The sequence below is a fragment of the Microcebus murinus genome, chromosome 17, assembly GCF_040939455.1.
Source record: "Microcebus murinus isolate Inina chromosome 17, M.murinus_Inina_mat1.0, whole genome shotgun sequence".
Taxonomy (NCBI): Eukaryota; Metazoa; Chordata; class Mammalia; order Primates; family Cheirogaleidae; genus Microcebus; species Microcebus murinus.
In genome coordinates, this window is record NC_134120.1 from 53,009,163 (window position 1) to 53,081,251 (window position 72,089).

Consider the following 72,089-nt stretch of genomic DNA (forward strand, 5'->3'; position numbering starts at 1 on the left):
GATGGATAATAAGGTATAAAATTTTAAAAAGAATGCAAACCAAGTTCTGAAATATCCAGTGAAATACAGGTTGTGAAAATGTTATACAATATTGTAAAACAGAAAAATTAAAGACAAATACAGGGGAGAGTCTAGCATCAGGATATGCCAGGTTATATGGCAGTAACAAACAACTCTTGATCATTGTGGCTTAGTAGTGGGCTATATTCACTATTATAATTCAGGGACCCAAGACGAGGCAGGAAATTATGTTTCCATAGTACATTCACATTATAACTGAAGCAGGAAAAGAAGGAGGTCACACACTGGCTCTGAAAGTTTCCATTTATATTGCACAGGCTTGGACAAGTCACCTGGTCATGCCCAACCTCAAGACAGCGTGACAGTAGAATCCTAGGATGTGCCTGTAAGTGGAGGAGAACCAGAAATATTGGGGAAACAGTGCTAGTAAGGTCCACAGAGAAAGAGAAACTTGCAGACGATGCTAGGGCATGGCTGGGAGATGCAGAAGGACGAGAACTCAGGTCTGGGAATTCCGGTTGAGTGTATAGAAGAACCAGAGAGCAGGAGAGATGGGGATGTGCAAGATCAAGCCTTGCTGGGATCCGAAGCAAAGCCAGGATCGCTGTCCACAAGATGCTTGTGCACACAGAGTTCACTGCAAACAGAGAAGCTTATTATTAGAGCAGCTGGGGGTCCTCCTGAGGCCCCCTGTCCAGGAAACCCGAACCGGTGTAAGGATGGGAGGTTCTTTTCCTTTCTGTTCCAGACATTCTCCAGGTCTCTCCTGAGACAAAGTATTACCAATTCAAGGTGTGATATGAGAACTTCACTAGGGCCAAGAAAGGCCTAAGGTCTGGGGGATGGACATGCTTGTAGCTCTGTCTCAGGTGGTGCAAAGGCAATTTATGTAACCAAAGCGTTTGTACCCCAGTAATACTCTGAAATTAAAAAAAAAAAAAGGCCTTAAGAAAGAAGTGACTAGAATCATGTTATCTCGAGGCATATAGCTGGGCATTTGCCAGGGGCTCTGACGGAGACCATTTACAAAAGCAAATAATTCAACTGTTCCTAGGTATCTAAGCTGTATTCATCATTATAATTCTACAGTAGATTAGCTTTTACCTTTCTGACAACTAAGGGCTACATAGTTTTCATTTTCTCATAAAAGAAACCATGGACATTTATCTGCAGAGACAAACATTAAAGTGTAGATAAATTCAAGAATGAAACTATCTGTGAGTTATCAACATAATTGACAATACTGTTAGTTACAGATTTCCAAGACACAGTGCCATTCAAACAGATTCTCATATTAACCTTCTTTAGAGCCCCGGGCAGAGCTTTACATCTTTATTAACTCAAGGAAGGCTTTTAGGAAGGGGAGGGACTGAGATAATGAGGCCAGGTTTGTTTGTTTATTGATTATCTACATTCCTAAGGTATTTAGGATATAAAGAATCTAAAAGAATGCACTGACTATTTTTCTATTAGATTGTCTTTCTTAAATATCAGATGTTTCAAGTGAGCCTACACCAGATCTCAGGGAATTTATGCCTGAGTTCTTTAACAAGTACCAAGTAGCAAGGAAGCTGTGCACAGCTCTGTAACTCACCCATAACACACTAGAGAGAAGCTGCGACCAGCCTAGGCCCATCATCATGAGAACCACTGGTGTAAGACAAACTTCTTAAATTTCAGCGCAGACATTAGAGAAGGAAGCAAAACATATGCAATGGGGAAAAATAAACATTTCAAGAGCAAAGCAGCATTTGTCTTTCCTCTCTGAGAGTTAGGCCAAAAATGACCTCCCTTCAAAGCCAGGAGACAAGCTACGCGGCCAAGGCTTGAAAATAAAATAACCCATATGGAGTGCAGTGAAAGAGTTTAAAGAAGGTCACATACCACATGTGCTGGTCACAATCGCACAACTTTTTCTGGGGAAGTTTAATCTATTCTTCCCTAAGTTGCCCACTCATTGAACTGGAGGGTTTGTTTGATGCATGACTTTTAATTGAATAACTATTTTCCATTAACATTCTGCACAGTTTTGGTTATCAGGAATGGTTTAATAGGCAATTGCTATCCATGAATAGTTGGATTTTAATTATGAGGTGATTATATCACTTTAAGAAGGACATGTGTGTTCTCCAAAGCCTGCGTATAGATGACCTTGGGCAGAAGACACTGCTGGCTGTAACTCCGCCTTCCTTCGTGCTAACAAATGCCCATTTTATCCAGGCAACAATGGGCTGTGTGGAGGGAAGGTGAGGCTCTGTCCCACCCCAGGGAGGGAACGGTGATACGCTGAAGTTGGTCAGGGTGAGTCTATTCTGTTTACCAGTGATTGGCCTTGATACAGGCTCTTTTTCCCAATCAGCATTATAGAAGTATATTTTATGTATAAGAAAATCCAGAAATTTTAAGTGTACAATTTTGTAAGAATGTAAACAGTCATAACCACCTGCACATTTATGATTAAAAAATATTTTCCTCACCCCCAGAAAGTTCCTACTGTCTTTTTGTGGTCAGTCCACCACCCATTATGGAAACCACCATCCTGCTTTATGGCACTATAGGTTAGCCCTTTAAAAGTTTCATATAAATGGAATTTTACAGCACATAGTCTTTTGTGTTTATTTTCTTTCCCTTAGTGTGATGCTTTTGAGATTTATCCATGCTGACGTGTGAACCAGTAGTCTGTTCCTTTCCATAGCCGAGGGAGTATCTTTCCATTGTATGGATATACCATGATTTATTTGGCAATTTGGATGACTTGCAGTTGTTAGCTCTTATATACAAATGTTTTATGAACATTCAAATGCGAATCTTTGTGTGAACATGTGTTATCATTCCTAGGAGCAGGATTTATGAATCCTATGGTAAAAATTAATATATGTGAACTCTTTAAGAAGTTGCAATTTATTGAAACCTTAAAATTTGTACCCCCATAATATGCCGAAATAAAAAAAAAGAAGCTGCAAAAATGCTTTCCAAAGTGGATTCCCATCAGCAATAAAATTCCAAGATTTCTAGTAGCTCCACACCCTCACTTATCTTTGGTATTATCAATACTTTTAATATCGATGATTCTAGTAGTTTTGTCTCATTGTAATTTATTTTGCGTAACAAGTGATATGATATGATATTGAGCATCTTTTCCTGTGCTTATTTGCCGTTTGTGTATCTTATTTGGTGAAATATCTGTTCAAATCTTTTGCCTATTGTCTTTTTAATTCAGTTGTTTGTCTTTTTAATATTAAGCTGTGCAAGCTCTTTGTATATTCTGGATATAAACTGCTCGTTGGATAGATTTTTCCATTATTTTCTGCTAGTACGTGCTTGTCTTTTCATTTTCTTTATAGTGACTTTTTAATTAAAATAACTTTAGAAAACTTTTAGATTCACAGAAAAAGTAAGCAGATAGTATGGAGTTCTCACACACTCCCCCATCCTGTCCCTAGTTTCCTCTGCATGATATATTTGTTGTAATTAATTAACTAATATCAATATATTGTTATTAACTAAAGTCCATACTTTATTCAGATTTCCCGAGTTTTTACTTAATGTCCTTTTTTCTGTTCTAGGATCCCATCCAAGATACCATGTTATATTTAGGCTCTTCTTGGCTGTGAAAGTTTCCCAGACTTTCCTTGTTTTTGGTGACCTTGACAGTTTTGAGGAGTACTGGTCAGGAATTTTGCAGGATGTCTTTCTGTAGAAATTTGTCTGATTTTTTCTTTTTTTCATGATCACACTGGGGTTATGGGTTTTAGGAGGAAGATCACAGAGGTAAAGTGTCATTTTCATCACATCATATATCACTATGTATGTAAATGATCTATGTATTTGTGACTGTGTTAATGTTGGCCTTGACCACCTGGCTGAAGTCAGGTTTCTTCACTGCAAAGTGACTCTTTTTGCCCCTTTCCATGTTGTATTCTTTGGAAGAAAGTCACTGCTACAATTTCAATGATGCTGGTCCCTCAGAAATGCAAGTTGAAGCTTAATCCCCACTGTGGTGGTATTAAGAGCTAGGGCCTTTGGGGGTGATTAAGGCATGAGGGCAGCCCTCGCGCTAATGGATTAGGGCCCTTCTTGTTACTAAATGGCCTTGTGGGAGTGGGTAAGTGTCTCCTCTTCCTCTATTATCTACAAGACTGTGCAAAAAAAAAGATGAGTTTATTTCTCACATAAATGTTTGGTATCATTTACCAGCAAAGTCATAAGAGCATGAGTTTTCTTAGCAGAGGGTTTTAAGCTATGAATTAAATTTCTCTTTTTTAATGAAAAAGCATACAATGTAATTAATAATTAGGGAAATGGAGAGTCACTTTAAACCTATTCTGGCCTTGGGGCTGCCCTATAAAAAATTTTTTAAAAATAATTTTAAAAAGAGTGGCCGGGCGCGATGGCTCACGCCTGTAATCCTAGCACTCTGGGAGGCTGAGGCAGGAGGATTGCTTGAGCTCAGGAGTTCGAGACAAGCTTGAGCAAGAGCAAGTCCCTGTCTCTACTAAAAATAGAAAAATTAGCCAAATGTCATGGTGTGGGCCTGTAGCCCCAGCTACTAGGGACACTGAGGTGGGAAGATCACTTAAGCCCAGCAGTTCAAGTCTGTGATGGTCAATGAACAATGCCCCCATATTCCAGCCTGGGTGACATAGTGAGACCCTGTCTCAAAAAAAAAAAATTAATAACTTCTAAGATTAGATACAGTGATGTGTAAAGTGTCATAGCAAGTAATTATTATTAAATACTGTCATCTCCATGCCTTAAGCTGGAAACCATGTCTTTTTTTTTTTTGAGACAGAGTCTCACTTTGTTGCCCAGGCTATAGTGAGTGCCGTGGCGTCAGCCTAGCTCACAGCAACCTCAAACTCCTGGGCTCAAGCAATCCTGCTGCCTCAGCCTCCCGAGTAGCTGGGACTACAGGCATGCGCCACCATGCCCGGCTGATTTTTTCTATATATATTAGTTGGTCAACTAATTTCTTTCTATTTGTAGTAGAGACAGGGTCTCGCTCTTGCTCGGGCTGGTTTCGAACTCCCGACCTCGAGCAATCCACCCGCCTCGGCCTCCCAGAGTGCTAGGATTACAGGCGTGAGCCACCTCGCCTGGCCGGAAACCATGTCTTTTCACTTCCGCTGCAGACAGGACAAAAGTTTTGTTTCTATCCTCTCTAGTCCATCCCCTCCAGTACTTTCTGAAACCCAATCCTCCTTCTCACCTTGCCACCCTTCTCTCTTCCCGTTCCTATAGGCTTCCTTTCACAAACCCCACCGCATATCACAAGGAGCCTGCAAGAACTGTGATGCCCGGTCAGTTTCTTTCCAACCTCTAGAAGCCAGAACATACTTTGGGCAGGTCTTGTTACCAGAGAAGATGTGTAGTGGTTAAGTTGGAGCCTCCCACACCAAACCACCTGGGAATTGCTGATTGCCCTTATGTGATCTTGGCCACATTATGTCAGCTCGTCTCACTGTCCTCTTTGTTCAAATGGGAATGCTAACACCCCCTACCTTGCAGAGTTGTAGAATAGTGTGCTACCCTTGCACATGCCTGGCATGTGGTTGTTGCTGTTAGTATCATCCTCAGGAGAGAGAAACTGAAAATAATATTGAGAACCCTGCACTGTAACTGACAACTCATTTAATCCTGGTGAGGATGCCCCAGAATAGACGTTGTTATATCTCATTTTGCAAACAACAGGGGCCTCTAATCCCATCTCTGCCAGAGTTCAGCAGGGTGGACAAGCAGGGTGAGCCTCAGCTTCCTCCTTTGCAAACGGTAACAGCAATGCATGCCTCCTTGAGCCTCTGAGAGGACTAAGTGAGACCACAGACACCCTTCTTAACAAACACCTAAGCTATGAATTAAATTTCTTTATCGAAAGAGACCAATTGAAGTTAACTGTTTCTTCACAAATACTTTATACCTTTATGAAAATTTGTCCATTTCATTTAAGTTGTGAATTTTTGTCATAAAACTATTCACATTAATTTCCTTGTTATCTAAATGTTTTCTAGAAATATCAATTCTCTTATCCATAAGACTAATAATTTGTTTTCCCTCACTTTTTTCTTTATCAGTCTGCATGGGGCTTTTTCAAGTACATTGATTTTTCAAGAACCAGCTTTTGGTCTCATTGATTTTCTCTATTATTTTACTGCTTTCTCTTTCATTAATTCTGCTCTTAATTATTTTCATCCTTCTGCTTTCTTTGAATTCAATTTGTTCTTTTTTCCTTGTTTCCTTAGGGAGAAGCTTCGGTTATTGATTTAAGAACTGTCTTCTTAGGCCGGGCGCTGTGGCTCACGCCTGTAATCCTAGCTCTTGGGAGGCCGAGGCGGGCGGATTGCTCAAGGTCAGGAGTTCAAAACCAGCCTGAGCAAGAGCGAGACCCCGTCTCTACTATAAATAGAAAGAAATTAATTGGCCAACTGATATATATATAAAAAAAATTAGCCGGGCATAGTGGCGCATGCCTGTAGTCCCAGCTACTCGGGAGGCTGAGGCAGAAGGATCACTCGAGCCCAGGAGTTTGAGTTTGCTGTGAGCTAGGCTGACGCCACGGCACTCACTGTAGCCTGGACAACAAAGTGAGACTCTGTCTCAAAAAAAAAAAAAAAAAAAAAGAACTGTCTTCTTTTCTGACATAATTTTTTCACTGTAAATTTCCATCTAAGCACTGCTTTAGTTGTACCCCACATATTTTGACATGTTTTGATTTCGCATGTTGTTTAATTTCCAAATATTGGAGTATTTTTCAGGTATCTTTCTCTTGTTGATTTTGAGTTCAATTTAGTTGTGTTCAGAGAATATATTTTGTGAGATTTAAATTATTTTAAATTTATTGAGACTTGTTTCATGGTGAGAGTATGGTCTGTGTTGTTGAGTACAATGTGTGCATTCAAAGTGGATGCATATGCTGTTGTTGGGCAAAGTATTTAATTGCCAACTAGGCCGAACTTGTTGATAGTGGTGTTCATGTCTTCTTACCTGATTTATTATCAATTTCTTCCATTAATTATTGAAAAGAGAGTGTTGAAGTATCCATAAATATTCAGAGATTTGTCAAGTTGTCCTTTCACTTCTTGGTTTCTGCTTCATGTGTGTTGAAATTCTGTTACTAGGAGTGTAGACATGTATGGTTGTTATGTCCTTTTAATAATTAGATACTTTTAGACTGGGTGCAGTGGCTCATGCCTGTAATCCTAGCACTCTGGGAGGCCGAGGCAGGTAGATAGCTCAAGGTCAGGAGTTCAGAACCAGCCTGAGCAAGAGCGAGACCCCGTCTCTATTAAAAATAGAAAGAAAATTAATTGGCCAACTAAAATATATAGAAAAAAAAATTAGCTGGGCATGGTGGCACATGCCTATACTCCCAGCTACCTGGGAGGCTGAGGCAGAAGGATCACTTGAGCCCAGGAGTTTGAGGTTGCTGTGAGCTAGGCTGACGCCACGGCACTTTAGCCCAGGCAACAGAGTGAGACTGTCTCAAAAGAAAAAAATAAGATTAATTTGATACTTTTATTATAATAAAATGCCTTTCTTTATCCCTGTTCAAATTTCTTGTTCTGAAATATACTTAGTCTAATATTAATATAAATGTTCCTATGCTGTATTTTATTCATACTTGCATGGTATATTGCATTTCATCCTTTTACTTTTTACCTAGCATATTTAAAGTATGTTTCTTATAGACAGTAGACAATTGGGTCTAACTTTATTATCCAATCTAACAATATCTGCCTTTTAATTGGAGTGTCTATGTAATTTACAAATAATGTGATTATTGATATGAATAAGTTTAAATCTACCACCTTCCTGTTTGTTTTCTATTTGCCCAATCTGTTCTTTGTTCATCTTTTTCTCTTTTTGTGACATATATTGAATAAATTTGGCATTTTTATTATTTCATTTTATCTCTTATTATGGCTTATTAGTGCTATTTCTTTTCACTTGTTATTATTTTCTAGTTATTGTTCTAAGTTTTACAATAAAAAACTTAATTCTTGTTGCTATAGTTGCCCACATTTTATTTCTATGTGTATTATAAACCTCAATATGTGGTTATTCTTTTTGCTTTAAACTTCAGAAACCTTTTAAATAAATTTTAAAAGTAAGAAAAAATCTTTTATTTTACTTTTATTTTTACTCACAAATTTGCCATACCTGGTGTTATATATTCTGTTGTGAAAAATCTAAATTATCATCTTGTTTCATTTCTATTTTGCTTGGAGACTTTCTTTTAATGCATCTTGCAGCGCAGATCTGCTCATGATGAATTTTCTCAGCTTGTATTTGTCTAGAGACTTTGTTTCACCTTCATTGTTTTGGGTTTTTTTTTTTTTTTTTTTTTTTGAGATAGAATCTCTGTTGCCCAGGCTAGAGTACCATGGCGTCAGCCTAGCTCACAGCAACCTCAAACTCCTGGGTTCAAGCAATCCTACTGCCTCAGCCTCCCCAGTAGCTGGGACTATACAAGCACGCACCACCATGCCCGGCTAATTTTTTCTATATATTTTTAGTTGTCTAGCTAATTTATTTCTATTTTTAGTAGAGACGGGTCTCGCTTTTCTTCCTCTCGAACTCCTGAGGTCAAATGATCCACCCACCTCAGCCTCCAGAGTCCTAGGATTACAGGCATGAGCCACCACAGCCCGCCTCACCTTGTTGAAAGATATTTTCTTCTTCAGGAATAGAATTCTAGTTTGACAGTTGATTTATTTGAGTACTTTAAGGGCATTGCTCTATTGTCATCTGGCATGAATACTTTCTGATTAGGAGTCTGCTATAATTCTTATGTTTGTTCCTCTGTGTGTAATATATCTTGTTTTTCTGCCTACTTTTACAATTTTGTCTTTATCACTGGTTTTCACACTTTAATTATGATGTATCTTGGTGTGGTTTTCTTTAATTTATTCTGTTTGGTTTTCATTGAGATTCTCAGGTTTATTTGTGTATAGTTTTAATCAATTTGGGGAAAATTTGGCCATTGTTTCTTTGAATATTTTTATGTTCTCCCTGTATTTACTCTTTTTCTAGGTCTCAAATTATATGTATGTTACATAGGTTGATATTATCTCACATGTCACTAATATTCTGTTCATGAATTTTAGTCTTTTTCCCTCTTTCCTTATTTTTCTATAGTTTCTACTGCTTTGTATGCCAGTGTGCTGAGCTTTTCTTCTGCAGTATCTAATCTGCCAGTAATCACATTCACTGTATTTTTTGCTTTGGATAATGCATTTTCATCTCTAGAAATCCCATTTGGATCTTTTTATGTCTTCCTTTTTTTTTTTTTCATCACATTCACTTTTCCCCTCTATTTTTTGAGCATAAGAAGCATTTTTATATATCCTTGTCTGCTTTGTCATTTCTGGATCTGTCTTTATTGATGGATTTTACTGTTTGTTATGGATCATAGTTTCCTTTTTCTTTGCCTGCCTGGTAATTTTTTAATGTATTTATTGTGCTTTTTACTTTGTTTTGTGCTGGATTTTGTCATATTTCTATAAATAGTGTTTCGGTTTAGGTCTGGCATATAGTTAACTTACTTAAGATCAGTTTGATCCTATCAAAATTTGTTTTCAAACATTTTAAAGGCAGTTCCAGAGCAGCCTTTATTCTAGGGTAAATTTATCCCCATTAATAAGATGATATGGTCTGCTTTTCCTTAGTCTTAGAAAAGGCACAGAAGGAAGGGGTGCCCACTGTCCCAGCCTTTGGACAATATTGCATGAAAATATGATGCTCAGGCTTGTGTAGCCGCCCTCTGACCACAAGGGCAGTAGCTGACACACTGAGAATGGCCAAGAATCTGTCCTTGGTGATACTGCTGAGCTGCTGAATCAGCCAGCCTGGAGCCAGCTATTTCTAGACTTCTCATCATGTGAGACGCATTGTAAAAAATGGTCTCAACACCATTTTAGTTGTGTTTTCTGTTACTTGCAGCCAAAACTATTCTGACATGTTCTTCCAAATATACAAATCACCAGATTTTTGCCAGTTTGATTCTTCTAGGTTGTTTGGTTATTTTTTTTTATTTTTTTTTTTGAGACAGAGTCTCACTTTGTTGCCCAGGCTAGACTGAGTGCTGTGGCGTCAGCCTGGCTCACAGCAACCTCAAACTCCTGGGCTCAGCGATCCTCCTGCCTCAGCCTCCCGAGTAGCTGGGACTACAGGCATGCACCACCATGCCCGACTCATTTTTTTTGTATATATATTTTTAGTTGGTCAATTAATTTCTTTCTATATTTTGGTAGAGACGGGGTCTTGCTCAGGCTGGTTTTGAACTCCTGACCTCGAGCAATCCGCCCGCCTCGGCCTCCCAGAGTGCTAGGATTACAGGTGTGAGCCACCGCGCCCGGCCTGTTTGGTTATTTTTATAAGTTGAATTGAATAAAAATTTATTGAGGGTGCCAAGAATTACAGGAGCTACAGAGAGAATTATTACATAGTTGCTGCCTTTGAGGTGCTTGCATCCTTATTTAGGAGAAAACAAGGTTACAAACTAATAACCACACTAAAGGAATAATAGAATAAATTTCATAAAAAAAGAAAAAATAAAGATAATTAGTAAATAATTGAATGAATGCAGTTGAGCATTCAGAAATATCTGCATGCATCAAAACATTAAGTGACATTAAGTAAATTCCCAGTGTGTTCCTTATTGTGTTATCTGGCACAATATAATAAATAATGTGCATATTTAAATCAAGTGAGGAACAAAATGAAACAAAAAAGCAAAACCTCGCTAAATAACAAGTTTAAGTTGAATGAAAGAATGTATTTCCACTTCAAACATTGACCTAATAATAGAAACACCTATATAGATAAAGGCAGATACAGATATTATAAACATAGATAGATATAGATAATTAGGCTTAAATATATTCCCTTCTGCTGCTACTATCTATCTTTTTTTTCAACTAATGGAAAAATCCTAAAGAGATCCCTCACTTTTTGGAAGCAACTATAAAACATTTTCACAAGTTACTACTGTTATCCTATTGTTTTCTCAATTAGGTTATGGGCAAGAATATAATTGATTCTTTTTCAGAGAATTTTGATCCGTTTTTGGAAATAAAATTCTCCTTGAAGAAAAATGAGAGCCTGTTGTTGCTTGTCCCAAGAATCTAATCCTAAGGGTGCTACTGCTTTATCCATTGTGAGTATAACTGGTCGAAACCTGTCTACAGATGGACTTTGGATACTGTGGAAAATGTGACAGAAAAATCGCCAGAGTCATGAGTTCAGCGGAACCATGTTCGACGCCCAAGAGCAAGTAGAAAGAGTTACTGACCCAGCCGTGAAATCCAGGAAGCGCTGGACTGAGATACAAGAAGCCCTGGTGATGGCAGAAAGGGGACATTTAGGAAGTAGAAGTAGATGGCTGGCTGTGAAAGGTCACCTTTGACCCAGCCAATTAAAACGCAAGAAGCCGGGCGCGGTGGTTCATGCCTGTCATCCTAGCACTCTGGGAGGCCGAGGCAGGCGGATTGCTCAAGGTCAGGAGTTCAAAACCAGCCTGAGCGAGACCTCATCTCTACTATAAATAGAAAGAAATTAATTGGCCTACTAATATATATAGAAAAAATTAGCCGGGCATGGTGGCACATGCCTGTAGTCCCAGCTACTTGGGAGGCTGAGGCAGGAGGATTGCTTGAGCCCAGGAGTTTGAGGTTGCTGTGAGCTAGGCTGATGCCACGGCACTCACTCTAGCCTGGGCAACAAAGTGAGACTCTGTCTCAAAAAAATAAAATAAAATAAAATAAATTAAAATAAATAAATAAAAATAAAACGCAAGAGACAAGACAATCTCCCACGTATATTTGAAAGCAGTATATTTCCAAAGATGCTGTTACCCTCTTAAGTGAACTGCATTCTCGAATACCTAGAAGAACAGTTTGCCTTTGGAAACAGAAAAGAAAGAAGAACATGGGCAGGTTCGTCTTGTCTGCTGCAAAGGTAATCCCTGCAGTGCAGTCTTGGGCACAGACTGTGGAGACGTCTAACCTGGCCGGTGTCCTCCCTGCAAAAGCAATCTTCATGCTGCCTCACTCTTAATGGGAAGAAAATGATGACACCAGACCAACTGGACCCACTTCAAAGGCATGCATGCTCAGTAAGGCTGACAAAAAACACTTCACAATTTTCTTTACCACTTTGCAATCTGCAAAGGTTTTTCCACATTCATCATCTTATTTAAGCCACATGACAAACCCATCTGCTGTTAGTGTCTCTATTTCATAGATTAAAAAACTGAGGCTCAGTGGAATCCCAATAGCATATGCTCTTTAGACAGTCAGGTCACTGTATTAGTATTCTATTGCTGTGTAACAAATTGTCACCAATCTAGCAGCTTAAAACTTGTCAATTCATAGTTCTCTAGCTCAAAAATCTGGATGGGCTCCCTTGGATTTCTTGCTTAGGTTCTCAAAGGCTAAAACTGAGGTGTCAACCAGGCTGGGCTCCTGTTTGCAAACTGGGGAAAAATCTGCCTTCAGGCTCATTCAGCTCATTGGCAGAATTTATCCAGGTGGCTTTGGGGTGAAAGTTCCCACTTCCAGGCTGAATGCTGATCCGTCTCATAAGTGATCTGTTCCATTTTCAAGCCAGCAACAGTGTACTGTTCTTACACTTCAAATCTCTTTGACTCCCCTTCTCTGCCCAGCCTGAGAAGCCTGTCTGTGAAGGGGTCGTGTGATCGGCCCACCCACACAATCTCTCTTGGACCCTATAATGTAGCGTAGTCACAGGAGGATGTTTCATCGTGTTCTGTTTCCACCCACAAGGCCCTGACGCTTATTCTTAGACTCTGTCTACCACAGTATTGAGCATGGTGGGGAGGGGGACAGAGAGAGAGAGAGAGAACAGTAGTCCTTGAGCACACCCAGGCTCAGTTTAGCTTACTGACAGAGTGAGCAGAAAGCTCGTGGAGGAGAATTAGTGTAAGAGCAAACCAAAGAAAAATGAAGAGAGGGTAAAAGAATGAAGAGCTGTCTGGCCCCTCCCTGAGAGTTCTAGCAGCTCAACTGGGGCATAGAGCAGAGAGCCCAACATGAGTATGGGACCTTAATGCCCAGTGGCCCTGCCAACTCCCAAATGGGACCTGATCCGCACTGTGACCTGTGGAATTGGCTTTCCCATCCTGGGAGGAGAAGATGGATGGAGAAGTGAGTGGAGAAGGAAAATTGTCCCTCTTCCCTTACCAGGGGAACCAAGCCTTTCTAAACCACATTTCTTTGGTCTCCTCCACTCCCAGGGTTGATTGATTCCTTCACTAGAATGAAAAAAAAAACAAAAAACAAAAAAAAACCCCACATTTCTTCAACAGTCCTTTGCTCTTGGAAATATGCCTTTATTTACGTTCAGCATCCTCTAGAGATGGGCTAGTACGTACTTTCTGTTTGCATTTCTTCAAAAGTCATTTTCCTATCTGCACCCTAATGAATGGACATGTAGGTTGTTTCCAAAATTTGGATCTTAAAATAATTCTGTGAGGAAAATCCTTAAACATAAATATGTCCACACTTTTCCAAATACAAGTTACTTAGTGGTAATCTAGATCTGAAATTTAAATGTTGTCATTAAAATGCTAACTAGGAACAAATTTCTCATTATTTTAATATTTCTCATTATATATCAATACCAAACCCCTATTGCTTACCAAAACATAACTAAAAGACAGTAAAAATGACTACAGTATATACTCATCCCCTCCATCCCCCTCCCATCTGCCCGACACCCGATGAATGTTATTCCTATGTGTACATTTAGGTGTTGATCAGTGAAACCAATTTGCTGGTGAGTACATGTGGTGCTTGTTTTGTGGTACTTGTTTTCCCAAGTATTCCATTCTTGGGATACTTCACTTAGTAGAATGGGTTCCAGCTCTATCCAGAAAAATACAAGAGGTGCTAGTTCACCATCGTTTCTGATGGTTATATACAGACATGAGTGTGATGCTCACTGTTTGGGGGATGGACATGCTTGAAGCTCTGACTTGGGGGGGACATGAGCAATATATGTAACCTAAACATTTGTACCCCCATAATATGCTGAAATTAAAAAAAAGAACAGGTAACAGGGACACCTCTCCCATAGGATTGTTGTGAGCATTAAATGAACTAGACATACAAAGCATTTAGAACAACCCCTGCACGCCTCTAATCCTAGCACTCTGGGAGGCCAAGGTGGGCAGATTGCTCAAGGTCTGGAGTTCAAAACCAGCCTGAGAAAGAGTGAGACCCTGTCTCTACTAAAAATAGAAAGAAATTAATTGGCCAACCAAAGAAATATATAGAAAAAATTAGCCGAGCATTGTGGTGCATGCCTGTAGTCCCAGCTACTTCCGGGAGGCTGAGGCTGAGGCAGGAGGATCGCTTGAGCCCAGGAGTTTGAGGTTGCTGTGAGCTAGGATGATGCCATGGCATTCTAGCCCAAACGATAGAGTGAGACTCTGTCTCAAAAAAAAAAAAAAAGAAAAGAAAAAAAGAACAACCCCTGGTACAAAACAAGTGCCCAACAAATATTAGTGACTATTAGCAGTACCACTACATATGCTGGGGATTTATGTTATAAGCCATGTAATGTTAAAAGAGTATTACTTTTCGAAAACCCAAATCTTTATCAGTTGATGAGTAGAAAAACAAATTGTGGTCTATGGTGGAATATTATTGAGCCATCAAAAGGAATGAAGTGCTGACACATGCCACAACATGGATGGACCCTGAAAGCATCATGCTAAGTGACAGAAGACAGACATAAAAGGCCATCTATTATATGATTGCCTCTTATATTAAATGTCTAGAACAGGCAAATTTATAGAGATAGAAAGTGGATCAATGGTTGCCAGGGGCTGGGGAGAGGGAGGAACACTAATAAGTATTGCATTCCTTTTTGGAATGGCAGAAATGTATGGAATTAGATGATAGTGACGGTTACGCAGCTTTGCGAATATACTAAAAATCACTGAACTATATTAGTTAATAGGGTGAATTTTATAGTATGTGAATTATATCTCAATAAAGCTGTTATTTAAAAATATAGCAACACTTAACCGTAAGCTTACTGTTCAGTCACCTTTATCTGTCTACATGCACATTGCCTTATATGAATTGTCTATAGAATCCTTAAATGTATTTTGATTATTTTGTTCTTAGTAAATTATATCTGTTTATTCTTCCATAATAAGTCAGTTTGCAAATGAAAAATAAAAATGACTACAGTAAATGACAAACTACCATGGTACTTGAAATCAGGCCAAACTTCACAGGAGAGCACAGGCCTCCACAAGGCTAATCTCACTTCCCACACCAGCCACAAGTTTGAGGATTGCCAAGGCTGCCCTCACTTCTGACCAGCTGGTTACAAAACTGGGGGGCCTCCTGGACTCCCACAGGTTTGATAATTCACTAGGATGACTCACAGAACTCAGGAGAGCTCTATATTTACAATTGCAGTTTTATTATAACAAAAAGGTACAAATCAAAACCAGCCAAAGTGGGGACAGGTGTGATGGCTCACACCTGTAATCCTAGTACTCTGGGAGGCCGAATGAAAGTGGGACAATCACTTGAACTCAGGAGTTCGAGACCAACCTGAGCAAGAGTGAGACCCCCCCCATCTCTAAAACAACAAAAAAAAGAAAAACCCAGCCATAGAGAGAGGTGCCTAGGGTGAAGTCTGGGAGGTTCCAAATGCAAAGCTTCCATCATCCTCAGGGATGTGTTACTCCTCCCTCCCACCCCAGCATATGGATGTGTGACATAAGGGACAGAGTATTCATCACCAGGGAAGCTGACCTGAGCTTCGGTGTCCGCGATTTTATTGGCACTTCATATTGAACCATTGCCTGTGTAACTCAATCTCCAGGCGTCCTCCCTTCCCCAGAGGTCAGACTGATATCTGGTGGCTAAAACCCCCAACCGTCCCTCACACTGCTGCTGTCTGACGTGACCAGCCCCTATCCTAAGTCACTTTATCAGTGTAAAGTGTCAAAAGATCCACCACAAGTCACCTTGTTAGCATTGACTAGAGGTGTATTCCCATGGATCCATTAGGAATAACAAAGAAACTCCAATCACTCTGGAAATTCCAAGAGTTTAGAGGTTACCTTCCAGGAACTGAGGACACAAGTTAGTCAAATTATTTATTATACATCTGGTAAGATATAAAATGGGCCGGGCCCGGTGCCTCACACCTGTAATCCTAGCACTCTGGGAAGCGAGGCAGGAGGATTGTTTGAGCTCAGGAGCAAGAGCAAGACCCCATTTCTACTAAAAATAGAAAAAAAATTACTTGGACAGCTAAAAATATATAGGAAAAAACTAGCCGGGCATGGTGGCACATGCCTGTAGTCCCAGCTACTCGGGAGGCTGAGACAGAAGGATTGCTTGAGCCCAGGAGTTTGAGGTTGCTGTGAGCTAGGCTGACGCCATGGCACTCTAGCCCAGAACAGAGTGAGACTTTATCTAAAAAAAAAAAAAATAAATAAATAAAATGCTTAAAGCATGATGCTATGAAGATAAAGCAAGAATATGGCTACTTTGTGACCAGTTTTGCTGGGATGACTCTTTCAGCCCCAGCAACATGTAAGATGAGTATCTCTGTTGCTGATACTCAGCTGGACTTTGAAAAAGTCTTCCTGAGGTGTTAATGCTCTACCAGTTGTATTTGGAATGTCACTCAAGACTTTTACTACATTTACTTTTACTACTTTTACAAGACTGTACAAAAGTACTTTTAATTTAAAATGTATCGAGCTTTTTGTATGAGTATATATAAACATATATCATGTATATATGTCAACAGAGAAATACCAGAGTCAATGAAGATTGAATATTAAAATGCTAACGAGGCAGAAGCACTGCAGACATGTCTTTCATTTTCTCAGGATCACTTTCTAGAAGTGAGATTCCTGTGTCAGAAGGTACATACATTCTTTATGGTGCAGTCACTATGGAATGGCAGTTATTCAAAAATTAAACATAGAATTATATGCGAGTTAGCATTTCTAATTCTAGGTATATACTCCAAAGAATTGAAAACCCCAACCCAAACAGGTATTTGTATACCCATGTTCATAGAAATGTTATTTATTATCTTTTAACCTTGATCTTACTCTGATTCACAATAGCCAAAGGGTGAAACTAATCCAAATGTCCACTGATGGATAAATAGGCAAACAAAATGTGGTATATACATACAATGGAATATTATTCAGCCTTAAAAAGGAAGAAAATTCTCGCCTGTAATCCTAGCACTCTGGGAGGCCGAGGCAGGTGGATTGCTCGAGGTGAGGAGTTTGAAACCAGCCTGAGCAAGAGCGAGACCCTGTCTCTACTATAAATAGAAAGAAATTAATTGGCCAACTAATATATATATATATATATATATATATATAGAAGAAATCAGCCGGGCATGGTGGCACATGCCTGTAGTCCCAGCTACTCAGTACGCTGAGGCAGTAGGATTGCCTGAGCCCAGGAGTTTGAGGTTGCTGTGAGCTAGGCTGATGCCACGACACTCACTCTAGCCTGGGCAACAAAGTGAGACTCTGTCTCAAAAAAAAAAAAAAAAAAAAAAAGGAAGAAAATTCCGACACATGCTACGACATGTGTTCTCCTGACCCTTTCCACTTAGAGGGGTAGTGAATTTGGCCAAGTGTGTGACCTGGCCCAAGTTAAAAGGAAACTCAATTTCTAAGTTTTATCTAGTTCTTTAGGTTGCTAGGATGGAGACCTAGGATTCTAGAGCATACAGTGGACAGTGTTTTGCAAAACACCAGATGAGCCCTTTGGTTGTGATGAGTTCTCCTTGAAGTAGTCCCAATGGGCGAGGACTGCAACAAAGAAAACTTAATTTCTCTGCCCACTAAAATTTTTTTTTATTTTTTTGAGACAGAGTCTTGCTCTGTTGCCCAGGCTAGACTGTCGCCCGGGCTAGAGTGCAGTGGCGTCATCATAGCTCACAGCAACCTCAAACTCCTGGGCTCAAGCCACTCTCCTTCCTCAGTCTCCTGAGTACGTGAGCCATTTGCACCCAGATAATTTTTCTGTTTTTTTAGTAGAGACAGGGTCTTGCTCTTTCTCAGGCTTGCCTTGAACTCCTGAGCTCAAGCAATCCTCCCACCTCAGCCTCCAGAGTGCTAGGATTGCAGGTGTGAGCCACTGCACCTGGCCCAGAGAATGTTTTTAAAAGTAACAAAACAACCTTTAAATCTCCCCCTAATCAAAAGGCTGGGAAGCCAAGATTGTGAAATGCCTGGGGTGGGACAGGAGAGTTGACAGAGAAGTTCTCTGCAGGGAGGGCGGGGTCCAAGCAAAATGAAGAAACAGGTATGGAATGAGGTTTCTTTGCAGTTGAAGGTGGAGAAGTTGTACAACAGGAATGTGTTCTGTTACGTTGTAAAATATCACTCTGCTGAAGCTGCCTTCTCTCCAGCCCAGCCTGTGTTCGAGAAGCCGGGTGGAATCAGGCAGGGGATGCAGAGTGCCAGGCGGAAGACAGAGGGAGGTGGCAAAAGGGAGCTGTCTGGCACCTGGGATGGCTGAGAAACCCCCAGGAACAGGATTCTGAGCAGCAAGTGATCAACTAACTGTGATAGAACCTTCCAGAAGCTCTGGAGATGGTGTAGGTACAAACTGCCCATTGTGGATGAGCAGATGGGTGGGCACTGATTCATTTCTATTGATCTTAAAAAAACAAACGGTTTTAAAAGGATGGAGGATTTGAAGACATCAATGTGACAGATATTCACTGACACGTGTCAAAAATATTTTCCTTTTTGATGTGCTGTTGTATTCGGTTTGCTAGTGTTTTGTTGAGGATTTTTATGTTCATTGCAATTATTGATCTGTAGTTTTCTTTGTTGTGTCCTTGCCTGGCTTTGGTATCAGGGTGATACTAGCTTTGTAGAATGAGTTAGGGAGAAATCCTTCCACCTTAATTGTTTGGAATCGTTTTGGTGGCATTGGTACCAGTACTTCTTTGTATGTCTGGGAGGATTCAACTGTGAGTTCCTCTGGTCCTGGGCTTTTTCTTGTTGTTGAGAGATTTTTTTAATCACTGATTCAATCTCGCTACTCATTATTGGTCTGTTCAATTTTCTTTTCTTTTTTTCTTTCTTTCTTTTCTTTCTTTTTTTTTTTTGAGACAGAGTCTCACCCTGTTGTTCGGGCTAGAGAGCTGTGGCGTCAGCCTAGCTCACAGTAACCTTGAACTCCTGCACTCAGGAATTTCTTCTGCCTCAGCCTCCTGAGTAGCTGGGACTACCGGCATGCGCCACCATGCCAAGCCCAGCTAATTTTTTCTATATATTTTTAGTTAGCCAATTAATTTCTTTCTATTTTTAGTAGAGACGGGGGTTTCACTCTTGCTCAGGCTGGTTTCGAACTCCTAACCTTGAGTGATCCTCCCGCCCCAGCCTCCCAGAGTGCTAGGATTATAGGTGTGAGCCACTGTGCCCCGCCCAATTTTCTTTTAATTTAAAATATTCTTCCTCCTTATTGTTTGCCTTTTAACCTCAGTCATGCTCTGCTTGCCTTGACCCTTTGCCAGAGACAAGCTCACCTCTGGCCTCTCCTTTTTGTCTGCCACTGACTCTGCTCAGTCTTATATCAGTTCATATAAAATTCAAGTGCATATAACAAAAAACCCAAAGTAATCATGGCTTAAATACATTAGTGTGTATTTTCTCACAGAAGATTTTTAGGAGCCCAAGATGTTTCTTTCTGTTCCAACATTGTCACTTGGAGCCTTCTTCCTTGGAGATCACACCATGGCCCTGTACATGGAGCTTCAGCCAACATGCCAGCATTCCTGGCTAAACAACACGCAGAAGAACAGAAAAGGCACAGCTCTCAGATTCAGCTCCTGTTACAACCGCTTTCTCCCAAGTCCCATACATTTTTTTTATATCTCATTGGCTAGAATGTGGCCACACCTGGCAGTGAATGAGGCTGGGAAATGTAGTCTTTTAGGTGAGGGGCATTGTCACCCTAAGTAAAAGTTTCTTACCTAAGCAATAATTTCAAGATGAATGATGGCAGGGTAGGCAAATAGCAGTCTCTGCCGCAGTTCTGTTACATTGTCCCACCCCTAAACATACGACTTGCCCAAGGATCTTCCTTCGACCCCTTTCCATCTCTCTCTCGACACCCTGCTCTTCAGGATTTCTGCCGCAGGTAGGAGATCTTTGACATCATGTGTGTGGTATCTCTTCCGATCTCTCCTGTAAACTACCTCCAGGTGCATCTCCCTGAACACTCTCCGAGCCTCGCAGGTAGGTTCATACTCCCCAGCCTGGCCCAGCCTCCACAGTGAGGCCCGACCTGCCTTCAGACTAGTTCCCTAGCGTCCCTCTGTGCATGAGATACCTTCCAGCCAAGCTGGACTTTTGGTTTTTCCAAATATATTTTTCTCTGCCCGGAAAGCCCTAACTACTAATTCCATCCATCTGGTGAACATATACTCAATGGGGTTATTTTATTTTGTTTTATTTTGCTTTTTTTTGAAATAAGGTCTCGCTCTGTCAACCCAGGCTGGAGAGCAGTGGTGTCATCAGCTCACTGCAACCTCAAATTCCCGGCCTCCAATTACCCTCCTGTCTCAGCCTCCCAAGTAGCTGGGACTACAGGTGTGCACCACCATGCCCAGCTAATTTTTCTGTTTTCTGTAGAGATGAGGTTTCACTCTTGTTCAGCCTGGTCTTGAACTCCTGAACTCAAGCGATCCTCCTGCTTCGGCCTTCCAGTGTGCTGGGATTACAGGGTGAGCCACCGCACGCAGCCGTCTTTTTAAATGTGGTGGAGTGGTGGGAAAACAGAGTTAATGCCAGGGACAAGGTGCCACAGCAGGGAGGGAGTGGGAAGCAATACCCCCGCTGCTCTCTCCTCTCCCACTTCTTTCTCTTGCTGCTGCTTCTGAAGGCTGAATCCACTGGACACATGCCAGACAGGGAGGGAGCCTAGCAGGGCGCTCACAGGGCCCGGCCTGGGCCTGGAGCAGGGCAGAGAAGGGCAAGGGACGGAGCTAGGGGACAAGTGGAGAGTAACTAACCTGACAGATAATCAGGATGAATGAATTTGAATATTTAACTATTTAATGGATATTTAATATGTAACACCTATTTAATATTGTCTGCTATTTTTCCATTATAAGATTTACAACAAGCATGCAAATCTTAGTGATCCACTGGAATGTAGTTATTATGGGTTCCAGGACAGACTACTAGAAAACCAGAGTTATGTATCACTGACTTCTCAGTGAGCGTGTGTCAAGCGGAAGGAATCAACACACTCATGAGCACCTTGTTTCCACCTCCCATTCCCAAGGGTAAGTTTTGGATAAAATGTCAGGCACTTGGTCAGAGCGTTAGAAAGTGTCAAATGAAATACTGACCTGGTTACTTGGTAATCCGAAATGAAATATAAAGGTACTTCGGAAATATAAGCAGGTTTATTAATTAAGGTACAAGAGTGACCTTTAATCAAAGTACTATTTAATGTTAGATGAGGAAATAAAAAGAGATGATTAAATTGTAAGCAAGATAGACCACTGCTGGCCGGGCGTGGTGGCTCATGCCTGTAATCCCAGCACTCTGGGAGGCAGAAGCGGGTGGATGGTTTGAGCTCAGGAGTTTGAGACCAGTCTGAGCAAGAGCGAGACCCAGTCTCTACTAAAAATAGAAAGAAATTACTTGGACATCTAAAAACATATATAGAAAAAATTAGCTGGGCATGGTGGCGCATGCCTGTAGTCCCAGCTACTCAGGAGGCTGAGGCAGGAGGATCACTTGAGCCCAGGAGTTTGAGGTTGCTGTGAGATACACTGACACCATGGCACTCTAGCCTGGGCAACAAAGTGAGACTCTGTCTGAAATAAAAAAAAAAAAGGTAGACCACCGCTTTAACTATTGTCCTTCCCTGGGGAGTTGGGGCATTTGGTCTTGTGCCTGAAAAGAAGGCACCGAAGGACTCCATCTCCATCACTTCCTAGGATTTAATTAAATTAACTAATATGACTACTAAATCGGTACCTTTCAGGGGAAAAAGTCATGAAGATACGTAACAGGACGAGGGAAGGTGAATGGTAGAGGGATGTAGGTGGCTCAAGGGCAGGAACCTGCTAATCTCCCAGGAGCCTCCTAAGCGGCCCAAGGGGGAAAGAACCGGACCTGGATGGTGACTCTGCTGGGCAGAGCTGGTTCTGTGCCCAGACCTGAGATACTACCCCCATCTCCTGTGTTATTGAAGAGCTAGCTCAGTTCTGAAAGCAAGGGATGGAGAGACAAGGGGTAAGAGGAATGTCTTTAGTGGACATGTCATCAAATCTGTGAACACGCGCGATCTCCGGATTCCTAGCTGAAGGAGGAGCGCAGGGAGAGCCATCTGCCTGTGAGGGCCCAGCAATGGCAGCAAGGGCGCAACCTCTGCTGGCCTTATCTTTCGATAAAGCCTTAGCGAGCAAACCGAGTCTTTCTCTTTCCAGATAACAAGACAGGCTTTATCAAGACTACCACCAGGGGCTTGGCGAGGTTCTGACTCCAGGAGGCGTGGCCGGCGGGGGAGGGAGGCCCTAGCAGCTCTGTGGGGCTGTGGACTCCTCGGACCACCTTCTCCAAAAATCTCCAGCTTGGACTTTCACACTGCTTCCTCCACGTTGAGGGTCGCAAAAAGCAATGATCACATGTGGGTGACAATTTTAGAGAACTTGCTCCGGTAACACCCAGGGTCCTGACCTTGCTACAAGTTATCAAAACTGCAAGCTTTGGGGTGAGTCACAGGCGGTGGTGGGCGGAGGGTTTGGTTTGAGGTGGGGTTGGAATGCTCGTGTCGGGTGTGGATCCAAATCAGGAAGAGACTCAGGCACACGAGGGAGTGTGAGTCCAGGGCTGCAGGGCCCACTACTCAGGCCTGGGGACCATTTCTAGAGTGGATGTTTGTCTGCTGAGTCACACCGAGCCACAGACCACTGCCTAAACCTTCCTCCTTCCTCCCCTCTTCAGATTCCAGCCGTAGTTTTACAGCATGCATCCCAGGATATAACGTTAGGAAGCTCCAGTGCTCCGGTTTCACAGGCTAGATTATTGGGAGTATTCTCATAATAGACACCATAAAATGAACCCAGATAAGTACAGGCCTTGCATTGCCCACGCTCAAACCTCAACCCCTGCTACTCACTGTCTGTTATACCCAACATCTCTGAGCTGCAGTACTCTTGTTTGTCAGATAAGACTAATACGCCTATATAGAAAGGTTGTTGGCCGGGCGTGGCTCACGCCTGTAATCCTAGCTCTCTGGGAGGCTGAAGTGGGCAGATTGCTTGAGGTCAGGAATTCGAAACCAGCCTGAGCAAGAGCAAGATCCCGTCTCTACTATAAATAGAAAGAAATTAATTGGCCAACTAATATATATAGAAAAAACAATTAGCCGGGTATGGTGGTGCATACCTGTAGTCCCAGCTACTCAGGAGGCTGAGGCAGAAGGATTGCTTGAGCCCAGGAGTTTGAGGTTGCTGTGAGTTATGCTGATACCACGGCACTCACTCTAGCCTGGACAACAAAGCAAGACTCTGTCTCAAAAAAAAAGAAAAAGAAAAAGAAAGGTTGTCATCATTATGTAAAATATTTATAAGTACCTAATATATTGCAGATAGGAAGTATTTTAGTTATTACCTATGTATCTATCCTATATCTATGCTACTATGTCTATATCTGTATCTATGTCTATAGCTACATGAATCTATAGATTGAGTAAATTTATTTATATATATAACAGTTTTTTTTTTTTTTTTTTTTTTTGAGACAGAGTCTCACTTTGTTGCCCGGGCTAGAGTGAGTGCCGTGGCGTCAGCCTAGCTCACAGCAACCTCAATCTCCTGGGCTCAAGCGATCCTCCTGCTTCAGCCTCCCGAGTAGCTGGGACTACAGGCATGCGCCACCATGCCCGGCTAATTTTTTATATATATATTAGTTGGCCAATTAATTCCTTTCTATTTATAGTAGAGACGGGGTCTCGCTCGGGCTGGTTTTGAACTCCTGACCTTGAGCAATCCGCCCGCCTCGGCCTCCCAAGAGCTAGGATTACAGGCGTGAGCCACAGCGCCCGGCCTATATATATAACAGTTTTATTGAGATACAGTTTATATAAAACTCCAATTATTTATTTATTTATTTATTTATTTTTTGAGACAGGGTCTCACTTTGTTGCCCAGGCTAGAGTGAGTGCCATGGCGTCAGCCTAGCTCACAGCAACGTCAAACTCCTGGGCTCAAGCGATCCTACTGCCTCAGCCTCCCGAGTAGCTGGGACTACAGACATGCACCACCATGCCCAGCTAATTTTTTCTATGTGTATTAGTTGGCCAATTAATTTCTTTCTATTTATAGTAGAGACGGGGTCTTGCTCTTGCTCAGCTTGGTTTCGAACTCCTGACCTCGAACAATCCGCCTGCCTCGGCCTCCCAGAGTGCTAGCATTATAGGCGTGAGCCATTGTGCCTGGCCTCCAGTCATTTATTTTTAAGAATATAATTCAATGACTTTTAGAAAATCTAATAAGTTATGCAACTATTGCCACAATCTAATGTTAGAACATTTCTATCACCCCAAAAAGAAACTTGTGGTCATTTGCACTTACTAGAGTAAGTTCATTCTATATAAAGCTTAAATTAATTTATTATAGAAATTCCTCCCACTCACCCAAAAAACCCTCCCAAGATATAAAATAGCTAAGGTTAGGTTTTACTTAATAAATGTTGAATTTGATTTTTCTTTTACCTTTTCAAATTTTGCCAACCCATGGACATTCCTAGAGAGCAGTTTTCTGTAAAATGAAGACAGGAGATCAAAACTGAGATTACATCAATTTCCATCTGTAGCATTTGGAACAGTGCCCACCCTCACAGTAACCTTGGTCTCCAGTAAAAGTTTGTTGAATAAAACTTTGAACAGTGATGCAAATCTTGCTGTTTCTGCTAAAACAGAAACCAAAAAAAATTTTTTTTTTGAGACAGAGTCTCACTCTGTTGCCCAGGATAGAGTGCCATGGCGTCAGCCTAGCTCATAGCAACCTCAAACTCCTGGGCTCAAGCAATCCTCCTGCCTCAGCCTCCCGAGTAGCTGGGACTACAGGCATGCGCCACCATGCCCGGCTAATATTTTTTCAATATTTTTAGATGTCCATCTAATTTCTTTTTATTTTTAGTAGAGTCGGGGGTCTCGCTCTTGCTCAGGCTGGTCTCAAACTCCTGAGTTCAAATGATGAGGCCCCCTCGGACTCCCAAAGGAAACCAAAAATCATTAAAGCTGAAAATTGACATGGCTGAATTTAATATAAAGTTTGTTTCTTTTAATAATCTTAAGAAAGGTAGTTATTTTATGGCTTTTAACTCAAGATGGCAAGTGTTTCATTTATCGAAAGATTTTAAGTAAAATTCAGTTGATTGAATAATCAAGTTTAAGGATACACAGAAGTAAATTTGGTCTTCGTAGCCCAGTTAAAAAATCCTTGAATAGGGAGGTGCCAAGATGGCAGACTCAGAGCGGCCGCACAGGCTGCTCCCTGGGAGAGGACTGAACCTGCGGTGGAGGCTCACCTGCAGATGGCCTCTGGGACAGAGCCTCCTAGATCAGCAGACAACTGATGGGAGACGCTCAGAGTGAAGGGAGGGGGACGGGGAGTGCCACTCACCGAGCTGGGAAGGGACCTGGGAGACCCCCACACCTGGGGAAGGGATAAAGGAGGGAGCCCAGGCCCCGTGCTCCCTGCATGGACACTGCCACTCGGCTGCCAGGGCACCGTGCCACCACCCCTGCAGGTCTCTGTGCTGCTCAGGGACTCCTTGGGGACTGCAGCGAAGCTGCATCGGAGGGGAGGCTCAGCAGGGGCCGCTGGTCTTGGTTCCCTGGCTGCCACAGCTGAGGCGACACTGAGCTCTCAGGTCGGGAGCTCCCGGTCTATACAGGGAGCAGTTTGCTGCAGCTGTCCCCACAGTGTCCCAGGCCAGGAGGGAGCAGAGGGAGCAGACGCACTCACACGCCCCTGACGGTGAGCCGGGTGCTCCCCTCCCCGCCCCGCCCAGGGAGCCCAAATGGAGCTCGAAGGGTCCCACAGTAGCAGCCACTGGGAAAGCTGAATGGGGAGACAGCCCCAACCACCCAGCAGCCCAGACCCCATGGCACCGCACCCTGACCAGTGGAGCCATGCCAAAGCCCAAGCCCCCCAGCCCTGCAGGCCACACGGAAGTCCGTGCCCCTTCAGACCCACATGCCCTGTGGCAGGCCGTGCTTCCTGATTTTGTATGCTGGCTGGCAGGCCATGCCCCACAGCCCCAAGTGCTGACCAGCAAAACAAGCCCCCTGGCCCTGCACACCAGCCAGTGGGCCACCACGCCTCCATGGCACCGCACGATGCCATGCCTACAGTCCAGGTCTTCCTCACGGACCCACTAGACACCAGCCGTGCCCCCACCCCTTGCACACCGCCGTTACACCTAGACCCGGACGGAGCGAACACCTGCATGCCTGACCCCATGGCCACTGCCTAGACGGCCCGGAGATAATTAGCCTAAGCGAAGGATCTCGGGAATGGAAAACCAAACACCACGCGTTCTCACTGCCCAGTGGGAGCTGAACGATGGGTACACACAGGCCCAAAGCAACATAAAGGACACGAGAAATCAAGAAGTGGGAAGGTAGGAAGGGGGTCGTGGGATAAAAACTTCCCTGTTGGGTACAATGAACACAATGTGGTGATGAGCACACCAAAAGCTCTGACTTACTCATTATTCAAGGTATCCATGTAACAAGAACATTTGTGTCCCCTCAATTAATATTTTGAAATTAAAAAACCCTTAAATATAATTGTAAAAATTTGATAATATTAACTCAAGATAATTATGATAAATGAAAAGGTATTGTATTCTTCACTAAGACTGTTAAATTTATGAAAAAATTTTTTTGGATTTTGCATGAAAAAATTAAAAAGTGGTTGGTTTATTTTGTCTTCACATGTTATTATGTACCTAGTAGAAATCCAAAAGGAATAAAGAATATACAGTGAAGTCTTCCTCTGTTAACATTGGTTGTCTCTTAAAAGAATTGCTTTGGGCCAGGTGCGGTGGCTCACACCTGTAATCCTAGCTCTCTGGGAGGCCGAGGCGGGCGGATTGCTCAAGGTCAGGAGTTCGAAATAAGACCCTGTCTCTACTATAAAGAGAAATAAATTAATTGACCAACTAATATATATATATATATATAAAATAGCCGGGCATGGTGGCGCATGCCTGTAGTCCCAGCTGCTCAGGAGGCTGAGGTAGTAGGATCGCCTGAGCCCAGGAATTTGAGGTTGCTGTGAGCTAGGCTGATGCCACGGCACTCACTCTAGCCTGGGCAACAAAGCAAGACTCTGTCTCAAAAATAAATAAATAAATAAATAAAGTAACCACTGCCTCATGTGGAATGTGACTAGTACGATTGAGGAACTTAATTAAAATTTTAATTTAATTTTAATTAAACTAAATTTAGAAACTGATAATTCAGTTATTGAAAAACTAAAGTATATTTGGAACTAGGATATATAAATCTACTTTTTCAAGTGTAAATTTCATTAAATCTAAACACAGATCAAGCTTTCCCAGGAAAATTTAGTGTCTGAATTCAGGTGTGCTAGGACAGCAAAATATTCACCAAATTGTAAAAACTTATTATAGAAAATTGTACACTATCTCATTAATAATTTTTATACTGTGTACCTAATAAAATAAAAATAATAAAATAAAAATAATAATATTTTGGATATATTGGGTTAATTAAATATATTATTAAAATTTGTTTTATCTGTTTCTTTTTACTTTTTTAAAATGTGGCTACTAGAAAATTAAAAATTACACATATGGCTCTCACTATCTTTCTATGGGACATGCTGACCTAGAGAGATAGCATATGCTTTTCCTCACTTTATAAATATATTAATGTCTTTTCTAATAAATAATTACTTTTAGTATTTCTGGCATAAGTACCACTTGGTCATGACATTCCAGATTATTTTCTATAATTTTTCATTTAGCTTCTTTTGCTTTAGTATTCGTATGTGAGATTGGTTTTTGGTTTTCTTTGATTGGGCTATTCTAGCACCCTGGAATCTGTCCTTTTCTATCTTTCAAATTATTTCAATGACATAGATCGATTCTGTTCTTTGAATAATAATGGAATTTCCTCTACAAATCTCTGGTCCGTGTGTTTTTTGGGTACAGGAGGGCATGAGGGGAGGATTACTCTGGCAATATTGTTAAGGGTACACATATTTTTTACTGAAGCATAAACTGTTTACACTAAAACAAGTAAAGGGTGTCGATTTTAAGTTATAACTTCATGCATTTTTACATATTTATATACCCACATAATTATAACCCAATTAAAATACACATTTCCAGTACCCCAGAAGTTCTCAGTACCCTTTCCTAGTCAGCCTCTCCCCCACACACGTGACTGCTATTCTGACATCTGGCACTATTGATTAAATTTGCTTGTTCTTGAATTCATACAAATGAAATCATATATTAAGTGCTCTTTTGTTTCTGGTTTCTTTCACTCAACATAATGTTTGTGATTCATGTCGAGTATAAAAGTACTTCATTTTTTTTAAATCACTGAGTACTTTTCTATTGTATGAATATCCGTAATTTATTTGCCCATTCTCCTGTTGATGTACATGTGGGCTATTTATAGTTTAAGGCTATTATGAATAGAGCTACTATAAATATTTTTTCTTTTTTTGAGACAGAGTCTCACTCTGCTGCCCAGGCTAGAGTGCTGTGGCGTCAGCCTAGCTCACAGCAACCTCAAACTCCTGGGCTCAAGCGATTCTCCTGCCTCAGACTCCCAAGTAGCTGGGGCTACAGGCATGCACCACTATGCCCAGCTAATTTTTTCTATATATTTTTAGCTGCCCAAGTAATTTCTTTCTATTTTTAGTAGAGATGGGGTCTTGTTCTTGCTCAGTTTGGCCTTGAACTCCTGAGCTCAAACAATCCTCCCACCTCGGCCTCCCAGAGAGCTAACATTACAGGTGTGAGCCTGTAATATTCTTCTACATATCTTTTTGAGGGCATATGCACTCATTTTTTCAGGCATATATACCTAGGAAGGGAATTGCTGGTCATAAAGAAAGTGTGTGTGTAATTGTAGGAAATACTACCAAATAGTTTTCTAATTTATACTAGACCAGGTAAGGGAGTTCCCGTTCCTCTACATCTTTACCAATATTTGGTATTGTTAAGATATTTTAATTTTAGCCTTTCCTGTGAATGTATAAAATGTTTTGATTTTAATTTCACTTCCCTGATGAATAATCATGGTTGATACCTATTTGTGCATGTATTGATTTTTGGATATCCTCTTATTGATTTATGGAAGTTCTTTTTTTTTTTATGGATATGAGGCTTCTAATTGTATATACATACAGCCAAGCCAATTGTATGGTTAATGCTTTTGGGGTCCTGAAATTTAGGGAATCTTTGCTTACCTCAAAGTCCTAAATGTGCTCCTAGATGTTTTTATACCATTAGTTTTATTGCTTTACCTTTCATATTTAACTCTAGGATCTAGTACATATCTGTAAATGATGAAAGGGGTCAAGCTTGATTATAGAGACACACATATAGATACAGATACAGATACAAATATGGGCAGAGATATCCTACTGCTAGGACAGTTACGGAAAAGATCACCTTTCACCCACTGCACTGAAGTGCTGTCTCCGATGTAAATTTAGTGCCTGTGTATGGGTGGATCTATTTCTGAACCTATTCTGCTCTGTTGGTCAATTTGCACCAATATTTCACATTGATTAATGAACTTTATGGTAATCTCTGAAGTCTAGTAGTATATGTGCTCTTTGTTTTTCTTTTCTTGGTTATTCTAGGTCCTTTGCATTTCTGCACAAATTTTAGAAAAGTCTTTCAACTTCCACAAAATGCGGTTGAGATTATGACTAGACTATATTGAATCTATAACTTGGGAGAACAGATATCTTATCAAAATTGAATCTTCTACCAACTAAAAATATATATACAAAAAATTAGCCGGGCATGGTGGTGCAGGCCTGTAGTCCCAGCTACTTGGGAGGCTGAGGCAGGAGGATAGCTTGAGCCCAGGAGTTTGAGGTTGCTGTGAGCTAGGCTGATGCCACGGCACTCACTCTAGCCAGGGCAACAAAAGTGAGACTCTGTCTCAAAAAAAAAAAAAAAAAAATTGAATCTTCTGATCCATCAATATGGCATATCACTCCATTTATTTAGGTATTTTATATTTTTCTTAGAATCTTTGTTGTTTTCAGTGTGAAAGAAGGTCAAGAACGTTGTTAGATTTATTACTATATATTTAATTTTTATGCTATTGTAAATGGTATTGCTTTTTAAATTTTGTTTTCTAATTATTTGTTGCTAGTATTTTCTTTGTACAGAAGTCATGTCACTTGCAAATAAAGATAGATTTACTTCTTTTCCAATCTTTTATTTTTCTTATTTATTTTTCTTGGCTTATTACATTGGCTAAAATTGCCAATCAAATGTTGAATAGAAGTGCTAATAAGGAACATTCTTTTCTTATTTTGAAAATTTAATTATAAATGATACTAACTGGAAGTTTTGGAGTTATCCTTTAGCTAATTTAGGAAGTTCCTTTACATTTGTCTTGAATTTCTAACATTAAAAAGTTTATTTTGGGGTGGGTAGTTAGGTAGCTGGGCCCGGTCCCGCGGTCTTGCCTCTCTCCTGTTCCACTCTGGGCCACGATGCCGCAGTTCCAGACCTGGGAGGAGTTCAGCCGCGCGGCCGAGAAGCTCTACCTCGCCGACCCTATGAAGGCACGCGTGGTTCTCAAATATAGGCATTCAGATGGGAGTTTGAGTATTAAAGTAACAGATGATTTAGTTTGTTTGATGTATAGAACAGACCAAGCTCAAGATGTGAAGAAGATTGAGAAATTCCACAGTCAACTAATGCGACTTATGGTAGCCAAGGAATCCCGCAGTGTTGCCATGGAAGCAGACTGAATGGTTTGAAATGAAGATTCTGTCATGTTAGGAAGTAAATATCTTTTGAATTTGAGAAAATGTTGGAACAGAAACTACTTTATGTAACTAAGTGGAGTATTCAAAAGCCAAGAGATCATTTTTTGTATTTTCTTTTTAATGTTTACTTTAGAGAGCTAGGAATGTAAATGGTTTAAATTAGAAAACCTTTATTTATTTTTGGAAATTGAACAAGAATTACATCTATCTTGGAAACTTTTTGTGGATTGTTTGATGTTGGGTAAAATATATAATTCTTTGATAAATTTGTATCAGTAATTTGAAAATGAGATATCAAGAAAAGCCAGTTCTTTCATCAATTTAGTTGCTCTATCTTTAAAAGAAAATGAAATGTAACCATTTTGATAGATCAATATATTTCTTTTGGAACATAAAATTTGTGCTGTTGATGACCAATAAATATAAAATATGGTAACTGGAATTAACTGTATACCATAATATACCTGATTATGTATAATAGTGTAGTCTTATTATATCTTAAAAAGTAAAAATGAATAACAAGTATGCTTTACCTTAATCTTTCCGGATTTAAGCTATAATTTTTAGTGTAAGGGATTTGTGGTATCATCACCTTATTGAGCAATGACTAGCTTTGCAAAAACTGGTTTTCAGTGATCAGAAACGACAGCAGTTATTTGAATGCATGAATGGAATGGTAATCATTATAATGGACTGAAACCACCATAGTACAGAAATATTTACTACATATTTTTCTGCTATAGTTTCTCAGAAGGGCTAAGGATTATTCAAACCATTAAATCTTTGCTTACCTCAGACACCCCTGCCCGTTTTCTCTCTTTACTTAACTAAGCATGACTGTCACAACTGTTATATTTTCCAGTAAACCATAAATGTGATATTATTTGATATTTATCTTATATTTGTAAACTGAATTTTGTCACCTAAATGTAACGTTCACATGCTGATTCTTCAAGAATAAAATGAAGGCACTACCTTAAAATAGCTTTTGAAGAAATTTGTCATGTTCACCAATATGTTAGCATAGGAAGTTCTATTAACCATATGAATTTTGGGATGTTTCAGAGAAGTCAGTAAATAAAATACTACACAAATAAAAAAAAAAAAAGTTTATTTTGGCCTGGGCGCAATGGCTCACACCTGTAATCCTAGCACTCTGGGAGGCTAAGGTGGGCGGATCTTTTGAGCTCAGGAGTTCAAGACCAGCCTGAGCAAGAGTCAGACCCCATGTCCACTAAAAATAGAAAGACATTAGATGGACAGCTAAAAATTTCTATATATAGAAAAAATTAGCCAGGTATGGTGGCACATGCCTGTAGTCCCAGCTACTCGGGAGGCTGAGGCAGGAGGAGACCTTGAATCCAGGAGTTTAAGGTTTCTGTGAGCTAGGCTGACATCATGGCACTCTAGCCTGGGGAAGTGAGTGAGACTCTGTCTCAAAAAAAGAAAAAAAAGTTAATTTTATTAAATCATTTTCTTCATTGTGATTATCTTATAGGTTTTCTCTTTTAGTGTGTTAATGGCATAACTTATATCAATTGATTTTCATATGTCAATTCAGTCTTGCAATCTTGTATATTCATGAAAAACATTGGTCTGTGATTATCTTTTCTTCTATTTTACCACTTCCCAAACAACATGAGAATCTCACAACAGTGTTATCCCATTTGCTCCTCACCTTTTGTGGCATTATTGTCAAATGTTTTCCCTCTATATTGGTTGTATATCTCATTAACCTTGTTCTTATGGTTTCTTTGGAGAAACAATTTTTTAAAACTAAACTTTATTTTTAGAACATTTTTAGACTTACAGAAAAAATAAAAAGATGATACAGAGAGTTCCCATATACACCTCACTGTGTTTCCACTATTAACGTATTACTTTAGGAGGGCACATTTGTTACAACTAATGAACCAATATGGGTACATTACCATTAACAAAGCCTGTAGTTTATTCTCATTTTCTCGGTTTTTACTTACTATCTTTTTTGTGTTCCCATCTAAGACACACACTACATTTACTTGTCACATCTCCTATTGGCTGTGACAGTTTCTCAGACTTTGCTTGTTTTTGATGATGTGACAATTTTGAGGAGTACTAGTCAGGGGTTTTATAGGATACACATCCATTGGAATTTTTCTTGTGTTTTTCTCATGGTTAGATGGTTCTAGGTTTTTAGCAGGAAGACTGCAGAGCTCTGTCATGTGTTTCCTGCAGGACTTTCTCTCCAAGTGGAGCCTGTTTCCCACACAGAGTAAGTTTAGAAGGACTTTACTGGGCCTTTCTCCTTTAGTCCTACCAGCCTAGCACTCAGGAGATGGAAAGCCTACCATTCGTTTGGTTCTTCTCCAGACCTAAACCCATTAAGCCGATTCATATGGCCATGAAAGCCCTGCTTCTATTTTTCCTTCAGCAAATCCCTCTGCCTAGGCCAATCCCAGTCCTAAGCCTGAGCCCAGATGTGACAAATGCCACCCAATGAAGAAAAAGGGGCAACTCAGCTCATACTGAAGGATCCCCCCACTTTTGAATTTAATTCCATTAAATTTTTTTCTTCATTTTTTAAAATTTTTATTTATTTTTATTCTAATTTAATTCCATTATATATTTTTTTTATTCATTTTTTTTCAATCTCTGGAACCAGACTGACTGGGTGACCTTTGCAAGTCATTTGACCTTTCTGTGCCTTAGGGTTTTCATCTATAAAAAAAACTATGATATTAGTACCTACTTGATATGGTTGTGGTGGTTAGTATACACTAAGTATTTAGGACTGTGCAAAGCTCTGCAGGTATTAGTCCAGATGGTAATGGTGGGAGTGAAAACAAACCTTGATTGTGTGATGTGAATGAGATTTGGGGATTGTTTGTTCCTGCAACATAATGAGCCTACCCTGCATGTCCCACTCCATAATGAGGCTTGAATTGAATGTAGTAGCACCCCATGCACATACTCTGGAATTAGAATAGTTGGAGACTCAAACTAATGCTCAACTTATGCATTTCAACAAAGCGGCCACCCTTAGGAATATCATCTCAGATACGCACAAGATACAGCTCTGTTCTCATGGAAACCTGCACATACCCATTGCAGCACGTCTACATCAGTTTTTGTTCTTTGCATGTCTCACTCCCCTCTACAACTGTAGGCTTCTAGAAGGGAAAAATTATATATTTTTACCTGGCCATCCAATGAAGTTTTAATCAAATTTCTTAACATGACCGTGCTTCAGATTCCTCATCCATAAAACAAGAATAGTAACAGTGTTTAGCTTAGAGCTGTAGTCAGAATTTGATTGAATTAATTGAACCAATACATTTGAATAGTAGTTAAATCACAATTATAACAGTGCCTGTCAAATAAAAGATACTATGTATTAACTCTTATTTTATTATTCGCTTGTGGTAACCTTCTGGAGAGTGTGCCTTTGCAGAAGGATGATATATATGCGACAAAGGCAGTGGTGTGCTGGTAAATGTTGAACAACTGGCTCTCCAGGGAAAAGCCCTGATTTGCAGCGTTTGACTATTTTCATGGTGTCAATGCTCCTATTTTGGCTGATCTCAAACTACCAGCATGATGTCACTAAGCGCAGAATTGTGAAGTGTGTGCAATCACATTCCACCACACAGATACAGTACACATAAGTAATTTCAAATGCATAAATAATATTAAGATGTAGTAAAATAATTAGTACATACATTTTGAATACTTATTATCTTTGTTTTTAATATGTTATCTAATTATAAGTATATATAATTTAATTTTTAATAGTGGTCATGTTTAACAACTGGCTTGCAAAGTTGCATGTCACTGGGTATCATTTTACTCCTCCCATTCCCAAAATGTACAATGCAACTCACTGAGCCCAGACGTCAGCCTCAGCATCCTTACCCAGGCAGGGTCCTAAACAGCTTCCAGCAATCCACTGAAGTTGGCAACCCAGTGGAAACTTCTCTTTTTTCCTGTGTTGCCTCCCACATGTAATACGTTACAAATTTTTCTGCTGTCAAAATTAAGAAGGTACGTTGTGTTATTTTATATTTGAAATTATTTGGCAACAATTCATTTATTTAATTTCTGACTGTCTATAATCCTGAACAAATCATCATGCATACTTAGGTGTTCTTACAAAGAAAATATTAAGAGGAACTAACTTACAATTTTAATATAATCAAGTATTTATGAATACTAAATATAACAATTGCTGAAGTTCACATGATCTAGGTTTCTTAATCATGTACATGTTTATTACTGTCTATTTTGAAATAATTTTGATTTTTTTCAGCAATGCATGGATTGGAATCCTGGATTATCTGTGCAAGCCTTTGAACTCTGCATAGTCCCTGCACCTCCTGCAGGAGAGATGCAGGAGAGAAAAGAGTCAAGGATGAACAGAACCAGGATTTCCCACTGGGGGCACCTAATTATGCCATTAGCCAAGGAGGAGAAAATAAAAAGAGGAACAGATTTAAAGGGGAGAGACTGAACTGAGTTTGGACATGTTGAGTTTTAGGTGCCTGCAGGCCTTCAAGGTGGAGATGACAGTGGGCATTTGGACAGGTGGTTTTGGAAGGCGAGAGGTCAGGGAGTGGATGCAGACATGTAAGCCATTAACACATACGTGGCAGGTAACATCGGGAGACTCCAGAAGCAGGGCTGATGACAGCTCCCTGGGGGAGCACCTACAAACAAGTAGAGGTGGGAGGGACAAAAATAAGCCTGCCACTGACTGATACAGGAAGGATAATATTTACTATTACCTCAAAATAAAATCAAGAACAAAGACTTCGGGTGTTCTGGAAAATTGCACAGGCTCAAGGATCTCTCCCTATAATTTCTTAGAATGCATATTGTGGAAGGCAGAGTTTCTAAGGCATGGCAGTGTGCACGAATTGTTACGAACTTCCCCCTGCGTCCCACGATGGCGAGGTTGCTGTGCGGAACCCACCGTGAGCCCAGGGCCTGGGAGGAACATCATTCCGTTTGTTGAAGGGTAAAAATGTTGTTAGGGCTGAAGATCACGGTTTCCTCCTTCCACCCTCCCAGCAGGATTAAATGAAAAACGTTATAACCACGCAGAAAGTCTCTTGTCATTAAAGTTTTGTCCTAATCTGGAATAAACTACCTTGCACACACACACGGATGCAATAATGACAGCTTTGGGTGCAAACCTGGGTCTTCACAGGTTCCAGACCACGACAGTTCGCCCCGAGCCCACGAGATGGCGCTGCCGACCCGCACAGCGGGGAGACCGGCCTGGGCGCAGCGGGTTAGGCTGGGAGGAATGCGGGGTGATGCCAGCATTCCCTGTGACCGCAGTACCTGGCTGCCGCTCACCGTGACTCGTTATCCCCTGAGAGCAGCTTATTCTGCCACTCAGCGCAGGTCCTTCTGAAGGTCCCAGCAGAACAGCAGGAGCCAAAGGAGCGCCCCTTCCTTTCCGACCCTCCGCAGCTGGCATTCCCGTCCTCTCCCCGTCCCCTTCCTCACAGCCCTGCTGCTGTCCCCAAACGCCCAGAGCCCTTGACGTGCACACCTGCTCCTCCCAGGTGCGCTGCCAGCCAGACCTCACCTGCCGACACCTGGCCAGCGCCCTCCCCCGCGGGCTGGGCGTCGCTCCGGAGGACGCCGTTGGCCAGGCGTCGCGTGCAGCTCTCACCGCGCCCGGAGGCGACCCGGGGAGCTGGCCGGGACGTGGCCGCCAACCCCGCCGTGTGAGGACCCCACAGCTCTGGCGGCGGGCGTCCCGGCCGTGTGAGGACCCCACAGCTCTGGCTGGGGAGAGCGCGGGCCGCCCGCGGGGGGCGGTGGCCGGGAGCGGGGCCACTCGGCGGCGGCGCAGGGGAGCGGCGGACCTCGGGACGCCGCCGTCGCCGGCTGGGAGGAAGCCCACGCGCCTGCTGCGGAGACGGGAGGGGAGCTGAGGACAGGCGAGAACGTCCAGCCGTGAGCACCCGGGCCCGGTCGGTTCTGGGCCGGGTATGTCGCCTGCAAAAGATGCGAGGTCCTCGCCTAGCAGCTCAGAATGCGACCTCATCTGGAAAGGGCAGTTGCTGCAGCAATCAGTCAAGGCGCGATGAGGAGTGTGTGGGCCCCAATCCAAGACGACTCCTGACCGCAGAGCTGGAGGTTTGGGGAGACGCAGCTGCAAGCCCAGGGATGCCAAAGGTCGCGGCAGCCGCAGGGGCATGACGGGGTCACCCGTGGGCTCCAGCGGGAGCACGGCCTGCTGGCCCCTTGACCCTGGGCTTCCAGCTCTGCGACCGGGAGGCAGGCAGCGTCCCTGCGGCAGCCCCAGGGAGGCTGCAGGCCCTTCCCAGGCCCGCGGTGCTCTGGCCGGGAGCCTGGCCTGGACACGCCCTCGCGCCCGCCCTCCCATCTGTGCTTCCACCGTGCCTCAGCCTACCTAGTCCTTAACTCAACCTACCCGCGGGCCTGCTTCCCTCCTGTCACTTACTCCACTGTGCTCTCGTCCCGTCCCTTCTGTCCCTTCTGTCCCCACAGCCTCCCCCGTTCTCTGGCAGCCTCACAGATTTAGGCTGCGTCCCCAGTGACGTCCCCTAGCGGCCCTGAATGCCATCCCCAGGCTTAGGAGGCACACTACGACAGGCTCACCTAGGCCACCAACAGCACACTGAGCTGGTTGATTCGACTGTTTCAGGGATTTGGAGGAAGAAGTAGGAGACAGAGGTGACAGCAGCCTCAAGCACCAGTGTAAGTGCTATTTTTATAATAATCCATCGAGTCAGAGAGTATGATAGCACAGGCTTTTGGACCTAACGCCTCTGTGCTCTGACGCCAGCTCTGCCACTTAGAAGCTGGCTGACCTGGGGCAGCCACCTATGTCTCTGCACCTGTTTCCTCACCTGGACGATGTCATCTGTCACTCCAGGTTGTGAGAACTGAATGCACGTAGAGGGTCGGGTGTCAGGAAGGGCCTTTCCCACGCTAAGGGCTCAGTACCCCACATGGTCGCGATGGTGAAGACCGGAGCTCGCCGTACCTCCCCGGGCCTGCTGCAGCCCACGGAAACAGCATGGAAAGCATGTGCGTTCTGTGAATTTGCACTGTGAAGAATTTCCCTCAGATCGTCATAAAGCATGAGATTTATAAGTGATGCACGTCCTCTGTTGTCTAAGCATTCCACGCGAGGCCCTAACGCTGGGAACAGTGGGTCACCATGGCCCCCGCTGTTCTAGAAGATGGTGCCAGGCCCTCTGGGCAGCACTTGCTGAGGGCAGCCCGACTCGAGTCTGCAGCTTTGCCCGTAATCCACTTTTTATCCATCTTTAGTCTGGAAGAGATGAGAAGGACAGGGGAAAAGTGGCAATAAAGGGATTTCTTTGAAATCAATGTAAGAGAAGAGACTGCAGCCCCAGCCCCCACTGCCATAGGCCAGGTGCCGCTGCTGGGATGCGCGCCAAGCCTCTAGGCCCTGGCTCACGGGGAGGGAGCAAAGCCACATGAAAGGCCTCCTGGCAGCCCAGGTGAGCCCTGGGTCAAGCGCCTCCAGGGACCTCTGCCTGATTCTCACCTGGAGAAGTCTGAAGGCAAGAGATGGGAGAGCTGTCCCCAGGAGCAGGGAAGACGTGCAGGGGTGCAATTCCACTGCGAGAGGGGAGGGCAGGAAAGCTTGACCAAGCTGGAGCTGACTTCAGACACCCCCGCACAAGAAGGTCGCCTTCTGGAGAGAGGACCCAACAGAAAGGGGCTCCGTGGCATGAAGGTGAGACCAGAGGGCCAGTCTTGAGAAGTCACCCAAAGGGTGCTTTGCCTCCTCCAGGGAGGGGCCATGTCGTATGTCCCCAGCTAAGTGTATATCTGAAGAGCCCTCAAGGGTGGCCCTCTAGACCATCATCGTGGGACCATGGCCACAGAGAGGGAGGCATCAATGCTGGGGGCCGCAGCCTCACGCAGGAAGCCCCGGTCCCCTGTGCGTCTCTGCCCCACCCTCACCCACACCCCACACCCGGTGCTGCCGGCCCCGGCCAGCCCTCAGCCCGGGAACTTTCTGTCGAGTGAGATGTTTTGAGCCACAGGGTCTGGGCGTTTTCACGTCTGCAATGAGACTGTTCTAATCCTTGAAAGTCGCAGGGAAAACATCTCTCGGGCTGGGAAGTGGTGAGCAGGTGGTGCAAGTGTGCAGACATCAGCGGGAGAAAGAAGTTCCTTAGCCTCGTGCCTCACAAGGTCAGCTCATCCCATAAACTCGTCGAGTGCAGAGTAAGTGTTCTCCCTACTGGCTTTATTATCTTCATTTTTTTGAAGAGTTGGCATTTTAAATGATCCTAATGACACTGAATCTATCTTAATTATAACCTTTCCTCTCAGGGCACAGAGTTGTATGTGGAACAATTTTCTAAATTTCTTAATTAACCTGCAGTGACTTTATTGTGCCAAAGATTGTGCTCGGAAACCATTATGAGAGATTCTCTGTGTGCTCCCCCAGAGTAGCGAAAAATGTAAAAAACGACATCATAAAGCAAAAAACCCATAACAATAAACTGCTCAGCTATGAAAGGTCAGAAAGTCTAAGAAAATAGGCAACAACTAGATTAAGAATTTAAAGTCCAAGGTCTTCGAGATTAATGTTCACATTGTGCAAACATCATTTCTAAGGGAATGTTTAAGGATAAATTTTATTTTTCTAACCTGCCTCTACTCTAAATTTGATGACAAGGTTTTCATTTTTATTTTATTTTATTTTTTATTTTTATGTTTTTGAGACACAGTCTCGCTTTGTTGCCCAAGCTAGAGTGAGTGTCGTGGCGTCAGCCTAGCTCACAGCAACCTCAAACTCCTGGGCTCAAGCAATCCTGCTGCCTCAGCCTCCCGAGTAGCTGGGACTACAGGCATGCACCACCATGCCCAGCTAATTTTTTTTTTCTATATATATTTGTTGGCCAATTAATTTCTTTATATTTATAGTAGAGACGGGGTCTTGCTCTTGCTCAGGCTGGTTTCGAACTCCTGACCTCGAGCAATCCGCCCACCTCGGGCTCCCAGAGTGCCAGGATTACCGGTGTGAGCCACCACGCCCAGCCTGACGAGGTTTTTATAAGCAAGCTTTAACTCATTAACATGCGGCTTCTTACTACTGTGTCAACTTTATCGTTCACAGAAAGTAGTGAATCCTTGCTCTAAACAGAGACCATATCTTGGGTTTAATAAGCAGAATTGAGCAGAGATGTCATTGGGAGGAAAATTAACCTTTCCCCTAGTTTCCTTTTAGAGTTTAGTTCCTTCAGGGGAGGACCTGCCTAGAAACGAAGGATCCTTTAGCTTCTCGCTCACTCCGGGTCTCTGGCAAGGCCCCAGCAATACCTTCACATGGTCACATATTTATCAAATGGACAAAATTAAGATAATTTAACTGTAATGGATCAAGGGCATCTTATCTTTCTGTGCTAACTTGTTTTTTCTGGAACTTTCTTTTGGTTTGGTGGGGTGTCCGTGGGCCAAGGCGAAGTTGAGCTCGCCTGGGTTCAGGAGACATAGTTCTGAGGTGTTGGTGGAGGAGTCCCTGACCTGGCAGGTCCTTGGCGGGCACTGCTCCTCAGGTGCTGTCCCTGGGGTGTGTCCCTCGGCTGGTTGAGCTGGGGATGGGGATGAGGGTGTCCTGGCCTCCCCCCCATACACTGGAGTCTCTCTCCATCTGCCTGGCTCAGGCGCCTTCTCCTGCAGACCCTCGTGGGGTCTCCCAGCCCGGCACCAGGCACGGCAGGCACTCGGCGCTCCCCGCCAGGGCCTCAGGGGCCCAACGGCCTTGGCTTCTTTTCTGGAGCAGCCCCCACAGTGACGCCAGCCCGGAAATCAGCACTGGAAATGCTTCCCTGTTTGTGCTTTTCTGGAACTGCTCCCCTGGGCGGAGGGGTGGCTTGGTGGAGGGGTGGGCAGAGCAATCGCTCCTTTTTTTGCTTTCAGAGCTTCCCTGAGAGAGGAATTGGGAGCCTTGCTGCTATTTGCTTTTTTCTAGATGTCCCTCCTACCTTGTCCCCTGTGGACAAAGAGTAGACCTCCCCTGGCCGCGTGCCACGACGGGACGTTTGTTAAGAGCTTACTCCACGCCCGGGTGGGAAAGGTGCTCCTAAAGGCCCTGGACGTGCATTAAGCCATTCGGCCTTCACTCATATCTTATCTGCTCTCGTCCCCTCTCCTAGGTGAAGAAACCAAGGCACAGCAGCCCACGTGGCCGGGGCTGTACCCAGGCGGCTCTCAGGCCCACCTGGAGGCTGGGCAAGGCGGGTTTGCTCTGAGCAGCGCAGCCTCCCTTGCAGGCTGCCGTGCTGAGATGGGGCTGGGGCCGGGACTTGTCTCTCAGGGCCACAGTCTGGGTGGCCTTCAAGCCTGCAGTGTCGCTGAAGAGAACGCCACTCATCCTCTGGGGTAACCTGTGGGTGGGAAGGGAGGATGCAGCTAGGAGCTACGCTTTCATGGGAAATGAGCACACATCAGCCTTCTATTTCTTGGTACAGAAAGTGTTGGGGAAAAGATAAATCCAAGCTGCATTTTGGAACGCTGCATTGTTTTAAATTGTCAGATCTTTTGGAGCCCAGGCTGGTTTTGAGTGAAACATGGCTCAGCAGAAGTGTAGGCGACCAGGCACTGACTCCGAAGATACGCTGGCTAGGGACAGGGAGAGCCCCTTAGAAGTCAGGTGTTAGAAGCTGAGACCCTCAACACCCCTATGACTTGTCCTACGCACGGGCTTCGCCCTGGAAAATTCCTAGGACAAAAACAGCACCCCACCCTCCGGCTGTAGCTCCGAAAAGAATGCGTTCCATGACGTGCTGACCTCGAAATGCTCCAGGGAGTGCTGACTGCAATTGTTCCCGACCACCTGCCAGGTTGGGGTTGAGTAATCAGTCACAAACAGCTTCGATACCCATAAGACGCTGATTGGGGCTAATTAGCCCAAACCCAAGCCTCATCGTCACCCCACTCTATTTTTCTGTTTCTACTTCCTTGTTTCTGTATGCTTATAAAACCTACAAAGAATCCAAGTAAAGTAGACCTTGACAACCCTTTGCTTGGTCTCGTTCCTTTCTCTCGCCCATCTCTTTCAGGCACGGTCCCCCTCGACCCCCACGAGTAACAGAAGGTCCCGCGGGTGGGGACAGTCAGGCTCGCTGAGGAGAGGCGTGCCAGGCGGGGTGTGTGTGGGGAGGGGTGGAGGGTGAGCTGGTTTATCCCACCCCGAGCCCAGTCTGAGCACTCACGGCATCTTGCCAGCGTGCTCCTAAAGTCTCTTGTAATCTAGAACATCCAGGAGCTCTGCCCGGCCCCTGCGGGACGTGCCTCCTGGATGTGTCCGCGCCGCTCCAGAGAGGCGCTTTGTGTCTCCAACTCTGGTGCGCCCAGCAACTAAGAGTGAGTTCCAGAGGCTCGCTAAACGCACACACAGCATTGGGCTGGCACACAGGGTTCTGCTGCATGAGCCTTCGCTCCCCTTGCCCCTGTCTGGCATTCAGAGACACAAACCTCTACAAGAGATGCCCCCACTGACTAGAGACTGGCTTCTGGACTAGGATTCTCTTTCTTCTTTTAAATACCTGTTTGTTTTTCATCTGTTGCTATTTTATTTTATTTTTATTTTAGCATTTACTCACTGCGCTCTTTGGCCTTTCCCCGTGGTGCTGTGTTTGGCCTGTTTATCCAGGCTCGGCCCAAACCAGGCAAGTCCCGAATCACTGACCACTACTGAGGAAAGCCCACAGCCCTCTCCTGTGGGACAGGGCTCTGACGCAGTGGAGCCTCCAAGTCCATGACCAGGCCAGCTATCACAGAGACCAAGGACAAGGAGGCCCACAGCACAAACTAAGATGTTGGGAACACACACACACAAAGCAAGGAGCAAGGGATGGGGTGGGAGGTGGAGGCCCTGGGGACGGCCACATTCCTGAGCCCCCACCCCCTTGCTGCTTTCCCGAGGGGCGGAGGCAGAATGGGTCTCCCTAATGGGCACCGGCTTCAGCCTCGTGGATACTGAGCGCCGGCCCGTGGCCAGGCGTGCTCAGCTCGTTGGCGCCACTTAACTGTATTCACGCCTGCAGCTCCTGAGCCGCTCGTTTCTATGTTTAATCCATCGTCTCTGTTTGTTTCTCTTATTTTCTGTGGCCCAATCCAGAGTCACCAAGTAGCATGGGGAGCACAGCCGGCCCCTACCATCGCCCCCAGGGCTCCAGGCGGCCTGCTGCTCCCCAGCACCTCTTTGCTCCCCGGTGTCCCTTCCTCCCCTGTCTGCATGTCACAACCCCTCTCTCAGGCCAGCTCAGCCACAGCCCCTTGGCTGGAGGTCTCGTCCCTGGCCCGCTGCGCACAGCTCAGACTGGCGCTCGTCTCTGGGTCACAGCTGCTGCCTTGACCCAGGGCCGCAGGTCAAGAGCAAGGCCGCTTGCGGGACAGACGAGGCTCTCTGAGCTCCAACCTCCTCTCGGTGGGAGGCGGCGGCGGGGTGGCTGGCCTGGGAGTGGCCACGCGGCCGGGCGGGGAGAGCGGGTGTCTCCGAGTTACCCTGCGACAATGGAGGATGATCCTCTCTCAGCCTCCCGCACCCTTTCTGAAAGCGCGGACGGACGGGCTCCCTTTGGGAGATCTGAACGGCGGGAGGCCGGTCCTGCTGCGCGGGCGCTGCCGGCCACCCAGAGCAGAAGCCCGCCTGGCCAGCCACGCGGGGAAGGCGCCCACCCAGCCGCGCCGCCATGCAGGGGCTGGGCTGGGACGGGCTCTGTGGGGACACTGTGCCCTGGCACGGAGACTCGGAGGAGAAGGCAGCCAGCCCGGCCTCCCAGTACGCACGGGAACACACACATGTACACACACCACACACATGCACACACCACACACAAAATGCACAGCACATACACCACGCCACACTCACGGCACACACAACACAGACAACACATATGACACACCAGACACACATGTAACACATATACCACACACAACAAATACACACATATAACACAATACAGAGAGCACACACAACACACACAACATACATGCCACACGTACACACACCACACACACAACATACACCACACAAAAAACACATGCACAACACACATGACACACACGTGAACCACATATGCATGCACACCATGAGCAAATAATACATACCATACACACCACACACATGCACGGCGTACACAATACACAGCACACACACACACACGCACACCTTCCTCCTGCCTTTGGATGTGTCGGGCAAGGCTGTGTTTGGAGACCTGGCTGCTGTATTGCGACCGCGAGGCACGCAGACGCTGCCCGCAGCCTGGCGCCGCAGACCGGATTAGACCACTCTGGCGGCACCTGCCTCAGTCGTCCCATTCAGTGAGAGAATAAAGCTCTATTTCCTAAGTAAATTCTTAGATAATCTGCTATTTGCAGCTGAAATCAGCCTGACATAGCTCTGGACTAGATTATAAATTTGTAGAACCGTCTTCTGCGTTTTTAAATCCTGCACCGCACCTAATCCTGCGCCGTGTGCAGCATGTATGTGGGGTATTGCATGTGTTGTGTGTATGTGTTATGTGTGTGTTGCATGTGTTGCCTGCACGTATGTGTGTGGTGTGTGTGAATGTCATTTACGTGGTGCCTGTGTGTTATGTGTGTAGGGTGCTGAGTAGGCGAATGAACGGAGGTGGCAGGTATGATGGGGACTGATGCCAGAGAGCAAGAGAGTGGGAAGTTTTACCTTGAAAAGAGACCACAGATACACAGAAGGGTAAACAGAGGCACAGGCAGGGATGGGGGAGGGGTGGGGAGGAAGGAGCTGACAGAGGAATGAGCTGGGGTGGTGAGGGGTGGTGAAGGGGTGCAGGAGTGTTGGGGGAGTGAAAGGGAAAGCCCCTTGGGGTGCCTTTGACAGTAGGACACTTCAGAATTGACCATGTGATGTTGCGTTTGATCTCTGTGACAGCCCCATGGAGCACACGGACCAGACTGCACAGGGAGGGCCCTGGAGCTGGACGTACAGTGACTTGCTTGCCCAAGGTCCCACGGTCGTCAGCTGTGATGCCAAGACCCGCCTGGAGGTGAGCCAGGGTGTTCAGGCCATCTCTGCTGTGCTCACTATCAAGTTAACCACTTTGGGAAGGAGCCCGGAGTTGGAAGACACCCCTGTAGGGTCCCCCACTTGATCTGTCACTCTCAACACTTTCTCTGAAGCTTGGCCATGGCCTATTGCTTCCTATAGCTTCTTCTAGAAATCCAAGCCAAGAATAACCCCCTCACCGGCTCCTGCCCTGGATCCTGCCCTGGGTTCTCTTATCTGTCCGCAGCCCATATCTGATTTCTCCATGAATGTCGAAGTTCTTTGAGGGCTGAGAATGGATCTGATAAGATTAATAGCAAGAACTTGCTATCTTCCAGGAATTTAGGTTAGGCAACCATCCCCAAATACCACTTATGGTAAGTGACAGAGCCCTGCGAGCCTAGGCAGGCTGGCTCCACCCAGCCACAAGCCTTACCTGCGTCTGAACCAGAACTGTCTACAACACACAGCTCACTGTCTACATTAGCATGACTTCACTAACCCACTGTCCTCATTAATAAAAGTTTACTATTCCAGGAAGCTCTTGCCCAGAAGCTGCAAATAACTGTTTCCCCAGAATCTTCCTGAAACACTCATCAGCTTTTCAGTAGAAAGTTTTGAAGATATATACTCCCAAGACTCTTTCAACCCTGCCTCAGTGTCATTGCCTTGCTGTGTCCAACAATCCTAAACTAAAACACTATTGTCCTTAGTTCTAATCAAGGCCCCTTCCACTGAAAATGACACCTTGAATCAGAACTCAACATCTGCATGAAGATCCCAACTTTCTCCTCCTGCCTCCGACTCCACCCCTTACAGTAAGAATAAACACAGCCTGTGGGCTCATCAGCAATACTTTGGGGAACTAGCATTTGATAACACACACAAAACAGAGAAAAAGGGAAGGAGGAGGAGGAGGAGGAGGAGGAGGAGGAGGGAGGAGGAGGAGGAGGAGGAGGGAGGAGGAGGAGGAGGAGGAGGAGGGAGGAGGAGGAGGAGGAGGGAGGAGGAGGGAGGAGGAGGAGGGAGGAGGAGGAGGGAGGAGGAGGAACAGGAGGAGGAGGAGGAGGAGGAACAGGAGGAGGAGGAGGGAGGAGGAGGAGGAACAGGAGGAGGAGGAACAGGAGGAGGAGGAGGAGGAGGAGGGAGGAGGGAGGAGGAGGAGGAGGAGGAGGAGGAGGAGGGAGGAGGAGGAGGAGGAACAGGAGGAGGAGGAGGGAGGAGGAGGAGGAGGGAGGAGGAGGAGGAGGAGGAACAGGAGGAGGAGGAGGAGGAGGGAGGAGGAGGAGGAGGAGGAGGAGGAGGAGGAACAGGAGGAGGAGGAGGGAGGAGGAAGAGGAGGGAGGAGGAGGAGGAGGAGGAGGAGGAGGAACAGGAGGAGGAGGAGGAGGAGGGAGGAGGAACAGGAGGAGGAGGAGGGAGGAGGAAGAAGGAGGGAGGAGGAGGAGGAGGAACAGGAGGAGGGAGGAGGAGGAGGAGGGAGGAGGAGGAGGAGGAGGAGGAGGAGGAACAGGAGGGAGGAGGAGGAGGAGGGGGAGGAGGAGGAGGAACAGGAGGAGGAGGAGGAGGAGGAGGAAGAGGAGGAGGAACAACAGGAGGGAGGAGGAGGAGGAGGGGGAGGAGGAGGAGGAACAGGAGGAGGAGGAGGAGGAGGAGGGAGGAGGAGGAGGAACATGTCATGCCCCAGCCGTGATGTTCTAGAGTGTGGTGCCCACACAGTATGCACGACCTCCTGGCACGTGCAGCAGGAGGAATGGCAGTCAACAGCATGGGGTTTCAGGGGTGCATTTGCTGCCCCAAAGCGACTTGTGTAGGAAAGTTGCAAACTTGGTTTCCCATCCCTCGGGTAGAGGGAAAGTTGCGTTTGCTGAAGCATTGTCTTTGATGGGAAAACGCCCCCTTGCCAGCATTCCACACCACACCCGGTCCCCCTTCTCTCCCCCAGAGGGTGGCTGGGCCAGCAGAGCTTGCTGTGCCCTCATGGAAGTGGCTCAGGGAGCCCTTAGCTCTGCAGCCGGGGCCCTGATGGCCCCTGTGCCGCCCTGAGGCCCCCACGGCCCCTGTGCCGCCCTGAGGACCCGATGGCCCCTGTGCTGCTCTGAGGCCCTGATGGCCCCTCGACACTGCTGCCACCTGCTGCCAATGGACCACCCTCCCAGTGCAGCAGCCCGGGCCTCTCCTCGCCGGCCTGCCTCGCCGGCTCCCCACGGCACAGAGGCCGGCTGTGCTTCCAGCCGGGCAGTCGCTCTGCCGTCGTGGCCTGCGCAGCCCAGAGTTTCCCTCACGGCAGCTACTGCCCACTCCAGCTCGTCCTCACTGACTGCCTCTGGCGGCCTCCACGCAGCCCACACCAGGACTGGGCGCTTCCTGGCCTCCCAGGAGCTGAGGGAGATCTGGGGGGCTGAGCGTCCGCCCGCCCCTGCCCCACTTCTGACTGCACACCACCCAGCTGCCCTGGGGTGGCTTGAGGACTATTCTTTCAGGGCGCCTTCGCCCTGGTCACGGCCAGCGCCCGCCCCGGGAGCGGCTCGGGCCTGTCCAGTCTGCCTCGGCTGCCCCAGCAAAGCAGCACAGGCTGGGCGGCTCGCACAACAGAAACCGACCTCCCCCAGTCCTGGAGGCTGGGGGCTGAGGTCAAGGTGTGGCCAGGATCGGTTCCCAGGGAGGCCATGTTCCCCCCGTGTGCTCACAGGGTCCTCCTCTGTGCGCCTCTGCATCCAGCTCCTCTTCCACACGGACACCAGTCGGACTGGACTAAGGCCCACCCTAATGGCCTCGCTTTTCTCTTTGGAACCTCTCTCCAGACACAGCAGCGTCCTGGGGAGCTGGAGATTAGGGTGTCAGCATGTGACTTTGGGGGGCATGGTTCCCCCCGTAACAGACCCTTTCTCTGCTGTTTCCCACGTGCTCCATCCTATGCCCCACACAGGCCAGCAGCCCTGGCTGTCCTCTTCCTTTTCCTTTCCAGACGGGCGTTTTCTTACCATTTCCTCTTTCTAACGTCTTCCCTTCCAAAGCGGCAAGATGGCCATCACAGGGCACGGCTCCCAGGAGTTCACGGAGGAATCCATTGGTTCAGTGTTCCCAAGCGCCAGCCTTCTCACCTTTGTGTGGCATTGAGGCCACAGTGGATGAGCCCAGCCAGGGGACGGCTGCCTCAGCCTCCGCCCGGGTCCCCGCAGCAGGCCCACACCCTGGGTAAGCGGCTTGTACCGCCACGAGAGTCTGCTCCCCGGGTTCCCCCCACAACTGGACCCCAGAGGAAGACAGAACCCCAGGACAGGGAGCCCTTCCCCCCTGGAGAGACTTCTGGGCTCTCAGAGCTTCTAGAACAGGGAGGAGGCTTCCAAATGAGCCTGTGGTTCTGCAGTTACAGAATGTTTTTCTTGAGCTAACAAAAATTCACCTCTCAGTTAAAATAACTTGTTTTGCACCCTCCGGCGGTGGGGGCTATGGATAACCAGGTCCTCTGGATTGTACTGAAGAAGAAAAAAGTAAAAAAAAAAAAAAAAAAAGCCTGATTGATTGACAACATTTTCATGGCCGTTTGTTCTTTAATAAGCAGTTTGGGCCATTCATCATGTAACTCTTAAGCCACTCTCTCTTTCAACTTTAATGAAATGTGTTTCTTGTGTGGAGTTTTTATAATTTTACTTTCTGTATTAGAGAAGTTGTTGGGATTTGGTGATGAGCTCAAGCCAGCTGAACATTCTTTAGAAGTTTTCAAGGTATCTGATTGAGTTTATCAGCTTCTTTTTCATAGCTTCCTTATCGCCTGTCTGAATGATTACAGCGCTTTCATAATTGCGCCGGGCGTGAAAAGATAACGAACCACTCCTAATCAGACGGGAGCTTCCAGACCCGCACAGGCGAGCGCTGGTTTACCGAGCAGTGAAGGACCAACAGCGCCCCCTGGTGACGTAGTGGGGGTACCCGCTGCTCATATTAGCTAACAGGAGCCATGTGAAGTCAGCACAAATTGGGGTTTAAATCTTATTTTATTGCAGGTTTTCACAAGTAGAATCAAAAATTGTAAGTGAACATCCAAATTGTGAATTAAGAAGAAGTCACATAGCCATACATCAGTAAGTAACATATATCCATTATTGTTTTTGTAACTGAAAGACTTTATGAAATCATGCATGTATTTAAATAATCAAATCTGAAAAAACACAGATAAAAGTGGATTTAATTATCTTAGAACACTCACTCAACTTAACTTATTAAAATATTATCACCGAGGTTTATTAAAGAATAGAAGATGTTGATCTACTGCTGCAAGACCAAAATCATTTGAGTGGATTTTCATGCGAAATTAATAAATATGGTTGAGTAACTGCCACTAATAACATTTAGGAAAAATGATAAAATGCAAGAAAGAAAAACTGATCCAATTTTTCTTTTCAAAACTTTTTCTGAGTCTGATCCAGGCTTTGAAGAGATTTGCGACATCAATTACTGCCTTTCCTAGTTGCTTCATTCATCTAAATGGAAAATTATTCTGCATAATTCTGAGGTAATATAAGGCAAGAGAAAAAAAGATTCCCAGAAGACTTTGAAAATTAAACTGAAAGAGACCAAAAGGCTGAAATTACTTAGAGCCACAAATTACGCAGAGAAATCAAATCAATAAAGATTTCCTAATGTGCTGAAAAAGGCTTGACAGAGAAATCACATCTTCATACTCTAGCAGTATTGAATATGAACATGTGTTAATGGTATTCATTCACAATCTAATTACAGTCACTTAACATATTAGAGGCAAGCTACCACCAAACTAAATTTTTAAATGTAAGCCAGAGAGAGTTGGTTAACATTTATCATTAAATCACTACTTTTTGCATTTGACAAAATGATCAAAGAAAAGATCAAGCTTTGAACTACAGAGTGAAACATTCAAAGTTGTTTGAATTTGCAGGCAGAAATACAAATCCAATAATCCAGGGTTAGCTACAGAGTTTCTGATATTAACACCTAGAAAAATGAGTTTCAAGGCAGTTGGTTTTTAACAGAATCTCATGGGTCAAAAAATACATCTTAATGTGTGTAATTTCTGGAATGGGATAGACATTTGGAGTCCTGAATTCAGCAGTGATTATTTGGGGCTATCTGTGCTACCCAAACCCCTTTAAACTCACCTGTCCTGGCCACAGAGATGTGTGGCCATGTGAGAAGCTCACCGTCGCTGGCTAGAGAGTTAATTCAGCCCATCTCCCACTTGCATCCTTTGTGCCTCATGGATGACCTTGGTTCTTTGATTTGGGTTTTTTTTTTTCTTCCTACATATGCTTTTTAAAAAGTTAGCTATGTGGACAAGAAAAGGAAGCACATTTTCCAAAAGTAGCATCTTTTCAATCATTGTAAATGCAAATGCATGTATGTCGACATAATATGATAATGGTTACGATTAAGATGAAAAGACAGTAAAGGATTTATGATCTAGCGGTCTGTGTGCTAGATACCTTGTCAAAGTCTTCCATTTATGTAAGCTAAATGTGCTGGGCTACAAAAAATTATAATGTATTGATAACCAATAAGAAATTAAGGCATACACTGAGGCCAAAAGCTAAGTGAAAGTAGAGCCTGAAGTAGAAAGTAAGTAGGAGGGAAGTGTAGCCCTGAGTGCATTTGCCAAACCCCAGGCATCGGTCTTTGGTTTTCATGGCTGGATCAAGAGTAGAATCTTACAGGAGACTCCTTATATTAATTAAGCTTGAATCTCAAACAGTTACTTGGTGTCAGGGTGGAATAAGGACACTGATCCCCTAGCGCAGGGGACTGCAAGGGCAAATTGCCTAGCTTAAATCCTCGGGCTGGAGATGAGAATAAATCTGTGAAAATTTATCTCTACCAGGTGATTTTATGCAGATTTGCACTTTGAATTCACTCAATTTTTGTGGGCCAGCACTTTTCCAAACCATAATTTAGTTTCTAGTAGTCCAGAGTTGGTGGTGTTCTAAGATGAATGGGAAAAGCAAACCAGTGTTATCTCTGCAGGCATTTACCTTCAACTGGGGCCTCAAAGAATTCCCTCATATAAAATTCCAAGAAATATGAACTCAACATTAAAAATCACAAAACATGCAAGGAATCAAGTTACCATCATTGAGAGCCAGCAAAAATAAAGATGGCAGAATGAGACCAGAAAGATTGTAGGTACTGGAATTATCAGATACAGAATATAAAATAAAAACATTTAATATATTTTAAAGAAATAAAGGTGGAAGCTTAAAATAATAAAAAATAAAAAGGAAGTTTAAAACTAAAAGTAAAATTTATAGACAAGATATATGTAGTGACTGATATTAAAACAGTTGAAAGTTTTCGGTAGCAGTTTATACACACCTAAAGAGAATTAGAAAGATGAATGTTAGTTCTGAAGAAATTTTCCAGAGTACAGCACCTAAGACCAACTAGGAGGAAAATAGAACAGAGAGGTTAAGGGATGTGGAGGCTAGAGGGGAAAGGTCTAATATGTGAATGGACCAAAGACAATATTAGAAGAGGCAGAAGCTGTGGATTTTTCAGAACTGAAAAAGACTTCAGTTCACAGATTAACTAAACACAACAATTTCCAAGCACATTTAAAAGAAAAATAAATCCACATGTAGTTATAACATAGTGAGACAAAGACAGAGAGATTTTTTAAAAAGCTAGTGAGAAAACACAAATTAACTACAATTGAATGATATTTAGTCTCAGATTTCTCACTGGCAACAGCGGGAGGCCCAGGACAATGAAATAGTATTTTCAATGTCCTTAGAGATAACAGATGTCAACCTAGAACTGTATTCTTAGCAAAAAATATCTTTCAGAAATGAATGCAAAATAAAATCATGTTTAAATTAATAAAAACAAGAGTTTTCCAGCCACTAACCTTTCTTAAGGAAATTGTGAAAAATGTATTTCATGAAAAGGAAAGTGATCCAAAAATGTAGATCTCAGATGCAAGAATGAATGCTGAGAAAGGATAAATCTATGCAAGCACTGACTATATAAAATAATACCAGCAAACGCTGTAGGATTAAACAAAAGCAAGGAACAACAAAAATTCACTACAAAAAGAATAAAGTTATAATGCTCCAAATTTCTTATACTTAGGAAAACCATAGAGATATTGATTAATCTAGACTTGGTTAAGTTGAGTACTCTGTTAAAATTTCTGGAGTGACCACTGTATGCTACCTATATGCCAGAGGCTCCAAAAATTTCTGCCTTTGGTCTAGATGTCTGCCCTAGACTCCAGGCTCATATTTTGAACTACTTATTTGACATCTCCATTTGGATTCCATTAGACAATTCAGACTCATCATATCCCAACTTTCACTCCTCCTCTGCCCTTCCCCTTCAGAAAACAGGCAACAACAAACAAAACAAAACAAAATAAAAACAAAAACTGGAAGTTTCTGCTGCCCTAAATGCTTCTCTCCCAGACATCTGCAAGGCTAAATTCCCACTGCCCTCAGTAGCTGCTCTTATGTGACTTTCTCTGTGAGGCTACCCCTAGTTAGTACTAAGATTTTTATTATTATTTTATTTTTGAGACAGAGTCTCACTCTGTTGTCTGGGCTAGAGTGCCATGGCATCAGCCTAGCTCACTGCAACCTCAAACTCCTGGGCTCGAGCAATCCTCCTGCCTCAGCCTCCTGAGTAGATGGGACTACAGGCATGTGCCACCATGCCTGGATAATTTTTTTCTATATATTTTCCATTGTTCAGCTAATTTATTTCTATTTTTAGTAGAGACGGGGTCTCACTTTTGCTCAGGCTGGTCTCAAACTCCTGAGCTCAAATGATCCTCCAGCTTCCGCCTCCCAGAGTGCTAGAATTACAGGCATGAGCCAGTACTAAGATATTAAATCCCTACCCCTGCTGTCCTGCTCTTCCAACCTCATTGCTGTCGTCTGTTTTTTCTTTTCTTTTTTTTTTTTGGTGTGTTTTTTCTTTTCTATAGTACTTATCACTTTCTAGCGTGCTATTTAATTTACTTATTTATTGTATCTATTGTTTATTGTTTTTCTCTCTGTGTCTCTCACACACACACATACACTCTAAAATATGACATTCACAAAAATAGGAATATTTTTCATCTTGCACGTCAATCTTATCCCAAGTACCTATGACAGTGCCTGGCATTTAGTTGGTTCTCAATAGTTTTTAAAATAAATGAAAAAAAAAACATAAAAAAGAAATAACATGCATAACTTCCACAATAGTTGAAAGAGAAACAGAATGGAAAAAATATTCAATCAGTGCAAAGAAGGCAAGAAATGAGAGAAAAATAAACACAACAAAAAGAAAATGGGATGGAGAAATAGAAAGCACAAATAATGTAGTAGAAATAAAATCCAAATAAAAGATCAATTATAATTAATATTAATGTGCTAAAAGTTCCAGCAAAAGGATGATTTTAGGGAAAAATTACTAAAATAAAACAATTATAAGCTGTTTATTTTTTTAAAAAGTATCTAAAACATTCAGGAAATAGAAGGATCCATAAAGGTTGAAAGTAAAAAGATGAAGCAACACATACCCAGCAAATGCTACCCAGAAGAAATCTGGGGGCTTATTAAGAGTAGACAAAATAGGTCTTATGGTAAAAAATTAAAAAAAAAAAAAAGGAAAAGAAAAAGCCTAAAAAATGATAAGGAAAGGAAGGGGCTTCTGTTTTTAAAGCATTTCCTTTTTAAAATTTTTATTTTATTGTCAATTAACATAATCGTACATATATGTAGTACAAAGTGACATTATGATGTATGAAAACAATGTATTAAAAACATGATGATTAAATCAAGGTAATTAACATATCCATTACCTCCAATACTTATTTTTTTGTGACAAGAACATTTCAAATTTATTCTCTTAGCGATTTTGAAATATACAATACATAATTAGTATTGACTATATTGACCATACTGCACAATAAAAAAACCCAAGCTCAAAAAAACCCCTTCATTCCTCATGTCTGACTGAGACTCTGTGTCCTTTGACTGACATATCCCATCCCTGCCTCCCAGCCTCTGGTGACCACCATTCTATTCTCTGCTTCTGTGAGTTCAATTGATTGAGATTCCATATATAAATGAGAACATGTAGGATTTGTCTTTCTGTCTCTGTCTTATTGGAGGTTCTTCAGAAACCTAAAAATAGAATAACTATGATCCAGCAATCCCATTTCTGGGTAGTTATCCAAAAGGTTGAAATCAGTGTGTTGAAGAGATGTCAGCACTCCCAGGTTTGTTGCAGCACTATGCACAACAGCCAAGGACGGAATCGGCCTCAGTGTCCGCTAACAGATGAGTAAATAAAGAAAATGCGGTGAATATACACAGTGAAAACCAGTCGGCCTTAAAAGCGAAGGAAATTCTGTCATTTGTGACAACATGGATGAACTTGGAGGGGGCTTCTTATTGATGAAAGTTTCAGTTAACTAGGAAGTTATAACAATTTGAAACTTTTATGAATATTTGACAACTTTTATACCATAACTGTAAATATATTTTTTAAAGTTGACATAAACTAAGAGTGATAAGCAGATAAGTGACATAAACTCAGATGATAAGCAGAAAAACATTGATAATAATATAGAAGACTTGAATATGACACGATTAATAACTTGACCAAATATGTACAAATGTAACACTGAACCACCAAGTGTGGAAGATAAATTACTTTCAAGTACATAGGACATTTACAAAAATTGGCTATATGCCGAGCCATCAAGCAAGCCCTGTATTTGGAAAGGATTGAAACCACACAAAGCAGTTCCTACAACTACAGTGTAATTATGTTAACAATCAATTACAAAAGGACAACAAAAGTGTCCCTCCATTTTTAAACAACCCAGGTCAAAGAAGAGACCATAACAAAAATTAGAAAATATTTTGAACTAAACAAAAGGGAGTCATACACATTAATATTCGTGGAATACAGTTAAGGCAACACTAAAAAGGGAAATTTATAAATTACGAAGGAAGCATGAAATTTAATGAACTAGGCATCCATTTCAAGAAGATAGAAAGAGAACAGCAAAATAAATCCCAGAAGAGGAAAGGAACTAAAAAAGAGCAGAAATTATAAAATAGAAACAAATATATCACTGAGAGGCTTAACAAAGCCAAAAGTTGACTCTGAAAAAACTAATGATGAAACAGATGAAAATGAGAGGACGAAGACGGAAAACGTCCATCAGTCATGTAAAAAGGGACGTGTATTTGTTCAGGTCCTTCAAGGATCAGCGCTGGGAGCGGCTGGGAGCCGGCAGACCAAGGCCTGGGGCTGAGTGCAACTCAAGGATGGAGGGAAGGGAGAGATCTGAGTGGGAAACTGCAGAGCAGTTCTAATGGAAGTCTGAGAACCCCACTGAGGAGTCCCCAAGCCAGAGCGGCATTTAAGGTAGCTCTGTTCTCCCAAGAGTGTGCCTGCCTTAGCATCCCTGCCAAGCTCGATCGTTGGCAAGAGGAGCCCCAGGAAGTGTGGTCTGGGGTGATGGCAGCAGCAGGGTTCAGAGCCATCAGCAGGGTGCTGGGCAATTACAGCTCCGAGGGCGTCTTCCGTAGGCTCCTTGGCTTACTCCTCACACTGCAAAGACACCTGGCCACACGGGTTCAGAGGCAGCCCCCATGGCCCCTGGGGGCCTCTTCTCTCTGGGGGAAACTTACGGCCACAGTGTAGCCCCAGCACGGCAGTTCTCCTTCTTCTACTATCCATTCTGCATTCCTCTCCCACTCAACTGTCACCGCAGATTACCTGCTGGCTTACCTGATGGTGTGGCCCAAATGTCACTCCTGAGAGTACTGCACCCTTGTCAGTCACCCCTCCTCAGTTCAGGGTTGCCCCATGCATCTGCTCACAGTTCCAGTGGCAGGAGGGGGTGCTGAGGGGCCCATTTGGGTCACCTGAGTTCCACAATATTGTTCCTGCCCCATTGAGTAGCTCCTCCTGCCTTCTAGTCCAGAGTGTTCTGGTAGCAACTGTGACTTATGGTTCAATGGGACCTATGCTCGTCCCCTGGCCTGAGCATGTCACAACCAGAATGTTCATAAGTGTCAAGGACCTATTTGGAACAACAACAAAAACAAAGACAACAAGTCAACACAATACATGCAGTGTGATTCCAGTTTCACATGAAGTTTAAAAGCAGGCAGAACTTAATGATATAATACATGGGGATGTGAACATATATAGTGAACATATGCATAAAAGCATGGGAATTATCAACCAACAACATAGGATTACGGTTACAGCTAAGTGAAGAGGGAGGGGTTGGTGAGGGGCACACATGTGACTTCCAAGGTCTTGATTGTGTGCTGCCTCTTTTTTTTTTTTTTAATTTTTTTTTATTCCTTTATTTTATTTTTTTCCATTTTCAGTTGGCCAATTAACTTTTTTTTTTTTTTTTTAGTAGAGACGGGGTCTTGCTCTTGCTCAGGCTGGTCTTGAACTTCTGAGCTCAAACGATCCACCCGCCTCAGCCTCCCAGAGAGCTAGGATTACAGGCGTGAGCCACCGCGCCCGGCCCGTGTGCTGCCTCTTAATCTGAAGTGTGGGCACGTGGCTGTGAGCTCCTCTCTGTAAGTGCTCCGTATTACTGAATTGCCCAGATGAGAGGTTTTATGTGATCCATAAACTTGAGTGAGGTGATACTGCTTTCAAGGTGCCATTTGTTAAGAGAAGGAAACAGACAAGAGCTTAAATGATAGTTCAAAGTAGAAATTGATTAGCACATAAGAAACTTGCATATCAAATAATATGAGAAGGTAGAGGACAGAGAGCTAAATGAGGCTCATTAATTGATCAGGGGACATTTGTAAAAGATTTGAAATGGAAAAGGAAGAACTGAGGAAATGGGATCTGATCTTTCGGGAAAGTCCAGATGAGGAGAGCACCTGGATGAGTTGGGGCTGAGACCAGGAAGGGGTGCAGTGAGCAGAGAGGGGTGAGTAGTCCAGTCCAGAGAAAATGTTATTGCAGACAGAATCCCAGATGAAAACATGTAGAAAGAATGAACATTCTGGGCCAGGCACCATGGCTCACGCCTGTAATCCTAGCACTCTGGGAGGTCGAGGCAGGAGGATCATTTGAGCTCAGGAGTTCGAGACCAGCCTGAGCAAGAGTGAGACCCTGTCTCTACTAAAAATAGAAAGAAATTAGCCTGACAACTAAAAATATATATAGAAAAAATCAGCCAGGCATGGTGGCATGTGCCTATAGTCCTAACTACTTGGGAGGCTGAGGCAGGAGGATTGCTTGGGCCCAGGAGTTTGAGGTTGCTTTGAGCTAGGCTGATGCCACGGCACTTTAGCCTGGCAACAGAGTGAGACTTTGACTCAAAAAAAAAAAAAAAGGAATGAACATTTTGTCTAGCTCAGAAAATTTGAGACTAACAGTATAGGCAGGAAACTGAAAATAAAAACAACAATTTAAGAGATAATCTATACACATTTCTTCATTTCTTAGAAAAACTTGGATTAGCTTCATCCCTATGTAGCAAATAATCTGCCTTTAGGTAGAATGTGAAGATGGACACTCAGGTGAAGGTCTTCTGTAAGATATCTGGCCAGTGAGGCATAAAAGCAGGAAATAGAATTTTGTTTTTTCATGTGCTCAAACCTTACTGTGTAGAGCTTGGAACTGTGGGAGCAATCTATGTGCTTCACTGGTTGTTAGACATATTTTAGATAAAGGAAAAATTCAAAGATATGTATGGAGAGAAAACATATCCATATATTTTGATCTATTACCAAGAATAAGATAATGACTAGAAATTTGAGAATTTCTAAGAATTTCTAAGAAATTTGAGAATTTTGTGTGTTATTCACAAAGAAAACAGCCCTTCATGGACTCCTCAATTTACTGGGAATTACGTGTGCTTCGTCACACAGGTGCTCATTCAGAGAGCTCTAGGGATTGACAGTGATCATCCCACACGATCAATAAACTGGCTGGTAACTCATTCTGCGTGGCCGGAGTGCAAGGCACTTTTCATTCTGTGATTGAAAGTTCCCTCAAACTGTCACTTGTAACTTTGGTTTTATTCCAAATCTAGTAACCCGTTAAAGTACAATGATCTTGGGGATTATTTATTGGCTGAATTTGGGCTGGTGAAAACAGAATCTCTGACAGGCCAATTACAATGTTTCCCATGAGACTTGTAATGAAACAAAGCGGCCATTGTGACTGTTCCAGGAGTCCGAAAACCTGAATTGTAACTTTGGTTCTGCCTCCGCTGGGCTGTGTGAATTTAAATAAGCCACTCACCTCCGTGAGATCAGTACCATTCTCCAAATATGAAAACAGCACCCTGTAACCTCTTGAATCCACAAGGTTTCTGTTAAAATCAGAAAATAAAAGCAGCATTTGTTTGAAAACTTGAGGTTCCATAAAAAAGTAAATATTATGTTTTCCCAATTAAACAACTTAGGAGATGAAATTACCTTTTACAAAAGCTTTATTGAGGTATAATCAACATAAACTGCATGCAAACTACACAATTTGATAAGATTTGACATATTATGTGTATGTAATATGAAGCTATCACCACAATTAAATAACAAACATATCTGAAATCCCCAAAAGTTTCCTCCTGGCCTTAATAATCCCCTCTGGGCCTCCTGGCCACAGCACCCCCCAAGCAACCAATGATCTGCTTTCTGTTACTCACAATTAGTTCAAATATTCAAGACATTTATATAAATGGGATAATAAAGTATGTACTTTTTTGGTTTTAGATAAAGGAGAAACTCAAAGGCATATAAGTAGTGAAAAAAATATCCATATTTTTTTATCTAGTAACAAGATAATGACCACGAATTTGTGAGATTCAAGTAGAGTGTGTTGTTCGCAAAGAAAATGTCCTTTGGTAGACTCCTCCTTTTATTAGGAATTACATGTTTTTGTAATTCACAACAATAATTGCTTGTTTTTGGTCTGCCTTCTCTCATTCAACATAATTGTTTTTAGAATTCATTTATGTTGTGTGCATCAGTAGTTTGCTCTTTTTTCCTGCTGTGTAGTATTCCACTGTGTGGCTATACAATTTGTTTACCCTTCCACCAAATGATGGACATTTGGCTTGTTTCCAGGTTTTAGCTATTACAAATTAATAGGCTATGAATTTTACCTTGTTAGATGCTGGATATTTTGTGTTCCTGTGAATGTTTTTGAGCTTCGTTCTAGAATGCCATCTATAATAGTTACTTACAAAGAGTTTGATCCTTTTGTAGCTTGCTTTTAAGCTTTGTTGGCTGGGTCAAAGTCGACCTCATTTTAAGGTTTTCCTACTGTTGAGGCAATACTATATAAGTTCTCTGCTTGATGTAGTGTGAATGATGAGATTTTCCACTCTGGATCACAAACGATTGCTGGGCCTGTGTGGGTTGAAGCAATTGTTCTCTGTAATCCTTTTGGGTGGTTCTTTTCCTGGCCTTGGGTAGTCTCATCACATGCATATAGTGATGCTCTGCTGCAGACTGGAGGCCCCTTGGCGGAGCTCCGGAGCTCTCTTGTTAGGGACCGACCTTCCACAGCCCCACCGGACAGAAAAGCAGAGACACTGAGGATGCACTCACACAAGAGGAGGTTTATTTTCTGGCTAGCCAGGGTCCAAGCCCCAGAGCACCAACGCAGTGGCCACTCTCGCAGGCAAGGACCCCGACCTGAATTGCGGGGTGCCTTTTATCCCCCCCCCAAAGGGCCCTAGCAACGCACAAACTAATCACGCGCTGGTCATGAGCTGACCTTTGAAGTGATTAATTTCCTTAGTATCCTGCGCGATCCCTGCGCATCCCACCTCCCTTTCGCCTTTCTTCACAACCCAAGAGATAACCAGAGGTATAAACAGATGTGTGCTGTTCGCTAATTGCCTCACCCTACTTCACACAAAGAGGGGGAAGAATTCCTTTCTTGTTGTGCCACTGAGACGCCGCCGAGGCGCCATCGAGGCGCCCCCACACTCTCTCTATGTAGCTCTCGCCTCCCGGGTTCTCTGCCCCGCAAACTCCCATCCTCCCAGCATCGTCACCTGAACCAGGAACACTGCCCAGCTGTCCCTGGTCCCCTCCTGTCCAGGAAGTAAGCGGGGCCATTTTAGAACTCTCCTTGTTTGTGTCCTCTATCTCAGGAGTCACTGTGGAGCATTGCCTGATATCTAATGTCTGAGATATCCGAAAACCATTTTTTCATGTATTTTGTCCTGTTTTTAATTTTTAAAATTTTAATTATTTAATTTCTATTTTTTGAGACAGAATCTTTCTCTGTCACCCAGGCTGGAGTGCAGTGGCAAGATCATAGCTCACTGCAACCTCCAACTCCCAGGCTTGGGGGATCCTCTTGCCTCAGTCTCCCAAGTAGTGAGGACTACTGGTGCACACCAATATGCCTGGCTAATTTTATTTTTTGTACAGATGGGATTTCACTATGTTGCTTAGGCTGCTCTTGAACTCCTAGCCTCAAACTATCCTCCCACCTCAGCCTCCCAAAGTGCTGGGATTACAGGTGTGAGCCCCTGTGCCCAGCCTTGTCCTGTTTTTTAGACCCCATCTTGTCTAGAAGTAAGCATCTCAAATTTACTGTTTATACTGATTTGTTTTCCATGGTTCTGTCTTTTCTGCTTGCCCGTCCACTGTTAATCAGGTATTATGATTTCATTAAACTGAGGCCATATTACATGGGAATTGAGGATTTGGAGGAAAGAAAGAAGAGAGAATTAATATAGTGAAAGATAAAAATAGTTTAACACACCTTCACCAAGTACCTTCTGAGTGTGAAGCGTTGTACCAAGCAGGTGTTACACATTTGTACAAACCATAGTCCCCTACAGGGACTTACAGTCTAATGCCATCATGCAAAACAGCTTTTCCAAGGCTTTAGGATTACTCTGTGAAATAGAATATTCCTCCACTATGTTTCTTTTTTTCCTTTGCTTCTCTCTCTATTTACTTCCCAAAGCTTCTAAGAAAGTCATTTCCCCAGCAAGCCCACCTGTGATTGCTGCTTGCAGTTCTGAGTGCCTGTGGTCGTTCCCTCCTTGCTACCGGCTTCTCAAGGCTGCCTGCTCAACCATTCAGCCCGTATTTGAGAAGAAACGATAAAGCATTAGCTGCATCCACTTTGGGATGATCTTACAAAACCTGACTCTTGTCCTCATCCCAGTTCAATTACGCGTTCTGTTTTCCTGAAATGCTGATGCTTTATTTATGTTGGGTTCACGGGCTGCTGCACTGGCCTTGTTAGCGTGGTTGGTGCCCTTGCAGGAGCGTTCCGTTCTGCTACATTTGTGTCACATACTTGCTACACAATGAAAGGCAGGAGCTAGGAGGTTCAAGGAAATGTCAGCCTGTGATGGGTGTGAAGCCCAGCTGGGCCGCTCCATCCACCAGAAGAAACAGGATTCCAAATTGATTTGTCATTTGCAAAACCACAATCCTAATAAATGTTTCATTACAAGGTGCTACCAGCTTTTACTGGGATCCTGGCAATCTCTGCAGACTCCAAATCTGATCTGAGTTCATTTTTAGACTTCTGCTTATTTTTCAAACTGCCAACCAAATCAAATAACAACTTCTGAATAGAAGTCTAGCAGCAGAAAGGGCTACACATTCCCACTTGTGCACTCCGCGTGAAAGGGAAACCTGGAAAGTTGTCAGAGACACCACTTAGCAGTCTGGAGTAGGTGAGAACCCACTAAGTGCAAAGGAGAAAACTCTTCTCTTCTTCATTTATTCACACTGTGCTACAGTTAGGACCTGGATCTTTAATTGTGCCCCTTGTGTTTATGTACCTTGTCTGTCTTCTCTTTGAGGCTGAGACAGAGCTTAGACTTAGCATATGTAGCTTTCTATGACTGGGGAGGGGCCAGAGGAGCTGCGTGCGCGCAAAAGCACACGTGTGCACACACAGAGCATCACTCCAGGGTAGCCTAGATGACACCTCCCTCATCTTCCAAATGCCCGTCTATACGCTGTCTCTGCCTCTTAAGCAAGCCCAGACACCTTCCCTGACTCCTGGCAAAAGCAGCAGTGGGGAATGTCAGCTTTAGCGAGCATTAGGCATGGAGCTACCCGGGGTGGGGGTGGGGTGGGGTGGGATGGGGTAGGGTGGGATGGGGTGGCATCACCTGCTCTTCAGTGAACAAGTCCTACCCAGACATTGTCATTCTCCAGTCACTTCTCACCTACAGAACTGGCTGGCTGTGTTGTCTCTCATCTTGCCACTAACCCTATCAAGTCTCGGGCTTTCCCCCTCACTCTGAGATTTCTTCTCGGAGGACCTGGAAATGCCTTTCCCTTCTGTCATGGGAGGAAACCCTGCACTGTACCAGCAGCTTCTCCCCAAACCCGCACTCCCAAACTTACCGCTGTTGCTCGGCAAAACTCTGAGCTTCCTTGGAAAGTAGTTCGGAGGCCGTCTTTCATTACTTATTCGTTCACTCTGAGTCTCACTGTCAACCCAAGATTCTCAAAGTATTCTTTTCAAACATACACGGTGATTTTCTGAAAGTGAGTTCTGGCGGAGTAAATCTCCACCACTTTATGTCAGAGCTGGGAGCACGAGGACAGAGCACAGTGAGATGGGATGCCCAGGGAGGCCTTTGGGACAGGTGGCAGGGGCCTTGACCCAGGAGGAAGCTTAATGTGTAGGGAGGAAGAGAGAGTTTTTCAAGCTATTTTCTAAACTTCCAAGTGATTCATATTGTTGCGGCAATGTGTACAGCTAGTGTTACAGCTCTTGACCGGGGAAAGAACCGAGCGGCACACAGAGAGTCAGAGAACGGCCTTTATTCTTCCACAGCAGGCTCAGCACACCTAGTGTTACAGCTCTCTTCAGGTCTTCCGATCTTCTGGCCCTTCTGCCCCCTTTTCTTGTTCTCCTCCTGCTTTTATGCCCTTGGTAGGGCTCAAAAAGCATCCAATCGACTACAAGCTTTAACATCCAATCAACATCAAGCTTTAACATCCAATCAACAACAAGCTTTAACATCCAATCAAAAACAGTGGGATTCAAAAATTACCCAATCAGGATCATGCAAGCAGTGTGGCCGGAAACAGGCAGCAGCACGTGGACCTGAGGGCATTCCGGGGCCTGGGCGGCTCTCTGTTGCAGGGCCGGCTCCAGTAGCGCGCCCTCCAGCTGGCCACACGCAGTTCTGGCCAGCGGAGATGCAGAGCTACAGGGAGGTAGCAAGTGGCCGCGACCTGGCGCCCAACGTTTTCTGCATCAACATGTTAAATCTTCCTAAACAGAGGCACTACAGAAGAGCCAGATTATCTTGTCTGTTCCCCATAGGGGCTGGCTGTGATGATTGCAAAGTTGCTCAGGAAGATGATAAATCCTGGACTCCAGAGGGGACCTGTTGTGCAGTTGTGGTCACTGCAGAAAAAACAGTTGTACTAAAGAACACGCAACTTTTCTTTTCTTTTCTTCTTAATAATGCATTCCCCCACTAAGCAAATCAGTCCTTCCAAATTACAGAAGAAAAGGTGTGGCCACATTTTGAAGCTAACACAAAACCTCCTCCTCCTCCTTTTCTCCTGGGCTCTGCTGAGTCACTTTGTTTATTTTTATTTTTTGTTTATTTATTTAGAGACAGAGTCTCACTCTATTGCCCAGGCTAGAGTGCCGTGGCATCAGCCTAGCTCACGACAACCTCCAACTTCTTGGCTCCAGCAATCCTTCTGCCTCAGCCTCCCAGGTAGCTAGGACTACAGGCATGTGTAGGCCCGGCCAATTGTTTCTATATATATTTTTAATTGTCCAGCTAATTTTGTTTCTATTTTTAGTAGAGATGGAGTCTTGCTCTTGCTCAGGCTGGCCTCGAACACCTGAGCTCAAATAATCTGACCACCTCGGCCTCCCAGAGTGAGGGAGATTACAGGCGTGAGCCACCATCCCAGGCCTGTTGAGTCACTTTGAAATCTTTTCTCTAGTTTTTTTTAATCTTTCCTTCCTCACGTCGTCTTCTTTTTTTTTTTTTTAAGGATCCTACATTTTAAAGCTAAAATGCTTAAAGCGAATGATAAAATAAAACAGAAGAAACAAATTTATGAAAGTCCTTTTCACAGGCGCATTTGACTTGAACTGCACCCAGCAGCCGCAAGTCAGTGAGTGGTGTCCAGTGCGTGGCAGTGACACTGGAAACCCGTTCTGCCTCACGGTCCTCTCCCCGACCCTACACGCTGCCTTCCAAGCCTCCCTCCTCCCCCACGGGGACGGGTAGCACCTCTAAGAGACTGAAGACCAGGTGTGCTCAGGTGCAAAACGCATGGGATGAGGAGTCCCAAGACCTGGCCTGGCTTTACCTCCAGTGGCCGGTCTGACCTGGAGTGATTCACTGAGTTCCTCTAAGGCCCAGGGCCCTGAGCTATAAAATGGAGGAGTGGATGAGAGGGTCCTCAGAGTTCTGCCCCCACAAAACGTTTCCTCTCCTAGGGTGTTGGATCAAAGCCTGGTCAGTAAAGGCAAACGGAGCTTACCAAGGGACGAGAGGTTTTGTTTTCTCCAACTGCTTCCTTCATCTACACTCTTCCTTTCCTACTGCTTAAACACACCTTGGGTAAATTCCTCCGCTCTTGTATTCATTTTAAGTATTAAAAAATGCCCATTCCAACTTAAAACTTCAATTTCCTATCCTCTTGCCTCCCACCACTGTGTGAGTCTGACAACTTGCTTCTTATTGACTGAATCATTTCAACTTATTTAACTAACTGTTCATCTTATTTAACTGTTCATCTTATCACTTTTGTTTCACATTCCATTACTTTAAAGTTTTTTTTAACATTTTAGTTTGAAGTAATTTTAGATTTAGAAAAGAACTACAGGCTGGATGTGGTGGCTCACACCTGTAATCCTTGTACTCTGGGAGGCCAAAGCGGGGGGATCGCTCAAGGTCAGGAGTTCCAAACCAGCCTGAGCAAGAGCAAGACCCCATCCCTACTAAAAATAGAAAGAAATTGATTGGCTAACTAAAAACATATAGAAAAAATTAGCTGGGCATACTGGTACATGCCTGTAGTCCCAGCTACCTGGGAGGCTGAGACAGAAGGATCACTTGAGCCCAGGTGTTGGAGGTTGCTGTGAGCTAGGCTGACACCATGGCACTCTAGTCCAGGCAACAGAGTGAGACTCTGTCTCAAAAAAAAATGAAAGAGAAAAGAACTGCAGAATGGTAGAGTCCCATATACCCTTAATCCAGAATCTCCAAACGATAACATTTTACCTCATTTGCTTCATTTTCTGTTATTTAGATATATGATATGTAATAAGTATATATTTATGTGCTTGAGAGTAAGATATAATACCACTTTGTCCCTAAATATTTCAGTGTGCATTTCTTTTTGAAAAAAATGGCATTCTCTTATATAACAATAATACAATTTTCAAAGTACAAAATTAACATTGATGTGATTCTATTACTAATCTACAGACATTACCCAAATTTCAGAATTATCTCACTGATGTTCTTGTAGTAAAATATGAAAAAATATATTTTCTGGTCCAAGATCCAATCAAGGATCACACATTGCATTTAGTTGTAATTTGTGTTTAGGCTCCTTTTATCTGGAACAACTCTCTAGTCATTTTTAAACTTTAATAATCTTGACATTTTTGTAGACAGGAGACCATCTACATCATAGGATGGTACAAATGGGGTTTGCTATTCCATTAATTTTTAACCTGGATTTTCATCATGTTCTTTAGTAAATAAAGTTAAGGGTGACAAAAGAAGGTACTGTTTATGTACATTCAAATTAGAAGTGTACATTTTATTACTTGTTATACTGAAATTTTCTGAAACATCTTTCTAAATGGCAATTTAAAACACTTATTTGAGTTTTATCAAATATGTCTTTCTTATGGAAAAAAAAGAGAAAAGAAAGGAATGAAGAAATGAAGATAACAAAAGAAAATATATCCTCTACTTATAATTTAATACATTGCATTATTGAGTACATTCCTGACAGAAGAGAACTTCTATTTGACTAGACATTGTTAAGAACTTAATCCACAGCTTACAACTTCACATGTCTGTATGCATTAGTTACCTATTGCTGCATAACAAACTACCCCAGCTTGCACAGTGGCTCACGCCTATAATCCTAGCACTCTGGGAGGCTGAGGTGGGAGGATCACTTGAGCCCTGGAGTTGAGACCAACCTGAACAAGAGCAAGACCCCATCTATACTAACAATAGAAAAAATTATCCAGGCATGGTGGCATGCACCTGTAGTCCCAGCTACTTGGGAGGCTGAGGCAGAAGGATTGGAACCCAGGTTACAGGTTGGAGGTTACAGTGAGCTAGGCTAACTCCACAGCACTCACCCAGGCAACAGAGTGACACTGTCTCAACAAACAAACAGACAAAAAAAACAAGAAACAAAAAACTATCCTATATTTAGTGCTTTAAACTATTTTATTTTCTCATAATTCTGTGGATCAGCAAGTTGGACTGGGCTCAGCTGGGTGGTTCTGCTGGTCTCATCTGATATCACTTATGAAGCTGCAGCCACCTGGTGGCTCAACTGGGCTGGATGGGCTAAGATGGGCTCACTCACATGTCTGGTAGTCGGTACTGGCTGTCAGCTGGCATCTCTTTTCTCGTGGACTCTCATCATTGAGGGAGTTGCCTGGGCTTCTTCACATTGAGAAATAGGGTAAAAGTAAAGGCTGCCTGGCCTTTTAAGCCCTAGGCAAATTACTTAACGAGAAAAAATTGAATCTATTACTTCCACAACATTCTATTGGCCAACCCACAGATGTAGTGAAAATGGACTCCCCCTCTTGGTGAGAGGTACAGCAAAGACATTGCAAACGGATGGATGTACAGTGTGGGAGTAGTTTTTTGCAGCCAACTTTGCAAACACTGCACCACAACATCTGACAACTGGAAGTTTCCCTCAAATTAGCTTCTGGGACTGAGAACCAATAAGATTCATTTGTATCTCAGCATGACCTCTGGCTTTGTACCTTGATGTCATGACACCAGTTGAAATACATGGTGAATGCTAATAATTATCCTGGAATCTATTTTAACACAAGAACAGCTAGGGATAACTTAATTATCTATGGAAGTGACAGCAAATCACATAAGTACATTCCACTAATCCCAAACAAGTTGCATTTCTTATCCAAATTCCCCTCAGCTAGATTCCAGAAATGCTTGGCCACTCTCAGGCCACCTAAACCAAGGAAAAGTGGGATAGAGAGAAAGTCCTAGTAGATTGTAGCTAAATGCCTTACTTGCAAACATTTTATGTTCAAAAATTCACCAATGTGAACACATCACCAGGATCTCACCTAGTGCCTTGGAATGGAAATTCCACCTCTGCCTGAAATAGAAATTCATCAGAATGCCTCAGGGTGAGAATGAAGTTTGTGCTCTCCTCTAAAAGTCCCTGAGCACAAAAGGACTTGAACAGAAACTTTTCTAAGGAAGACAGAAGAATGGCCAACAAACATATGAAAAAATGTTCAACATCTCTAATCATCAGGGAAATGCAAATCAAAACCACAATGAGGTATCACTTAACTCCAGTGAGAATGGCCTTTATCAAAAATCTCCAAACAATAAATGCTGGCGTGGATGTGGAGAGAGAGGAACACTCCTACACTGCTGGTGGGACTACAAACTACTTCAACCTCTGTGGAAAGCAATATGGAGATACCTTAAATCGATACAAGTGAATCTACCATTTGATCCAGCAATCCCATTGCTGGGCATCTACCCAAAAGATCCAATGACACTCTACAAAAAAGACACCTGCACTCGAATGTTTCTAGCAGCACAATTCATAATTGCAAGGCTGTGGAAACAGCCCAAGTGCCCATCAATCCAAGAATGGATTAATAAAATGTGGTATATGTATACCATGGAGTACTCTTCAGCTCTAAGAAACAATGGTGGTGTAGCACATCTTATATTTTCCTGGTTAGAGCTGGAACCCATACTACTAAGTGAAGTTTCCCAAGAATGGAAAAACAAGCACCACATATACTCACCAGCAAACTGGTATTAACTGAGCAGCACCTAAGTGGACACATAGGTACTACAGTAATAGGGTATTGGGCAGGGGGGAGTGGAGTGGGTATATACATACATAATGAGTGAGATGTGCACCATCTGGGGGATGGTCATGCTGGAAACTCAGACTTGTGGGGGAAGGGGGGAAGGGCATTTCTTGAAACCTTAAAATCTGTACCCCCATAATATGCCAAAATAAAAAAAAAAAAAAAAAAAAGAAAGTCCCTAAGCACAGAAACAGAAGACTCTGAAAGAAAATTCAACTCAATGCCTGGGTATTTAATATGTTTATGAACTGAGAGAAAAGATTTTGGAGGGCATGAGTTAATCTCTAGACTTCCTCTGGTTGGGGCATATTTCCTTCTTGAAGGGCAAATGGATTTACAGGATGTGAACTAAACCAACGCCAGCACAAACTGGCTCCAATTTACTGAATTGCAAAACAAATTGAATCCAAACATCCAAATTTTATAGAGCCACGAACCATGGCAAAGGTTGGTTTTTATTCCCTCTCAAAAAAGCATTTGCTTCCTTTCCCATAATGTTTTCATTAATTTTGTTTTTGAGTTTCAAAAAGCTCTGTAGATGTAGCATGTGTGATTTTCACTCAAACTAAACTATGCAAAAAACAAGTATCTTGTTTACTTACAACTAAACTTAAATCCACCTCAAGCTCTGCATAGCTGCCTGAGAAGTAAAACTTATACAAAAATATACTTAAAATATAGTTAAATTCAGTGAATTTGCAGTAATTTTTGGTTTAAATTCGATCAAATTCAAAAATTTCTCCATCCCCGCCCCTTGGTTGGCTCTGAGCTCTCTACTATTTGGACTTCCCACTTCATAGGGTAACGAACCACCCCTGTACTTTCAGCCTCCAAACCAGGTGGTCGAGATCCCATCAATTCCCTGCCCTCCATGCAAGTCCCACTCTCAGGAACACAGTTGGGCTGGCAGACAGTGCACAGGGTCCCCTCTCTGGGACTTTCAAGGATGAGTGCTCCAAGCAGAGGAAGAGGGGCCAGTCTGGTGTGTGTGAGAATGGGGCCAGCGCGCTACAAAAGATGTGTTAATGTGGAAATAGCGTTTAATTGGACATAATACCTAACTGCAAAAATTTTAAAGCACTTTCAGTACTTAATCATGAATTCTTTCTATTCCTTTTTCATTGTTTTTAAGGAGAGACTTAATATCTATTACAGTATTAAATCAGTAAATTTTGCAAATGCGTAAATGCATAGTCATTAGACCCGCAGGGATCTCTAAAAGTGTGAAACCAGTTATCGTCCCACCCTCCAGGCTCTTGGTTCTTGCCCTTCAGCTGTGCACAAGACTCACTCCAATGTCTCTGCTCCTGCAGGCCACTCTCCCCTCCAGCCTCAGCCGCCAGCTTCTGCTTGGCCTCCTGACCCCAGCTCATGCCTCCTCTGAATCTTGTCCTGCTCCAGCCCCAGCACAGCTCTTTCCTCCTTCTGTCTGTTCTGTCACAACTTGGACTTGCTTCTGTTGCAGCATGTATAACTTCATACTAAAATAATGTGCTTAGATTTAGAGTAAAATTTCGTTAAGGACATGGACTTGGTCTTCATATCTCCATGTATCCCCAGTTTTGCATTCCCAGGACCTCACACCTGGCCTGCTACAGCAAGGGCTTCGTAAATGCTTGTTGAATGGATGCTCGGGTCCATGTGGCATGAATACACCCGGCTTGCTTCTGATTACTTTGAGCCAGCTGGAAGTTTCAGTTGAGCCAGATCCTTTTATTTTCCCTTTCCTATTCCACAACTGCTTATTCCACGTCAACTTTATTGTCCCATTCACTCATGAACATTACTCTAATTGGCAGCAGTGCTGACTTGAATTTTTCTTTATGATTATAGAAAAATTGTTAATAGTTCAAGGTAACTGATAGGTATAAGAGGATTCATCATACTATTTGTATAATAAAATATTTAGGACATTATTATGACACAAAGTTATAACATTATTAGAAATCAAAGAAAAATGTAAAACTTCATCCACTGAACATCGAAACAAATCCGTTTTTATTTTTCCCTATTTTCTTTCAGTCCTTGCCTATGTATTTATGTAGGTGTTTTTAAGCATAGAGGCATCTTAACTCCCTGTCTTCTAGCTAAGGTGCTGCCACTTAAAAGTCAAGTAACCACCAGTACAATGATGTCCATGGTGATGATGATGGTGATGATTACTTGTGGAGTTCCAACTCTGGGCCAGTGTGGTATACAGTCCATTTATAATCCTCAGAACAAACTGAGGCTCAGAAGGCTAAAAACTTGCCTGAAGTCACAAAACTAGTGAGATAGTAACATCACCATTAATACCGACCAGTCACTTCACTAAGTGCCAGGACCCATGCTAAGCACTTTACCTGCTTTATCTCACTTAAACTGCAAGACCATTATTGTTCTCCCCACCTCCCAGGGGGGAAGTCACTGGCCTAAGGTCACACAGCTTGGCAGAGCTAGGAATTGACAAAGCCCAACTCTTTTTAAATGGCACATAATTGTACACGTTCATGGGGAACAGTATGATGTTTTGATACATTTATACATTGTGTAATGATCAAATCAGGGTAGTTAGCATATCCATCACCTCAAACATCTATCATACCTTTGTGATGAGGACATTCAAAATCCTCTCTTCTAACTATTTTGAAATATACAGTACTTTACTGTTAACTATGGTCACCCTATTGTGCAATAAACACCAGAACTTATTCCTCCTATTTAACTATAACTCTCTTTATCCCACCTTCCCCATTACCCTCTCGTTTCACAGTTTTTGGTTTAAAGTCTGTTTTACCTGATGTAAATATAGCGACTCCTGTTTTCTTTCAGTTCCCATTTGCGTGAAATATCTTTTTCCATCCCTTCACTTCACATGTGAGGTACATTTCTCTAGGTAGCATTTAGCTCGGTCTTTTGTTGTTGTTAATCCATTCAACTATTCTATGTCTTTTAATTGGAAAACCTAATCCATTTACATTCAAGGTAATTACTGATAGGTAAGGGCTTATTACTGCTATTTTGTTACTTGTTGTCTAGCTGTCTTGTGGATCTTACACTTATTGTCTTTTGGTGGTTAAGTGATTTTTTTGTACTAGTATATTTTTTAATGCTTGTTTTTTATAGGTTGATGCAAAAGTAATGGTGGTATTAGCATTGTTGAAATTTGCCATTTGATATTGAAATTTTTTTTTTTTTTTGAGACAGAGTCTCACTCTGTTGCTCGGGCTAGAGTGCTGTGGTGTCAGCCTAGCTCACAGCAACCTCAAACTCCTGGGCTCAAGCAATCCTTCTGCTTCAGCCTCCCGAGTAGCTGGGACTACAGGCATGAGCCATCATGCCTGGCTCATTTTTCCCATATATTTTTAGTTGTCCAGATAATTTCTTTCTATCTTTAGTAAAGATGGGGTCTCGCTCTTGCTCAGGCTGGTTTGGAACTCCTGACCCTGAGCGATCCTCCCACCTCTGTTGGGAAAATATGATTGAGGAATTAATGAAATGTGGCCCATAAGATCATTATTTTTGTATAACCCAATATTACTATATTAAAGACAGAAACAGGAGTTTGCAGGGTTTTGCCCTGAAGGAAAATGTGGACTTGGTGGTTCACTTATTAGAGGCTGCTATCATGGGAGAGCTCTCCAATCTCCGGTAGCGATGTTTTCCAGGAAGGCTTCCGGTATCTCAAAATCTGTGAGCTTCCCTGTGTCTTGAAAGATAAGACAAGGCAAATATGGCCCACAGGATGGGAGCCGGAGACAGTGAGTGCACTTTGCCCAGAGAAGTGCCCCGGTGGTTATAAACAACCTGTTTTATAGAGATGGACTTCTGGCTCTCTCCTGTCTATCTACCTTTAAGTCCACCATAACTAATCAAAGAAATATTGAGTCACTATACCTCTTTTGTTTTATCTTTTTAAATT

General features: G+C 43.4%; 2 protein-coding genes across 2 annotated transcripts; one reads left to right on the plus strand and one right to left on the minus strand.

The window, feature by feature from the left end:
• Positions 1-19,678: 19,678 nt before the first annotated feature.
• Positions 19,679-37,468, minus strand: LOC142861609 (uncharacterized). Its single transcript, XM_075993751.1, has 5 exons — positions 37,206-37,468; positions 36,662-37,077; positions 34,981-35,092; positions 24,792-24,837; positions 19,679-19,837 (listed from the first exon to the last, which is right to left on the minus strand). Exons 1-5 carry the CDS (start codon positions 37,466-37,468, stop codon positions 19,760-19,762), a joined length of 915 nt encoding a protein of 304 aa, XP_075849866.1. The 3' UTR covers positions 19,679-19,759.
• Positions 30,719-32,194, plus strand: SRP9 (signal recognition particle 9). Its single transcript, XM_075993671.1, has one exon. It carries the CDS (start codon positions 30,808-30,810, stop codon positions 31,066-31,068), a length of 261 nt encoding a protein of 86 aa, XP_075849786.1. The 5' UTR covers positions 30,719-30,807; the 3' UTR covers positions 31,069-32,194.
• Positions 37,469-72,089: the final 34,621 nt, after the last annotated feature.

Coding starts and splice junctions, on each gene's coding strand:
- SRP9 (XM_075993671.1), top strand. CDS start 30,808: ATGCCGCAGTTCCAGACCTGGGAGGAGTTCAGCCGCGCGGCCGAGAAG.
- LOC142861609 (XM_075993751.1), bottom strand. CDS start 37,468: ATGGGAGGGCGGGCGCGAGGGCGTGTCCAGGCCAGGCTCCCGGCCAGA. Junction 35,093..36,661: donor CGCTGGCCAGGTGTCGGCAG/GTGAGGTCTGGC, acceptor TAATTTTGACAG/CAGAAAAATTTGTAACGTAT. Junction 19,838..24,791: donor GGTTGGCAAAATTTGAAAAG/GTAAAAGAAAAA, acceptor CGTGTTGTTTAG/CCAGGAATGCTGGCATGTTG.